The 72,089-nt window shown below is 42.2% G+C and overlaps 1 protein-coding gene across 1 annotated transcript; it reads right to left on the bottom strand.

Annotated features, from left to right (window-relative positions):
* Positions 1–15,295: 15,295 nt before the first annotated feature.
* On the bottom strand, positions 15,296–69,206 carry LOC131457971 (polypeptide N-acetylgalactosaminyltransferase 10-like). Its single transcript, XM_058626531.1, has 14 exons — positions 68,934–69,206; positions 52,393–52,495; positions 51,880–52,018; positions 48,702–48,868; positions 32,196–32,381; positions 30,753–30,936; positions 26,488–26,605; positions 20,750–20,857; positions 20,359–20,580; positions 18,954–19,070; positions 16,982–17,131; positions 16,613–16,847; positions 16,379–16,535; positions 15,296–16,011 (listed from the first exon to the last, which is right to left on the bottom strand). The coding sequence occupies exons 1-12, from the start codon at positions 69,093–69,095 to the stop codon at positions 16,683–16,685; spliced, it is 1,821 nt and encodes a 606-aa protein (XP_058482514.1). The 5' UTR covers positions 69,096–69,206; the 3' UTR covers positions 15,296–16,011; positions 16,379–16,535; positions 16,613–16,682.
* Between the last annotated feature and the right edge of the window lie 2,883 nt (positions 69,207–72,089).

The raw sequence follows: 72,089 nt of genomic DNA, 5'->3' as shown, positions 1-72,089 counted from the left end.
CCGGAGAGAAATATTGATCTCTTATTGAGTAACACCAGCGTTAAAATAGAGGGGTTTAAACCAGAGGTGGGAAGCGGTGAATGACATTTACTTGCGTGACTGTAATTGAGTAGGTTTTTCTGTGTGCTTGTACTTTATAATTAGTTTAGGAGTATCATTGCAATATTATTTAGATCCCGTGCACATAAGAATGAACTCAGCGACACACAACATTATTCTGCAGCGTGTCCTCAGGGAAGTGGTGAACGAGTGCAGGGATGACGTGTGTGACACTGGTCTGTCTGCTCCTAATCGTGGTCATGTGATCTGTAAACGGTTCTTCCTCTTCTCCGTCCTGATGGACAGATGGACTCACACATTCACATCCTCAGCTGCCACGATGATGGCTTTCCTCTCGCCTGCGTCCACGTTCACACTCGTCAAATCCAAATTGTTTTCCTGGCTGTGTGTCCGTCTGCTCTGTGAGCTTTGACACACGCGGTGGAGCATTCGAGTAGCATCGTTGCCTCGCAGCGTTCTGGTTTTCCCGCCCGCAGTCCAAGTGACCCCACCTTTTCCCCCCGATGTCAGTTGGGATTGGCTCCAGCGACCCCCACACGAGAGTGGGAGGAGATGAATAGATGAATGTTTCATTCTGGAGGAAGAGACGGCGAAAAAGAGGCAAAGATGGAAATCACCCATTAAAATACAACTTTAAAAAAATCGCCAAAAAATTGCCGTTCAACCCAAGATGGCGGCCTTCCTGTAGGACTTACAGCAAAGTCCATATTGACTTTTTAGACCGTCCTGACATGATTAACGTGCGTACCAACTTTCGTTTATGTGCGTGAAACACAACAAAAATCAGTCGCCTGATGTAAGCCCCTCCCACTTCCAATTTTCCACGTTTTTTTCCCCAAACGACTTTCACATGTAAAAATCTGTGAGTTTTGGGTTATATTCAGGCCCTCAAATACACGATTCATTTCAGGGAATAGTAATAATGATAAGAAGAACAATCCTACGCACATTGTGCTACCCTAATATAATCCAGATTAAGTGTTGGCATGAGTAAAAACTACTGTAAATAATTGTTTAATAGGGATTAACAAAAACAATGATGAGAAGGAACTTGTTTCTTCCCTTAATGAAATAAAAAGTCTTCAAATTCATTTGATTCAAAATCAAAATACACTGTAAAAAATGATTTGTCAGATCTGTTATTATTGTTATTAATTTATTAATATAATGTGTGTCACCATGTTTGGGTGTGAAGACGATGCAGATTGGCTCTTTTTCTTGGTTCTTCATGAGCTTTTAAAAAGATAAATCAATCGATCAATGTTTATGATTTGCTTTACAGAAAATCATAAAACATAGAATCAAATAGCAGGAATTAAAAAAACACGATATAATCAAGAAAAATAAGGATCAATGGAAGAAATAAACGGTTTCTGAACGTCTGTGCTTATTTTCACGTAAACGTTTAAATCTCAGGTCAAAACAATCAAATCAATTCTAAAATTAGCCAGTGAAGGTCCACTGGGTCCAGATCAGGTTCAGGTAGACCAGGACCAGGACCACCTTTTTTAGGCTAGAGGTGGACATTTTTACTCGACCTAAAGCTTCCAGAGATTCAGCTGCATGCGGCGACGGATAAAACCATACATGGATAAATGTCTATAATCCAGAGTTTGGTGCCATTCGTCCTCTGCTGTTGGTGAACAGCGCCCCGGCATCCTGATGACATCATCAGGTAACGTCGTTCTCCCTGGAAAAAAAAACTAAAACAAAACCACGGCGAGGTTGTGCGCGTGTTTTCCGGGCTCCATTGTTTCCATGATGGATCGCTGGGTGTGCGTCGTTCTGAGGAAACTGAATAAATCAGAGGTGCAGTCTGTGCAAAGCGCTGCTCTCGTGCTGCAAAATGTGATTAGAGTTGAAGAAAGCTCGGGCCTCCATTGTTTATTTACGCCGTATATTAGATTGTCGCCGCATTTAAACCCAAAGTAAAGGATGTTTTAAATAAGTGAACATGCAAAGCGGGCGAAAAATACCTCACATACTGTTTTCTTTTATTGTTACACAGCAAATATCCTGGGAGACAGGAAACAGACAACATTGACTTGTCTGCCCGTGAGCATCAGACCAGAACCGACCACAGCGTCTGAGAGTCTTGGACCAGGAGTGAACTGTCAGACAAGGATCAAAGACACCATTAAGAGTTTCCCTTCTGCTGCCTGCTGCTCATGACTGAAAACCTTCCACAGACGATGACAATGAGAGGTGATTTAAACGTAATGTACATAAATCTAAATACTGTAGCATCACATTCATGTATTTGTTTTATTTTTTGTTTGCTGTCACGCAACAAAAAAATAAAATCAGTCCTTTTTCTTACTGTAAAATTAATTTAAACCACTCACTCTCCCACACCAAACCTCATAGAGAAAATGAGTGATTTTAGCTCAGGGACACAGGAGCTGCTGGTCTACTGCTGCCTCGTGTGGTCACTTTGTGTCACTGAGGTCAATCTGAACTGAGGATTTTAAATGCCGAATTATACAAAATAAGACATTTAAACTCAGTGATGGAGGCAGCAGTGGATCAACAACTCCTGTGTGCTGTGATTTTAAAATCACTGATTTTCTCTATGGGGTTTGGTGTGGGAGAGTGAGTGATTTCCAAACTTCAGTTTCCTGTTGGAAAAGTCTGTCTCACAGTGAGATAAAGACATTGAACATGTTCGTAAGATGTCGTAGACTTAAACTGGCGTACCAACACGTACTAACACGTACTAATACGACTGTAGAGGCCTCTTGGACCAGAGGTGAAACTTCAGCAAGAAATCTGGAAAATCTTGAGCTGAGAAAACTGAGTTCACACTGAAACAACAACAACTCTGTGTGTGTGTGTGTGTGTGTGTGTGTGTGTCACACACACACACACACACACAGAGACACAGAGACCATGCGGCCCCTCCCGTCCTCACTCACTGATGCTCGCTGACCTTTCGCAGCGACCGTCTGTCAGTCGCCCTGTGAGCCGTGATGCCGCGGCGCCCCCGCGCGTGTCAGCGTAATGAGCCGGAAACAGTGTTCACCGCGCTCTGCGACGGCGGCAGCGACGTCACCACAAACGCTGACTCTCAGACACGTTCTGTAAAAACAGCATACTTCCATAGGTGGAAGGTTCCATCACCTCCTTACACACGCTGGAGGACCTCGATGGTTCTCGCTGCGGTTCTCAGGAGAGCCAAATCCAGCCTTTTACTTTCCCTGTAATCCCTGTTATCATGTTTCTAGGCTTCAGCGCGACGACATGATTTTGTAGAATAATCACCGCAGGAGGTCAAAGCTTCGGAGCGGGATTGAATTTATGTTTAATGGGTTTAACCTTCATTTAACCCGGGAAAAGCACAGTAAACCTCTGGAAATGAACGACGACGCTGAGTGGATTTACACGTAAAACTATAAAAATGTTTACGACGTGCATGTGAGCGCGGCGCGAACCTGTGACCTGACGCACATGACGGCAAGAGGGTGACGAGGTAAACACACGCGTGTTCCGTGACCTCAAGAGTTCCACTTTCAGAAAGCTGCTGTACATGTCTGTCTTTTTATATCTACGTTGAAGCGAGACACGTGTTCCTGCAGGTTTTTGACACCTGATTGTTTTTATTTGTGGTTTTTTATTGTCTACGACTGCTCTTTGATAGCGACCTTGGGTTTTCGTGGAAGGCGCTTTAGCATTTGAAGTGAAGCTATATTAACGCACTGTACGCCACCGTCCTATTGTCACCACACCTGAAGTTACCAGAGTTTTTATGCATGTTTATAATTTGCTCATAAATGACCGCAAATCCACGGAATAACAATAATAATCTGAATAATCTTCCACCAGGAGCACCGGCCCTAAAAGAATTACAATCATATAAGCAATCATGGCACAATAATCATAATGTTTTATTTGATTTTATTCAAATCATCATATTTAAGTTGTTTAAAATCATCAATGTGTTCATTGTGAACACGGGTAAAGCTGTTAATTAATAATAATAAAGTGATTTTTGAAGTCATTTTATATAGATCTCATTCTGAACCTTGTTTATGTTAAAGTTTGTGTATGAAATCTAAATATTTGACTTAGATTTTAAGTCTAATGTGAACTAACGACTTAGTTTTTTGTTTACTTGCGTTTCAGGGCAATGAGGCTCAGGTAAGAAATAAAGAAATAAGTGGAATTTATTTATTCAGTGATAGAATATTCATCCTTCACACACACACACACAGTGGTTATTTTGTCTTTTCCGTGAAAAGGAAATACGTGTTGATTGGTTGTAATTGTTTGCTCCGTGTGACGTGGCCTCGAGGCCCGCCTTCACTCTGACGCTCGTTTCACATCATTTATATGATGATTTCTCTCACTTCTCATTGATTCTTTGTGTCCGATGTTCAATATTCTTCATTGTTTGTGTTTATTCCATTTTTTTCCTTCATGAATCTTTTGACTTTGATTGTCTTGCGGTCGTTATCACTGCACAGCAGACTTAAGATGAATTTAACCGAGTATTCAGATCCGCTCATCTTTGCACTTTGACATGTGTCTCGTTTGAGCTGGTGTTTAAAGACAGGTGCCGCTAAATGCTAATTAAACAACGGTTGCCTAGTAACAGCAGGCGCAGCATTAGCGCCGCCTCCCACGCGCCTCACATTTATTTAGACGCTTACATCTGGAACTGCGACACGTGTCACAATGAAGCTGCAGCAGGTTTTACACTCAAGTACAAAATAGTCACAGTTGTTTTTTGTTTTGTTTTTTTAAAACTGAAATACTTTATGAAATACTTTAACATGTATGTGTCATTACAAGATAAATACATTTTTATTTTAAAATTCAAATATTAATATTCTAAACATCTGGTGTTCATAAATCATGACAACTCTCCACGTTTTACTGTGATCATTTTTTTTGTGAATAAAAGAGACTTTTGTGATAAAAATGTGATATGTTCAATGTTATAACATAAAAAGTTTCTTGTAAAAATGTAAAAACAGAAAGTGACAAAAAGATACATTTTAAGTTATTATATAAAAACCTTACTCAATAATTTTGATCCATTTTTTTTCTAACACGATAAGTTGAGTGTAAAAATGTGATACTTTTCGCATGATGTCGTGACAAATGCACGTTTTAAAAAAGAATAACCTTGTGTCGCAGCAGCACAGTTCACGTGTTGTAAACACAAGACTTCTTCAAACTTAGAGGAAAGTAAAAGTTGAGACGGTTTTCCGGGGTTTCGTCCGTACCACCATCATCATCCTCATCGTCCTCACAGCGGCTTTTCTCCAGAGTCACAGAGGAATTATGAATAATTCCAACTGACGTAAATGGAGCTGAGAGTGTTGCTAATAGCTTCCTCTGAGTTAAAAGAATGAATAAAGTCATGAAGTTCCTTCAAGGACACATCAAAATATAATTTATTAGCTCGGGCAAAAACCTATTTCACTGATCGGGGCCGGTACGCGTCAGAGATGGTTTTTCAGGGACTCTCAAAGCGGCCTGTCACAACAGAACAGACGCGCAAATTATAATTCTGCACAGTCTACAGATTCATTAAAGGCAGTCAACAGCCATTAATGACTTCATATTATTATGTACAGAAAGTCCTCAAAAAATGTGGCACAATTCCTCTGCAGCGGAAACATCCGTCAGGTGAAGTTCCGCTTCGTGGTTTCTCTCCCGACGCCGCGCTGACTAATGACTCGTGGGTCGAGCGCGGCCGTTTAGAGACTGCATTTGTCAACACTATTAAGACATTAGGCAAATGAAGGTGTTGCGGGGTTTGCGTACACACATTCATCTTCCCGCCGTGGCCTTAATGCAACACGTGGCCCGTCACGTTCTCTTCAGGTCTGGAAAGACAAACATCAGACGAGACGGGAGTTCACGTGCGGGCGCGATCGTTTCCGAACGAAGCGCGACTTCATTGTTGTACAATTTCTTTAAAAGGACGCAGTGATGTTTACCTTTGAGCGCCAGCTACCGAAGTCTGATCACGTTTGAGTCCAAGTGAACATTTGTACCAAATATTAAGAGAAAATGTTGAAGAGATGTTTTGTCCAAAATATCAAACACTTAACGTGGAACGTCGAAGTGATCTTTTCCTTCGATCTTTGACCACTAAATTCTAATCAAGTCATGATTGAGTCCAAGTGAACGTTTGTGCCATATCTGAGGGAATTCCTGGAGCTTTTTCCCTGAAATATGACAAAAAGAAATGGACTTTTCTTTGGTGAAACTTTAACCACCAAATTCAAATCAGTTCATCTTTTTAATCCATGTGAACGTTTATACCAAATATGAAAAAAAAACGTTTCTTTAGGTTGAACCACCAAAGTTCAGTTCATGAGTGCAACTGAACATTTAAAGCCAAATTTGAAGGAAATCCCTATAAGTCTTTGAGTGTCAAGAAAAGCGCTATAAAAATATGATGTATTATTATTATTATTATTATTTATTAAGTGTTCAGGAGATGTGTTCAAAGTATCAAACAAGTGTCCTTGTCCTTTCATCGTCAACCCCCAAATTTGAACCAATTCATCTTTTTTGTCCAAGTGAACGTTGGAACCAAGCATTAACTTTGACCACCAACTTCGAATCAATTCGTCTTTGTACCAAATCTGAAACAATTCCCGGAGATCACCTTCACATTTTTGTTAGATCGGAACTTTGACAACCCTGGAAAGTGTAATCAGTTCATGAGTCCAAGTGAACGTTTCTACCACATTTGGGGGGAAAAAAATCCTCCAGTTATTCCTGAGTTGTTGCATTCAAATGTTTAAACACATGTTTTGTAAGGTCACAGCGACATCTACCTTTGACCTTCCACCACCAAATTCTAATCAAGTCATGATTGAGTCCAAGTGAACGTTTGTGCCAAATCTGTGGGAATTCACTGGATTCCTGAGATATCAGTGTTGAAACAAAATCCCTTTCAGATTGTCCTGAGATTTGCGTTCAAAGGTCTAAACAGATTTGCACGGTGACATTACTGTCCTCTCATCTTAAAATCCATGTGAACGTTGACACCAAATCTGAAAAATAAAAACTTCCAGGTTTTCCTGAAAAGTTAATTGCGTCCAAATTTACCTTTGATCTTTCACCACCAAGTGAAGTCCAAGTGAACCCTTGTGCCAAATTTGAAAACTTTTCATGAAGTTAATCCTTACGTTCATGTGGATATTTGTTCCAAATTTGGAGAAAATCCATCCAGATCTTCCTCAGATTTTGCGTTCAACATCCTCGGGTCCAAGTGAACGTGTCCAGCAAATGTCGAACCCTCACCCTGTTTGGTTTGAGTCCAAGTGAACGTTTCGTGGCGTTCTTCAGCTTCAGAATGGAACAGCTGGACCACCTGAAAATATCAGTTTGAAGACCAAGAGAAAACACCACACGCTTTGTTTTTAGGATGTTGTGTTGTAGAGGCAACGGTGGATTCTTGGGGAGAAAATGCTCATAAAAGAGAGAATCTGACAGCTTTTTAATACTCGTTCACTCGTTCAGTGTTTACAAACACACACAGCAGCAGATGCTCTCCTCTGTTTAACGCTCTGAATTATTGAAACGTGAGCAGACGTCGTCATGAATTTAAGATGGGAGACTCACAGAAGCTGTCAGCGAGTGACGGAGCGAGCGACGCAGCGAGGGATCACGATCGTAACCTGATTCAGTCGACGCCCCCCCCCCATGATAATTCAATCAGAGAGTCGTGATGAGTTTTCAGAATCGGTGAAAACGCATGTTGTGTCAAAGCATTTTGGCAGAATGAGATTTGCGTGTCACACACTGTGAGTGGATTTTCTCCACGGAGGGATAAAAACACAACATCATTCTGACTCTCAGTCGTCGTGACACAGTTTTCATCTCAACAGCTGAAACATTCACACTGAAAATTCTTATAAAAGGCCGAGAGCCGGCCTGAGACCTCGAGCCCCAGTCTCTCCGACAACTTTCTTTACTCCCAATACCAAACCCCATAGAGAAAACGAGTGATTTTAACATCACAGCACACAGGAGGTGTTGATCCACTACTGCCTCCATCAGTAAATTCAGACTTCTTATTTTGTAAAATTCGGCATTTGAAATCCTTCATTCAGATTTACCTCAGTGACCCAAAGTGACCACACGAGGCAGCAGTAGACCAGCAGCTCCTGTGTCCCCCGTGAGCTAAAATCACTGGTTTTCTCTATGGGGTTTGGTGTGGGAGAGTGAGCGGTTTACAAACTTCAGTTTCCTGTTGGAAAAGTCCGTCTCACAGTGAGATAAAGACATGAACACGTTCTTCAGATATCGTAGACTTAAGCTGACGTTGATTGTATTGAGGAGATTCATTTATTAAATGTCTAAAATCGGCTTTTTCTACAAAAAAAATTTTTTTGTTTTGTTTCACCGTTTAGTCCCTGAAACGAGAACGAATGAGACTCAATTGTGGAAACTTACAATAGAAACTTTTATTTGGGCGGGGGACAAAAAGGGAAAAAGGATAAAAACAAAAAATGACCTTGCAAAACATTTGGTTCCTCTTCAAAATGAAATTCTTTTCAAGTGTGGAAACATGTTTATATTTAAATGGAACGAGAATTAGAAGAAAAATGAAAACCTTTGTCGTTTCAAACTGTATTTTGATTTGAAAGCGATGAATGGTCCGGCCCTGATGGACTCTGATGATAATTCTCATGGTTCACACAGAATCCGGCGGCTGCTGTCAGTGATGCCAGCGCGCGGGAGGAGGAGACGGAGCGCTCACGATCGAAAAGCTCCGGTTAATGGAGCGAACCCGAGTCCCGCCAAATTAAAAGTCATTTACACGAGGCTTAAGTGCATGTGGCGAGTCCATTTCCATAAAGCAGCCGGAGGCTCGGGGGGGGGGGGGCACTCGAGGCGTCGATGTGCTTGTAATAACGGAATTAAATTTTTATTAGAAGCAGCAAATTTCAAGTGAAGAAATTGACTCTGACAAGTTCAGATTATTTTTGGAGGGGGGGGCAGTAAACGGAGCCGAGGGAGGCACATTAGAGAAGCTCCTCACTCTTCACACGACACAGACAAGCTGCTGAACATGGAGCCAGTTTGTGAAGGTTACACACTCTCACTCTCAGTCTCTGTGTGTGTGTGTGAACAGTCTTCCATAAAGGATTAATGAATTTTCCGGGCTGGATGAAACTGAAACTAAGTGGGTCATGTTTACAGTATTAAGTGTGAAAGGAGTGAAACTCACCGCCGGCCTTTTCCCCGCCCCGGCGTAAGCCTCGTTTGTAAATGCATCTTAAAAGTGACGACCTACTTTTGCCACTTTCACACTTTGTAGAAGACGACGAGTCACGACGGACAAACACGCGGCGCTTTCATCTTTAGAGTCATCGTTTATTTATTTAGGTACAAATGTTCATTTTTATGTTGTTTTAACCTATTGTTCTTTTTCTCCGACGTCGCGCTCACTTTTGGCGTTTTCATGAGTAAAAACTCGTGAAATTTGGCACAGAGGTCGTGTCGGGGAAAAATATGATAGTGGCATAGGGCACAAACCTGTTCGTAGCCCCAGGGCTTTATAGCGCCCCCTAGAAGCCAGACATTTGGAAATTTTTAACGCGGGATAATGTGGCCAAAATTGCGTTAAATGCTAAATTTTTTCTATCACGTCCAAGTCGCACACAGTTGTTCGGATTTTAAAGAAACTTGGCACACTTGTTGCTGTCATGATTCCAAACAAATTTCACAGTACTTCCATTAGCTCCACCCACCCAGAAGTTGGCCATTTTGTAAAAACAAAAATGGCTCGTCTACGCATTTGAACAAACTCGTCCTAGCACGTTGTGAGCTAGCCGCGTCAAACTGGGTCCATATGTTCTGGACAAGGTAATGATTTAAGTTAGAAAAAGACATTTTGTCTTCGTCAAAAGGCGTGGCCTCAGCACTCCGACAACGTTTACGTTAATTTGCCTGGAAAAATACTTTACATTGAAATTTCTCAAAATCAGTGAACAGAACAGGTTGAAGCTCGCGGCTTATTTTTGTTATTTTGGTTAGGCTTTTATTTTATGAATATTCTCAGCATTTCCGTCATGAATAATTATAATTATTAGAGTATATATTCTATTGTATCACGCTTGATCTGGAGAGAAAGAGTCCATGAAAATCCACCTCCACGTTATTCAAGACTTAAGATTTAACAAGATTTCTATGGAAAGGAAAGTCGCTCATTTCAGAGACGCAGAGAATAAAGTAAACAAACATCAATTTGACACTTAAGACGTCTACAAAACCTTAAATAAGCAAATTCACAATTGATGGGATCCAGATTTTACTCAGAAAACTCATCCTCGATCTTCGATCTTGGTTTTCTAATCTAACACGTTCAGGTTTGTGGTCGCCCTTCGCCGTGCGGTGAAGGACTTTGTGAGATTCACCCGAGGAGTGTGTGTGTGTGTGTGTGTGTGTGTGTGTGTGTGTGTGTGTGTGTGTGTGTGCGTGTGTGCAAAGCCCTTTATTTACAGACGCTGGATTTCTCCCTGGTGGAGATTTCCCTTGGATAAGCGCCCAGATGATGACTTTTCTGAGAAGCCTCTGGGTTTGAGTTTGTGATTAAACCAACATGAGTTTGTGTGGGTTTTTTTATTTTATTTATTTATTTCCCTGCCGTCACATTTAATTGAAGGAGAAAACGACGTGCGGTGAAGTTGTTGTTGCAGATGGAAACGACGAGTTCGTCCTTGTCTAAATTCATATTAAAATGGCAGCGGGTGATTGCTTCCTCTCACCTGTGCTACGCTAAGTGAGCCATTCATATGGAACATCGTCTAGCCGCTCTGCTCAAGGATAATGGTTATGTGGCTGTGTTTTTATTTTTCTTCTCTTTCTTTATCTACATATGCAATTCCAGGAGGATGAATGCAAATAAAAACTCATCTTTTAAGCAAGAATTCATGATGATTGGAGCTCATTTCCATCAGACGGTGAAGCAGAATTATTTTCAGGATCTATAAACATCTGACACATATTATTAGATCCGAGAAGAAAACATTCAAATCGTTACAGGCCATGGTTACAGGCCATGGTTTTGTTCGTCTTGGTCGATAATATCTTCCCAACAAGTGTCAGGAAATTCTGTGGAACTCAATTTTGCCCAGATAGAAGAATAATCTGAAGGATAACGATTGGTTCTGCGCACAAATTGGTACTAATATGTAAAGTGCCAACTATAGCACCTAGGCTGTGTAAAGTATATATTCATATTTTTCAAAAATCTATCTTGTAAAAAGCAAAAACAGTCTTTTCCACCCACAGACGAGAAAGAAGTTTCCCCTCGTTCTATCACCACTGATTCATTTGGCCGCTGACAGCGTTGTCATGCCGAGTGGTGAGGGATTATTGAAAGGCACTCTGGGAAATGTAGGAAATTACCAGGTGAAGTAGAAGCAGACAAAGGTGGATTTAAGTGTATATTGGAACACGGCGAGTAAATGACACCACTAGATCACAGAAACCCCCCCCCGGGGAGCATTTTTCGATAAATGACTGAAATGTAGGATTGAGAACGTCGACGCTCACGCGGCTGTGATGAGATGTGACTTAAAACAAGATGAAATGGAGTTAAAATAACAGGTCGCGCTTCGAGGGCAAGAAAAGTTTGCTTTTTTTCAGCTTTTCTGGCTCTGAAATGATCCCACTTTGCTCTGTGTTCACTTCCCTGTTTTACGACTAAAAATGTAATCATAACTTTGACTCAACACGTAAGAAGATGGATAAAAACGTGTTTTTTAAAGCCTGAATATGTGACCTATAAACAGGAGTTGTGTAATTATTCTCACAGCAATTTACCAAGTGTTAACACCGAGTGACAGAGCGATTATTTTCACTATTCATCGAGTAATCGCACAATCAATAAGACGTCAGAAAACAGTGTTTGTCAAACTCTGGAAATGACAATGTCCCCCGCCCGCCCCTGCTCTGCTGCTGTATGCACCCAAACGCTCCCTCAGACGGGTTTGATAGTTTTGCTAGTTTTGCAGAGCCTGTTTTCAGGCTAAAGACGCTGCAAACAAACGTTAGAGATCAAACAGAGGCAGAATAATAACAAATCTCTATAATTCACGTGAGCACGTGTAAATTCTTGTCGTGGTACGTGTGACTCTGGTTCTCCGCGTATATTTTCTTCTACAAAGGGGCAAATAAACACGTTTGATTTGCAGTTTGTTGGGGGGAAATAAAGAGAACAGATGCCTGCAGGGTGACATAAACAAACCTGACTCCTGCAATAAAGAGCTGATCTGTTATAAATTGAGTGAAAATGTGAAAACACGGAGTGTGGACCGTGTTTTTGGACGCACGCCGAGCAACAGAAAACAACGGGAGGAGAATATACGAGCGTGGACTGTGTGGGACGCTGTGTAAATCTGTGAGTTTGTGACGCCGCTGTCACAAGTGTTGTTTCTCTGCGATTTACTCACTTTATGCAAATATGACATCAGGTGTAAGTAAGTGACCGAGCGAGAGGAGAAGCTGGGATTCTGATGGAGAGGAAACAACGACAAACATGATTTAAGGACTAATCTTCCACAGCATGTTAGACACGCCCCCTCACTGTTAGACACGCCCCTTCACTGTCCACTTCTATCTTAAAACCCATTTTTACTCTTTGGCTTTCGACCCTAGGATGATGTTTTATTGTATGACTTGTTTATTTGTGTAGTTTTTTATTTATTTTCTACAGTTTTATTCTTTGTTCTTTGGTCTGTTAGGTCACACGTTTTCATATTTCTTTTCCGCCATCTCTGCCGCGACGAGTGATTCGTATGACCCGCGAGAAACTTGGCGGCCCTGATCTTTAGTCTTCAGTAAGTTTCAGTAAGAATTCAGTGCTGCTTCTTGATATCCTCAAAGAATCTAGAGGAGGAGAAGTCTAGTTCTCTCTTGGATGACTTGATTTACATAATGATGAAAGATTAGACTGAATTACTGATCAATACTGACAAAAATTCTGTTTCCATACCTTGAGTTTTTATGGTCAGAAATCTTCTCCCAGCTCTTGCAGATTAACATGTCGTCTGATTAAATCTCTGCTCTTGTTCTGCAGCTGTAAATGTGTCGACAGGTCATTTATGAAACAGTGGAGATGAACGGCGAGCAAAAGCGTTCCGCTCTGAGCTCCTTTTGTCTTTCCTTTGAAAGGCTTGCACCACTTTTCCATTCACATCCACACAACTCAAGGTTGAAGAAAATAATTGGCTTTGCATGTTTTGGGTAAATATCACTTTTCGCTCTTCATTGTGAGTGCCTTCAAAAAAATAAAGAGAGAGAGAGAGAGAGAGATGTTTTTGTCACTTTGATCACTTCAGCTCTGACGCCACTGTCATTCAAAAACATCCTCCGCCATGTTTTTGACCTCCAACATGGCACCGACTCCCTTTTGATGATGCGTGGAACGAACATCAGACAAAAATGTTAATTAAACGAAGAATAAAACAACTTTTAATCTTTCAAATCCATACATTTGCAGAAGTGGGTCAGAGTGAAGAGCATGTTTTTAGCACATGTGTTAACCAGGGTAACAGAAGTCTGAAGAATGAAAGTCTCCCCGCTCTCTCTCTCCTCTCCGGGGAGACGCTCACTGGCAGCATGACTAATATCCCCGACGCTGCTCTCGGCTTGTGATTGGCTCAGTCGGGGGATGCGGGAGAGGTGTGACAGTCGCGCCCCGCTCGTGACCTATCAGCTGAATAATTACAGCTAACCTGCTTCTCCGCAGGGCTTTGCTGCTATAAACGGCGCCGCTGTCACGCGCTAATGGAAAATCACGGCCGTGGCGGAGCCGCAGCGGCAGGCCCGGGTCACAGGAGACCGGGCTGGACGGATTCGGGTCAAATCCTTTAACGTGACTCGCTGTTTCGCAAAAAAAAAAAAGAGCAGGTCAGAGCTGTGCAACATAAGTGGTTTAGAAATCAGACGGTAAATTACAGACTCCATGCTGTCATTTCACTTCCCTTTATTTTCTCAGTCTAATTTGACTGATTTCACAGCTTCTCTAAAGCAGAAATTATCTCAAGACCTGGTGATATCAGGACAAATGAGGTCTGCATTGATTTTTGAACGGTTTACTTCAGTGATTCCCAAAGACTGGGTCTGGACTCGCAGATGTCACTGTACTTAACTATGTCTGTCTTAGAGGAACAGCTATGAGATGCATTCAAGGAACCCTGTAACGCTCATCGCTTCTGCAATTCACTCCCCACCAACCAAAAGCCTGCTCCTGCTGCCACCTAGTGGTGAAGGACTCACCGTTCACACACATTTCTCTGGAATATAATGCTATCATTTCCAGCTTCCATCGCTCAGCTCTTATCATACACACGGCGTGTGAAAAGACCAAGGTTAGAGCAATTTGTGCAGCAGCTCCCACTGTTTGTTTGTTTGACCTTGGTGGCTGTAGACAGCAATAAGATCCCCGCACTCATACCTGGGGAGTGGAATTGACTCTCACTTTGATGATGACTTGCTCTGTCAATAAAAAAGTGAGAGGTAAATGAACTCCGTGCCTCGGCGGCGGCTCGCTGCGCAGGTTTGGGTCTCCAGACTGAGCAGAGATGATGAGTTTGTGTGACCTCGGTTTTATCACTTTTCCAATAAAATGTCCGCGCTTAAATATCGGCGGGGAGCGGAAGACTCGAGCGGTCAAATACACGGCGAGCGGTGGAGTGGGGAACGCGAGCTCCTGTGAAATGACTCGCACAGACCTCAGAGTTTGTTCTGCGTCACAGAACTTCAAACTGTAATTAGGAGCTTGGATCTGTGGAGGGCAGCATTACGTTTCTCAGTGAACAGCCTGTGGAAAATGATAAGAAGAAGTTACAGAATGAATGAGCTGCTTTCATGACCTTTTGTGCTTTTTTAGCAAATATATTTAGAATCCTTCCTCCTTCTGAGTTTTTTCCTTCAATTGTAAGACTTGTGTACTCAAAGTAGGACGTTGCATGTCTGGTCGCCCTTTCCACGACAGAGCTCCCCCTACAGTTTCGGAGTACATATTTTTTACGACACCACCGTAAACATCCATCCACCTCTTTATCCTCATTGTCATGAAAACTGACTGTTTACTTATGCGCGGACCCTCTCTTGATTGTATCCTCTTCCTCACTTCCACCCACGACAGTTTTCTCTGCTTCTGTCTTGATAAACGTCTAAATTAACGCCGCCACTGCCTTGAACTTCGAGCCAATACCTGGCTAGGGGGTGTGGCTGTAAAAGCAATTCATCACCTTTGCGAGACCTCCTGATTCTGAGGACTCCGGGTCTAGCGGCCCTGGTTTTCCCACTAACAGACATTTTACCGTCACAGGCTGCATCCTGCATAGTTCACGTTCCTACCCTAAATATTATTGCCACCAACAATCAGACTTAAGGCTCATTGACGTAGAAGTATCACTGCCCACATCCTTGCTTCCGACCATCCTTTACTTTGATCTTGTTGTTAAATAAATACATCCCCTAGAGGGCAGCGACACAGAGTCGACACACGGGGATGTGTCGTTAGCCTTTGTGAGCAGTTACATTACCTGATAAATGTGAAAAAGCACAACATATATTTCAAAACTTTGTAATCAAAATTGATACAATTTCTCGTGTCAATCTTCTTGTTTTATTGGGACGTAGAAAAATATTTGCACTTTCAAAAAAAAACAACAAGTCCATAAAAGATTGTGTTCCACACGTTGTGCAGGGATGATTTCGTTTCCACCAAAAAAGATTCAGAGAATGCCCGGAATGAAACAAAGAGCAGATTCTGTAAATCCCAGTGTTGGAACTCTTTTAAGGCAACAATAGAAGAAGAAAAACATCCGTTAAATCCGCCCACAAGTCTGTGTCTGGCAGAAATATTCCAGCAATAAAAGACAGGAGTGTCTTTGCTGAAGTTTGTGTCTCAATGTCCAAACTTCAGTTTGTTTGGGTTTCAGGTTTCACTGTGGTTCCTCCAGCCTGCACACAAACACAACACAGGCACATAAAAGAGTTTTAAGTACAGTATTTAATTAATTAAACAAACTTAGCTGGGATTCCCAAATCCTAACATTCACAATCCCAACGATTCTCAATACGAACATTACAATCCCAACGTCTCTCAATCCTAACTTTCTCAATCCCAATGATTACCAAATCCTAACATTATCAATCCCAAAAATTCTCAATCCTAACATTCACAATCCCAATGTCTCTCAATCCAAACATTATCAATCCCAAAAATTCTCAATCCTAACATTCACAATCCCAATGTCTCTCAATCCAAACATTCACAATCCCAAAGATTGTCAAACCTAACATTCCCACAGTGGAGACTTCCTCTTACCTTGTTGTCCTTCACAAGCTCGTGCTGTATGATTGGATTCAGGATGAGTTTGGTCCGACCAGCGCTCTGAGCTCTGAGTCTGTCACAGTGTCACTGCTTCACCGCCGTGAACGCTTCCAAAGCCGCAGCTTCTTCATATTCTAGCCTCTAATCTCATCTAAAGAAAAAAAAAACAACAGTTGTTAGACGTCGTGCAGAAGCTCAGACAATAAAGTTTTTCTTATTTCATTTTACCGGGTCAAAGGAGATCATCGTTCCTCGATCGGTTTCTTTGGAAGATGCCTCGTCTCGCAGCACGCCGCCCTCAGTTGGTGTCCCGGTTGAAGTTCTCCAGCACGGTGGCGTTGGTCCTCTCGAACAGCCACTGCTGGCTCGGGGAGGAAGGGTCGCACGTGTTCATGAAGACTCGCCGCTCACTCGGGCTGCTGTCGATGCAGCTGTTACTGACGGGGTGGTACACGCTGTTGTCCTGGAGGAGAGATGGCCACAAAATGTAAGGTTTTTACCTGGGATTCCACTGTGACGTCTGTTGATAAGGATTCCTACGATTTCGGTGAAACAGGAAGCCAGAATGCAGAGATGTGACCTCTGAACCCCTCGTACCTTCCTGTAGCGCCACAGCTGGTTGCCCTTCATGCCGTGACAGTCGTACAGAGTCACGAGGCTGTTGTGGGAGACGGCGTCAAAGCAGACCTTCCTCGTGTGCATGGGGTCGCCGACGCGAATGTCCTCCCTCCAACCGAGTGTCAGCACCTGTAAAAACACACAGTGACATCACACGGTAACAATTGCAGCGTTACAGTAGGAGCCAGGGTTAGTGTTAAATTGAGCTCAACATACACTGTTCCAAAGTGCACCAACTATTTGACTAATTTACTGTGTAACTGTGGTTCTAAATTAATCTAGACCATAACATTACTTTAGTGTATAAATTGCGTGTTCCAGTTGCAGTTGGAAGTCGGAACTGAGATTTTAACAGGACGTGCAGCATCTGCCTAGATAGGTTGTGGTGAAAGGCAAACAGGGGACAGAGGGGAGAGAAAGAACAGGGGGTGAGGTGAGGTAGAGACAGAAGGTATGTGTAGAGTTTTGTTATCGTTAAGTATCGCAAACAGATACGTTTGCGACCATCGCGTTGATACGACCTCTTCACTGGAACGCAGTCAACTCAGAGGCGACATGAATGGAACGTGCCGTTGCTCAGCTTTGCTGACAGATGACACACTATACGAAAATCCTGGCTTATCAATAAATTACAAGGTAATATTAGGTGCCAGTGTATCGATAATCATCAGGATGAGCAAATATTGTCGACCCTAAAAGGTTCATACACTGAGCTTAAGTTTCATTCAGTCAGAAAAACTGATTTTAATTTATTTTTTGAACATATGTTTGTTTTTGAATGAATGGATTTATTTTACATTTTTAAGTCTTTACTGTGAACTATATACTGTTGCATGTTAAACACAAACACTTTTATTTTGAAATTCTGTATAACGAAAGTCACAGATGTTGTTATTGTAATATAAGAATGGAATATTGTTTTTTTTGATTTGTAGTGAGTATGCAAGTTTTTCCCAACGATCCACAGAAAACGTCAAAAATAGATTGTTGAACTGTCAAAAGTAAAAAAAAAAGTTAATTAAATTTGACCCTTTTTCGTTTGGTGTTTTTTAATATTTTGTACATTTAAACCTTTATTTTCTTAACTGTTCTGTTTTATTTGAAGCGAAGATTATAGAGATTTATATTTGACCCTTTACGTTTGACTTCTATTCTATATATATCGATATCTTCTCTCGGTCATTAGACTGTGAGAACATGAGCATGCTCATCACTCGTGTTATTATGAAAGTCCACGTGAAGCTGAGGTCACGAAGGCGGAAGATGAAAAGTGAGCTCATGAAACAAATTCATGGTCTTCAGGTCATAAACATAAGCAGCGTTTTTGTTTAATGGCAACGACGACAACAACAACGTGGATATTTATTGGGATATTTCAAAGCAGTGGTTACTGTGATTCCTTTAAACCGTGCCAGTGGATAAGGAGCGACCGGACAGAGTGGAACACTTTGGCTCCCGATGATCAGTCCATTAAAATAATTGGTGCGCGGCCCGGACGTGTGAACATCAATCCTCTGAGAAGCCGGCGTCGCGTTTGTGGCTCAGCGCTGCACGAGCAGAATGTTGCACAAGCGCATTTTTAATTTCATAAACGCTGGAAACGAGCAAATAAAGGCTGATGTTTGGCGGTCATGTGACTGAAACCTCACGTGATTGGGGAGTCGGTGAACGAGAAGAGGAACGCGTGGACTGACGTGGAAACTGCGAAAAATGTTATTATTTCCTTTTGTGCAAACTGTGGGAAACATAATATTTGAAATATTCTGCGGAGAATAAAACGTTTGAACGGGTTTAAAAGTATTTGAGGAGAAGACGACTTTTATCGCAGGTATTCAGAACATTCTCTTTCAAAGAACTCCAAACTCTCGGTGCACATTCATCACAGTGTAAGTTCCCCCTCACTCATCTGCCTGTCTGTGGTTTCCTGACGTGTAAAGACTGAGCTTCTCACCTGACCGTGACTCCAGCCCGCCTCGCCGCGGCCTTTCACGCAGTTCTCCAGGCGGATGGGACTCCCGGACACAAAGTGTTTGATCTCCATACACATGTCGCTGCCCACGTTCCGTATCTGAAGAGACACACACACACAGATGTTTCCATCTTTAGCTGTGCTAATGAAATGTCCCGTTCCTTTAAGGTGCCCGGAGTCAAACATCCTCCGTCTTATTGCCGACATATTTCATCACTTGTCTTTTGTTACCGCTGGGAATTGTGTTATCACCATCGCCAGCTTGACGCACGCGTGTCAGTGCTGTCGATTTGGGAACATCCCTCGGAGCATTTTTATTACACAAATCCTGCAGTGAACGTTCTGCCTCCTGTTTGTTGACAGTGGACCAAACAGCACAATGTCCTCATTGACTGTAATAAATGTAACTCCTGCAGTGGAGAATCTGGACACATTCAGGCCTGAGCCGCATGGAAACAGAACTCTCCTGAGACAATCTCTGCCTCTCTAAACGCTGTTGTGCACGTGCCAGGCCTGTGTGTGGCGCTGTAACGCATGTGCTACAAACTCCAAACACAAGAAGAGGAAGAAGACAAAGATGGTGGCACGCAGAGATCCACTCACAGGGTTCCCACTCTTTCAAATTCAAGGACTTTTCAAGGACTTTCCTGGACCGATTCCCTCAAATTCAAGGAGCGCACATGCTGACACAGCTGAAGATGGAAGGGCCAACTGGTAAGAGCTTGTCTTTGTCCATGATGGCGTCCACTTTTAATGAATTGCAGAGATCTTGGAATTTTCATGTCATTTCACTATCACTTTACTCGCTCGTTGATCAGCACGGAATGTCTTCACCTTCTGAAAATGTCCTCACCTTCTGAAAATGTCCTTACTTTCTGAAAATGTCCTCACTTTTTGAAAATGTCCTCACTTTTTGAAAATGAAAACAACATTAGATTCAGGCAAATAGCAAACAGCAAGCGCTGAAGGTTAAGAGGAAATGAAGGTTTATGTTTCTGGTCTCTTATTTCCCTGTTTTTCTTCTCCAGCCTTTTTCAAGCCTAACCTTTGACCCAGAGGTGGTGAGTGAGTGCAATGAGGAAAAATGCAGCAAACAACTATAAAAACTCTCCACTTTATACTCATTTATTTTCCCTCTTGGTTCCTTTTTCATATTCTTCTTTATATCTGAGCCAATAATGAAATCAACGACCTCCATTAGCGATGAACAAATTGAAAAACGGTATTCCAGGGTGAGTCCTCATCCTCAAGTGCTTTCATTGTTCTATTTCCAGTTTATATGATTGATTTTTTTATGTTTTCATGTTATTTTTCTGTTGTAAGTTTGTTTTGAAAAGTGCAATAAAAGTAAAACTATACGGACGGACACTTGAATCGCTGCTCTTACCTCCCCCCACGCAGCAGCGGGGGGCTCCACCGGTGGGTAGTGCTTGGGCAGGTCCCAGGCCACCTCGCTCATGAACCACTTGAAGTTCTTGCAGTTGAGCCGGTTCCTCAGCTCCTTCTGCGCCGTCATGTCTCCCGCAGACAGGTGGCGGTACTCGGGTCGGCGCTGGTACACGTACTCGGCGTACTCGTCCATCCACACCTCTGCCACGCGCTTCAGGTTCTGAAATCAAATCGAAAAGAAACACCCTGGATTTAAATATTTCATTAAACTTTTTTCATTTCATTAGGAATGACCTTCACCTTCTGAAAATGTCCTCACTTTATAAAAAAATTATGAAAGGTGAAAGGTCACAGAACTGATGCTGTCATGAACTGTCAAGTTAACTCACCTTTGCCAGACTGATTCCACCGGGGACTTTATAGGGGACGTACTTCCTGTAGATGTGTCCAACCCTGGAGCAAGGGATGTCCTCCATCCGTCCTCCACACATCCACACCTACAGAGACACAGAGAAACCTTATACTACACCATTTAATTGGACGTCCGTCCTTGTCCCAGTAAACAAACACTGGTGGGGAATCATTCATGGTGGGGTTTTAGTCAAACTAACATGTTTATATGTGTTTTTAAGTCAAACTAACATGTTCACATGTATTTTTAAATGTGATTTAAGTCAAACTAATATGTTCACATGTGTTTTTATGTCAAGGTTAAGTCAAACTAACATGTTCATATGTGTTTTTAAGTCAAACTAACATGTTCACATGTATTTTTAAATGTGATTTAAGTCAAACTAACATGTTCATATGTGTTTTTAAGTCAAACTAACATGTTCACATGTATTTTTAAGTTAAACTAACATGTTCACATGTATTTTTAAGTCAAACTAACATGTTCACATGTATTTTTAAATGTGATTTAAGTCAAACTAATATGTTCGCGTGTTTTTATGTCAAGGTTAAGTCAAACTAACATGTTCACATGTATTTTTAATGTGACTTTAGTCAAAAATACATGTTCACATGTATTTTTAAGTCAAACTAACATGTTCACATGTATTTTTAAGTGTGGTTTCAGTCAAACTAACATGTTTGCATGTATTTTTAATTCGGGTTTCCGTCAAACTAACATGTTCACATGTATTTTTAAGTCCAGTTTCAGTCAAACTAACATGTTCACATGTATTTTTAAGTCCGGTTTCAGTCAAACTAACATCATAATTATCATGTAAACACACTGACTCGTCACAGGTTTCCATTTTTTACATCCAAAGACGGATTCGCAGGAAAGGTGAAGGAAAAGGGCCGACGAGAAACCTCGAAAAGAACGAAGCGTGAAGTGCAGCGTCTCTGACAGGATTATAAATCCTGGTGAGACGGAGAAGGGAATGAAAAATGAGGAGGAGTGAAGTCAGATTATGATGTGATGGTGACCTGAGCAGCAAGGTCAGATATAAAACGCTGGATTAAATCACAGGTGTGGTGTTTTATGTCAGTGTTTAAACTTGAAAATTCTCTTCTGCTTTGAAAAATGAAGTCCGGTGTAAGAAGTGTCCTTTTTCATATCATTAAACAGATATAATTTATCAAAGAAAAAAAGAAAATTGGTTAAATATATGAGCCAAAAAAAACCCATCATTTATCGGCTGCTGTGATTTTCTAAAAATCATCAGATAGAAAACCCTGATCGGCCTCCAGATGAGACACAGTTCCTCTGTTTGTCCATGTTTGTGTTTAAATCCAGCTTTTCATTTTGCTTTTGTCTTGAAGACAAAACCCTGAAAGTCTTTCTTTCTCCGTGATCCTCTTCCCTGTCTCTCCCCTTTTCTTTCCCAGGGTTTATTTTTCACCGTCGCCAGCCGAGCAGAAGAATCATCGCTATTGTTTTCGCCGCAGATGAAGGATTAGAATGAGAAATGAGAGGCGTGTGCCGGATGTCTGTGTCGTGTGAGATAGACGAGCGCGGGCTGAGGGATGAGCGAGGAAAATCTCTGCGATGGAAGGTTGGTTTGTTTTTGTTTTTTTTAAGCTGTTTAAAACATTTTAAAACCTCATCACGGCGGAACAATTCATCCTTATCTAAATGAAATGGCAAATTTGAAAGACAGCACAAAAACTGCTCTGTGTTCTTTTAGAAATGCAGAATAATTCATGTTCTTGGAGTTCTTGCAAATGGAGTGTTCCAGTTACACTCGGAAGTCGGAATTTCCTGTTCAAGTTCCAACTCGAAAATTAAGGAAACCTTAAAAACTACAAACGATTTAAAGCATTTATTTAGCATAAATCAGTCGTACACATAGCAGCAGCAGCAGCAGCAGCAGCAGCAGCAGAAGAAGTAGCAGTGCAGTAGCAGCAGTAGACACAACAGAGGAAGCAGGAAGACTTCAAAGTTATCACAATTTCAATAAAATCAAAACTTAAAACCAAATCAATTGTAATTTTAGACTTAAAGTAACACTAAAGGAGTTGAGTTTAAAACTTTACAATAACTCAGTGACCAGTTCTATCTGTCTGCACTTTAACCAGATAAGTATTTACCGGCTTTAATTTAATATATTTATAATTTTATAAAACTATAGTTTATTTTGTGATCATTTCGTAAATATTTTGTGTTTTATTCTTGCATTTTTGTCTCTAATCTTTAGCACAGTATAGTCATATGTTCTATGGCTGCTGTAACATAACAATTCCCCAGTCTGGCATCAATGAAGTTCATCCATTCATCATCCATTCATCCATTCATCGTAAATGATGTCAAATTGAACTGTTTTCGTGTAACTTTAATGCGGCGGAATCTCCAGTGCATGATTATTATTTATTGCCTTCAAAACTTCATGCATATCTCATAAGTACATTTGTCCGTTTGAATTGTTTTCATTAAAGTTTAAATAATGCATGCACAGAGGAGGATTGTGGGTAATTCTGCCACGCTGGCGTCCTCCTCTGAGGTCGTTGAAATTCCAGGAACTCTGAGAAAGTGTTTCTCTCAGACTTTGGTCAAAAGTTGCATCAGAAGGAACTGGACTTCACAAACCACCGTCAGATCACATGACCTCATGCCCCCCGCGTCGGCCATCTTGGTTTCCTGAAACACAGTCTCTCTCGCTCGTGTTTTACAATTTCCTCCACCAGCGAACGCAGCTCAGATGATCTGAGGCTGAGCTCAGAGCGAGGAACTACACAACAGCAGAACTCGCTCCGACCCATGAATAAAACATCTCTGCTGCCACAGACAAAACCCGAATTGACTCACAGTACAAGAGCAACTGTGAGAATAAATAAAACATCAGCAGCACACGCAGCTCAGGATTTTCAGCGGCTGCAGCGGCCGTGTGTGTTTGCTTCCTCTGCATGAATAATAATGACTCAACCAAAGGCAGCAGCAGCAGCGGAATAAGAAACAGCAGCAGCAGAAGTAGAGGATACAGCAGCAGAAGAAGAAGAAGAAACAGCAGCAGCAGAATTAGAGGATACAGCTGCAGCAGCAGCAGAAGAAGAAGAAACAGCAGCAGCAGAAACAAACAGCAGCAGAAAGAAGCAGCAGCAGTAGACGTGAGCTTCAGAGTGAACTGACTGTGGTTCCACTTGTAGATTTCAGCAGCAGCAGAAATCTTTTGCATCTTTAGCAGTGAAGTTAGTTAGCTCTGGCAGGAATGCACTGTTTGATGGCGTTGTCATGGAAACAAGCAGCCGCGGCTTCGCAGCAACAACATGATTCTCTCAATCATGCCAAGAGCCACCACTTAGCTCCTCCTCTTTCCGAGTTTTAGCCGAAACTCTGATCTCCAGACTCCAGACTCTGGGAGCCCAGTCTTCACGGGGGGATCGCGGGGGATGTCCAAATTGCCTAATCCCCAGATTGCATGTATTTTTAAATTCTTCTTGCTGCAAAGGCAAGAGTGCATGTAGAGGGAAAGACAGCTGGTTTTGTCCAATAACATGGAGTCGACCCAAACTGTGGTTCTGGAGTTCAGATCCTAACGGGTTGTAACTGGGAAACCAATTGTGAAAACGTCATTAGATTAGAGGTGGATCCATGCAGGGTACGTGCAAGGACGGAAGACGGTTTTGGAAGAGCTGGGTCTTCAAGAGCTTCTTGAAGACAGACAGGGACACGCCCCCTGTTCTGGGAGAGCTCCGTAGGACATTCCACCAGCGTGGAACGACACATGGAAAGAGTCTGGATTGACAATCTTTTGGCGAACGGAGTCGTCGAGGGCTAACAGAAGCCTTTAAGTCGGTGGGAGCAGAGCCATGAAGCACTTTGTAGGCTTGCATCAGGGATTTGAGGGTAGCCAGTGGAGCGGTGACGTGTGCCCTTTTGGGCTGATTGAAGACCATCTGTAGTGGTTTCACAGCACAGGTCGGGAGGCCTGTTAGCAGGGCGTTGTGAGACGACCAGAGGCTGTACGAGGAGCTGGGTCGTACAGGCTTTATCCCCATGGAACCGGTGTTTTTGGGAGCGTCACACTCTTGTGTTCTTGTGTTTACACTTTGGGAACGTTGGGGAAAACAATGAAGTCAGAGACTTCTTTAAAACCCTTTCAGAATGAAAAAGAAAGACGATTGTTGAGGTGATGTGAAAATCCGCTGTCATTTCCCGGCCGTGTGTGTGTATCAGGTCACATTTCCTCTGTGTGTGTGAGCTGCAGACGCAGACTCTTCCCACACCGGCGTTGCTGAGACGGAGCTCCAGATTAACGGCAGCAGTGAATGAAGCCATTGTGTTTGGCGCCGTGCGCCGTGTGAGCAGCAGTTTGGTTGTAAGGATTAGCGCGAGAGCCCGCTAATCTCCTCACCTCAGGAGACGGGGGCTGTCTGCGCTCTATCAGCTAATGGGGATCTTAATAAAAAGGGAAACCAAATTGAATATCTGAGGGGCCTGAAGTAGACTTGAGAGGCACAGCTGGGCCTGCGCTGGTGGCAAAGTTTAATAGTGTGATCATTTGGGCCAAAATAATAACCTCGCTGTGGGATATCATCTCAGCGAGTGCTCGAGCTCCAGATAAAAAAGCTTCAAAGACACTAATAAAAAACAGAAGAGGTTTTCACACCCGGCTCAGCCCCGAGGTCACGACCGCGTTAGTCAAGGTCCGTCATTCATTTAAGAGGGAGAATCGTTGCTCTGCAAACGCTCACATTCACGGCTGCACTGTAAATTTCAAGGTGAAGGCGTTCAGTGCACGGTGGCGTCCTGGGGACGAGCGCTGTGTTCACACAAAGCCGGCGACAGTGTGTGATGCGCTTGTGAGGTGTGTGTGATGCGTGTGTGATGCGTGTGTGAGAGGTGTGTGTGAGGTGTGTGTGATGCGTGTGTGAGGTGTGTGTGAGAGGTGTGTGTGATGCGTGTGTGAGGTGTGTGTGATGCGTGTGTGATGCATGTGTGAGGTGTGTGTGATGTGTGTGTGATGCGTGTGTGAGGTGTGTGTGATGTGTGTGTGATGCGTGTGTGATGCATGTGTGAAGTGTGTGTGATGCATGTGTGAGGTGTGTGTGATGTGTGTGTGATGCGTGTGTGAGGTGTGTGTGATGCGTGTGTGAGGTGTGTGTGATGCGTGTGTGAGAGGTGTGTGTGATGCGTGTGTAAGAGGTGTGTGAGGTGTGTGTGATGCGTGTGTGATGCGTGTGTGAGGTGTGTGTGATGCGTGTGTGATGCGTGTGTGAGAGGTGTGTGTGATGCGTGTGTAAGAGGTTCGTGTGAGGTGTGTGTGATGCATGTGTGATGCGTGTGTGTGTGATGCGTGTGTGAGAGGTGTGTGTGATGTATGTGTGAGGTGTGTGTGATGTGTGTGTAATGTGTGTGTGATGCGTGTGTGAGGTGTGTGTGATGCGTGTGTGAGAGGTGTGTGTGATGCGTGTGTAAGAGGTGTGTGTGATGCGTGTGTGATGCGTGTGTGATGCGTGTGTGTGTGATGCGTGTGTGAGAGGTGTGTGTGATGCGTGTGTGAGAGGTGTGTGTGATGCGTGTGTGATATGCATGTGTGAGAGGTGTGTGTGATGCGTGTGTAAGAGGTGTGTGTGAGGTGTGTGTGATGCGTGTGTGGTGTGTGTGAGGTGTGTGTGATGTGTGTGTGATGCGTGTGTGATGTGTGCAGTTTATTTGAATAGTGTTTCAACTCAAGTTTACCTTGAAGGAGATCTCGTACTGTTCTCCTCCCCAGATCTCCAGACCTGTGTCGTATCCTCCGAGCTCCCAGAACCACTTCCTGTCTACGGCAAACAGTCCACCGGCCATCACTGGAGACCTGCAGGACACACACACACAGATTATGGTTAATTATATTATATTTATTATATATAAATAATGCTTATTCAGTGACTGAACTGTCGTAACTGTAGATTTGATAAAAACCTGAAATAATGCCTTAACAGGACTAAATGTTATTAAATTAAATTAAATTAAATTAAATTAAATTAAATTAAATTAAATTAAATTAAATTAAATTAAATTAAATTAAATTAAATTAAAGTAATTCATGTACGTGTTACCATGGCGTCACACACACACACATTTTAAATGATATTCCAGATTGAGCGCTAACACTGTCTCATTGCTGCTAAATAGCGCCCCCTAAGGTGAAAACAGAGGCAAAATTGAGTTCCTCCGAATTTGCCTAAACTTGGTGGGAAGATGTTGTAGACCGAGACGGACAAAAAAGTCGACCGTAACCATGGCCTCAAGTCAACAGGAAGTCGGCCATTTTGATTGTTGGCGTTCATTTGGTGATTTGCACCCTCACGTAAATGAGCCAATAAAAGTCTGACTATTGAGTGAGGGAGACAGTGAGGGCAGGAAACTGCTGCACTCCCAGACGTGGGGACGTGAGGGCAGACCTAGTTTTTAATAATTTTTTCCAGATTCTCCTCTCTTGAAATCCTCCAACATCCATCGCAGCTTCTGACAACGACCTCTGAACTGAGGGCACACAGAACCGATCAACTCTCTGTAGAGTTCAGTTCTGCTGCTGCTGCTGCTGCTGCTGATGATGCTGCTGCTGCACACCTGAGGCGGGAGGAAAAGTGGGGCAGCAGGTGCAGACAGACACACACACACAAATCAGTACTATCGGTGCTGATTTGTGTGTTCATCAGCCGGATTTGACCCTTGACCCCGGATCTCTTCACGCGTGCCTCGCGTTAACCCAGTTAATGCGATGCTAATCTTCACAATTCATCAACCACAGGAAGAACACGTATGGGTTTTATTTCGTCTAAAAAAAACACTACGTCTGACGAAGAGGATCTTCTTCTTCTTCTTCCCTGCTTCTTCCTTCAAGTGTCGCCACAGCGGATCATCTGCCTCCATCTTGTCCTCATGTCGTCCTTCACAACATCCGTGAACTTTCTCTGTCGTCTCCAATCTGTCCACCCTGACCTGTCCCCTGGATTATTACGCTCACGTCTAATCCCGGTCCATCGCGGTCACTGCTAACGAACATCTGCTCATTAGAATTGGAGTTCTTGGTTTGGTCCATCGTTGTTGTGCAAACCTGGAAATGATGATGTTTCTCAAATGTCTTTGGTTTTTTTATGGAGCCAAGAAACCAGAAAATCTTCACGTTTAAAGAAGCTGAGAAATCAGAAGAAACTCAAAACCGATTCCTCGCTTTTGATCGTCGCTGACGTTAACATTCAGATGCACAGCTTCCCAGTCAGTGGTTGAAGTTGGATCCTTATCACTTAAGTTTCCCTGAAGTTTTCCCCTCAACTGTGACTACTTCCTTCTGCGTGCGTGGTTATAAAATGTTTGGATTTTCCTTTGCATCCCGCTACGTTTTTTTGCAAGATTCTCAAAAAGCTCTTTGGGTCCGGAGCACGACGACAGCTGCGCTTCCGTCCACGTTGATGAGTCTCAGAACGAAACCGAGCGAACGATTCCACTCTCTGAGGACAACTCATGTCAAAGAAGCACAACAATTGCCCATCACTGCCCTGGAGATGTACACCACTATCACAGCACACGTGCAGGGGGTTGAGTTGTCATGGTAACCAGTGTTTTGTCAGGAGGCAGGCGGTCAGCGGGTTCTCTGCCCTCGTCAAAGTCGTTCGTGAGGAGGTTCAATTACAGCGAGCTGCAGCGGCGCGGCGGGGCCTCGGACATCAGAGTCTGAGCCACAGAGAGTGTTTCACAACTTTTCACCAAAGACAGGAGAGAACGCAAAACAGCAGTAATTACACAAATTAATATATATACAGTGTATATATATATGTAACCCACACTCTGCCGCAGCCACTCCGCCCGCCGATACTCTGCGTTGTGTTTAGGTTTTGATGTTGCCGGCGAGGGGAAGTGTGTCTCCCGAAAGAATCACGGGAGGCAGAGTCGATCATTTATGGTGACGAGACCGTTTATTATTCGTAGCACCACCACAGTAACCACGACAGCCTGTAGAATAAACGGCGTACATTGAACGCAACAGTACAGTACACCGGGCACGTCAACATCCGCTAGCGCCCGGGAGCTAACATAATTAGCAACCACAAATCAAAACAAAACACAAAGAGCTTGCTCAGGATAACGTAATTGAAATATACCACACACAAAACCTATCACACTACTACAACACAGAGAACGTAAAATCTCCCTCGCAGAGTTTTAAGCAGCATTCCACACAAAAGAATAATTAAGTTTAAGGAGCAACATTCCACCATGACCTACCTGTAGAATAAACGGCGTACATTGAACGCAACACGGCGTCTCCTGCGTAACACACGTCAATTCTACGGGCAGTGGGAATAGACAAATAAAATAATTTAAAAAAAAGAAATAATTAAATATTTAGTACCCTATAGTACTCTAATAGTGCACAACAGCGCAACACATACACCATGTTACATATATATGTGTGTATACAATCCAACTTTACTTTAAAACAACCACATTGCATCACAGCACTGCACAGAATAAAAAATAAAGAGCACAGAAGCTCACACGAGACGATGACACGCATCTGAAAACAACAAAGATGAATCAACATAAAGAACAGATGAAATGAAATAACACACCAAAGAAAAAGAAACGTAAAGATAAATAACATCCACAGCCGTGTCAAAGGTCAGTATTATATTAAGTATATTAAGCTTATTTGTTTTACATTAAAATAATTCCACGAGAGCAAAACAAAACTCAACATAAAACATGTAGAAAAAATTCCGTCATATAATATGACATCCTGACACAATCCTGTTTCCCATTTTTCTGTGCAGTTGTCTTTAGGCTTGTGTTTCAGGGGGCGTGGCCCGGTTGGCTGGGCGGAGTCTGTTAAACTCTGACCGACGAGTGTTTGTTCCTTTGCTTCCTGTCCGGCTCTTTCTGTTGGCATCCTCGCGGCTTTATTTCCTGTTCCTTTTGTGTGACCTTTGACTTCCGATCATTTAGGCTTCAGTTTGTCTTTTTTTACTTTTTTATGATTGTCTAAAAAACTATTTCCCAAAGAATCCTGCGTACAAAATCCTCTGCGAATGAAAATACGCACAGTGACAGTGACACAAAACAAAATCATCTTAAAAAGAATCACTTCAATCTGTAGTTTTTAGACTTTTGTCATTGTTGTTTCCATATGTTGTCCGCGTGTATCACAGTAACGTATCATAAATAAATAAAAAGTCAGTGTTTCAGTGCGGGAACGTAAACCTGTGACCTGACTGATGGACACAAAACAAATAAAAAGTCTTTGTTTAATGGCTCCTTGCACGTCTTGTACCTGAGTTACTTCACTGCATGTGGCCTCACCGGGGAGAACATTCACTGAGCACAACATCAATTACGGTCTCACCTCATTTACTCCTAACAGCTAATTATACAACACGGCACAAGTCGACTTTCTCTCGCTCGCTCTCAGAGAAAAAGAAGAAGAAGAAGAAGAAGAAGAAGAGCAGTTTGATCACAGTCACTCCCCAGACACCGGCGAGCACCGCAATCATGTTTCTCTCCTTTTCAGACTGGAAACTGAACTCTTTTAAAGGCCCTGGTAAACTTCCACGCACAGCGGCTCACCACCCTCTTGTCCTTTCTGTCCCCCATTTATCCCTTTCACCCCAACCTCTCTTGGCAGATGGCCGCACATCTTTGAGTCTGCTTCTGTCACAGATTTCTTCTTCTGTTAAAAGGGAGAGAGTCTGTCTGTCTGTTTCAGACAGAAGCTTTTAACAGCTCAAGTGCAAACGCTTGACGGCGAGACGCCGCCGAGGTTACAGCAGCGACGGGAAACACAGATACTGTCGTTTAAGTGTCATTTGCTTTCATCCGAAAACAATAAAAAGCTGATGATAAGCGATGATGAGTCGCTCAGCTGTCACTCGGCGTAAAGCCTCCACAATTGGAGTGTGATATTAGAAAAGGCACAGCGTGAAGACTTCATACCCACAGTCAGACGTCAACGTTACACTCACTCGAAGGGTTCACTGGGGTCGTCCCACTGCAGCTCCGGTGGGATGGGGATGCGCTTGTAGTACATCTCCCAGTCAAAGGCTCCGCGCATGGCGTCGCCCGCCTGCGTGTCGTAGCCAAAGTTGTCGTGGTCGATGACGTCGATCATCGGGCACACGATCGTCTTCCTGTTCTGGGCGATTCGGTCTGAGACACAGAGACAGAGAGACGATGGCTGGCGGTTCAAGTCCAAGATTCTGTCTGACAGTTTTTGACGAATCAATGTGAATTTTTGGTAAGAATCGACCCAAAACTCGTGCATGTGTGCAGGATCAGACACTCTACCAGCAGGCCCAATTTCATCCAAATCTGATCCAGATTACGGATTTGGCGTCCAATTTAAATGTAACACAAAACAAGTATAAACCGTCTTTTATAACGGTCAAAACTGTTCAACTGTGTCTCATATCTCTGTCAAACCAGACTAAATTTAGTCCAAATCCGATCCAGATTTCGGATTTGGCATCAATTTAAACGTAACATGGATGAGATGACGTTCTGTACAGATCCAGAAAGTTCTTGTGAACATTCCCGGTGCCGGTTTGTAAAATGAAGTTGACAAAGTGTTTATTAATCCGTGGCAAAGGTCTGTACTCTCTGAAAAAAAATTTAGGAACCATTCTGAAAATGGTTGAATATTGTTGTCGTTACCCATTGAACTAACAACCACAAATTGCTCTCTGGTGCCCCCTTAGGTCAGCCCCTGGAACCTGTTTGTCCCAATCAAATATTCGGTCATTTTTGGAGGTGCAGAAGGACACTATTGAAACTGAACTTGTTCTTTATTATTCCGCCAGATTAATCGCATTTTTGAGGGCCTAAGAATGCCCCATGACCGCATCAGACCAATCTACTTATGAAAGTGGTTAGGTGAATGTGCGTGGAAAAGGGGAGGGGCTAATAAGTGCGCCGCCCCCAAGACAAATTTGGTTAGAGCAGCAGGTTTATCGTACATGCACGGAAATGGGTACACATGTGTAGAAGGTCAGGATGAAGAGATTAGTAAATTATACCCATGATCAAAACCCAACAGAAAGGCCGCCATTTTGGATCAAAGTTCTAGTTTTGGGCGATTTTGCACCAATGCTATTTGAACGGATTGTCCTAGAGCTTTAGTTTTTATTCTAATTACATAAAGTGCTGTAGTGATCATAGTGAGACCTGTTCACACAAACACACACACACACACACACACACTGTGCAGTGTAAACAGACATTATGAGGTTGTGCTTCCATGTGCGACGACATCGTGCTGAGAAACATCTAAACATCAGTCCTTGATGGAAAAAAGGGGTAATTGGGGAATGTGAGACGAAGTGATGAGCAGTTCTGTGGATATAACAGGCACTCAGACTCACAGCGGGGGGGTGTGTGTGTGTGTGTGTGTGTGTGTGTGTCTGTCTCACCCAGCAGTGGAGGAAGCCAGTTGACGTTGGCCTCACAGTGAGAGTCCAGGAAGGTGATGACCTCCCCTTTAGCGGCGGCGGCTCCCAGCAGACGAGTGCGGATCAGTCCCTCCCTCTTCTTCGTCCTCAGGATTTGAACCTTTGGCAGACGCGCCATGTACTTCTGCAGCGGTGTCTTCAGGTGATCTGCACGGAGGAGGAGGAGGAGCCGTTTACGTCAGCTGTTCATGTCACAAGGTCAGCACTTTCCTGAGACGGAAATTTGAGATTTTTTACACTAACATTCATGTAAATAGTTACATTTATTTCAATCTGACACGGGAACCTTAGGTGTCACATGAAGAACCTTTGTAGTTTTCTGTCTCTAGCTCACTCACTTAAAGCTGCACTCTGTAACTTTTGCTGTTTTTTGTTTTTAGCTTAGCATTAGCCCCAGGAGAGTTGTTGGTTTAGAATTAGCAGCAGCATCATAGTTAGCTCAGCATTAGCCCCAGGAGAGTTGTTGGCTTAGAATTAGCACCAGGAGAATAGTGAGCTTAGCATTAGCCACAGGATAGTTTCTATTTTAGCATTAGTCCCAGGAGAGTTGTTGGCTTAGAATTAGCACCAGAAGAATGTTAGCTTAGCATTAGCTAACTTTGTAATATGGTGGTTGTCGTATCAGACTCATGAAATATTATTTTAAAGTGATTTCCTGCTTGTTTGTAGTGATTATGTGATGTTATTTTCACAGTAATCATCTCTGTGATGAAACTTCAGCATATTTTATTTTATTTTCCAAATATATTTGATTCACATATCACTGTAAATTATTAAAATAATTAATGAGAGGAAATGATAAATGAATAAAAATATTATCCAGCACACGTCCGGTATTAAAACTTAATTTTGTGACCTTGTCTTTTTATAATATGACCCTTTATACTGAGACTTTAATTATTTTATACCTTTAAAACCTTCTAATTTTAATTAGTGCCACTTATTTTTTAATTTCGCTCGTTGCCACTTTAGTTTGTTTGTCGTCTCTCGTCTCGTTTGGCACTTTGTGAACTCTGTTTTTCAAATGCTGTTCTATAAATAAAGTTATCATTATTATTATGATTATTGTGTCGCACTCCAGATGGTGTTGCACAGAAATTAAGAGCATATTCTACAGACGGATCCAAAAGTTGGTTTATTTTTAGGGTTCTTTATTAGCTTTGTCCAATTAAACATGAAGCAGATTTTTAAACCATAGAGAGCCAAAAAATAAAGACATTTGAAATCATTCAGTCATGATACAAACATGTAATTATAATAAAAACATTACTTTCTGCATAGTTTTATCATAATATGACTTCATAATTAAAGCATTAAACAATTCAAGCAAAAAGAGTAAAAACATCAATCAGTTTCAAAAGAAAATACAAAATACAACATTTTAAATAAAGAACAGCAGTTTAATCCGGGACAGTGATGGAAATGTTCATGTTTAAAGGCAGAAATATTCCTGTGATGTCTTGAGAATATTAAGACATTAAGAAGAAAATTGAGAAACATTTGACTTTGTCTCAGGAACAAATAAGTTTATACTTTAGCCATTTCTTTTTCAAACATGACGATGGAAACGTTGAACATGTTTGACATAAACCATCCATCCGTAGTCTATAGCATCTATAATTCCATCCATCCATCTGTAGTCTATAGTATCTATAATTCCATCCATCCATCTGTAGTCTATAGTATCTATAATTCCATCCATCCATCCATAGTATCTAACATCCATCATATCATCTATTCATCCATCCATCCATCCATAGTATCTTCATATCTGCACATTCATCATCCATCCATCCATCCATCTATAGCATCCATCATCCATCTATAGTATCCATCCATCCATCCAACTATAGTGTCTATATATCCATCCATTGATCATCTATCATCCATAGATCATCCATCTATCATATCTGCACATCCATCCATCCATCATCTATTGTATCTACACATCCATCTATAGTATCTATACATCCACCCATCCATTTATAGTATCTATACATCCATCTCTAGTATGTACACATCCATCCATCCATCTATAGTATCCATCATCCATCTATAGTGTCTATACATCATCCATCAATCATTCATCCATCCATAGATCATCCATCCATCCATCATATCTATACATATATCCATCTATAGTATCTATACAGTACATTCATCTATAGTATCTACACATCCATCTACAGTATCTATACATCCATCCATTAATCGATAGTATCTATACATCCATTAATCCATCTCTAGTATTTACACATCCATCCATATAATATATCATCCTTCCATCCATCTAGAGTATCCATCCATCCATCTATAGTGTCTATCCATCCATCCATAGATCATCCATCCATCCATCCATAGATCATCAATCCATCCATCTCTAGTATCTGCACATCCATCCACCCATCACCTATAGTATCATTATTATTAAATGATGTGATAAAGTCATTCAGAGTGAACTCAAAGAGACAGAAAACAAAGTATCCGTGTCGACTCCTGTGCTCCACATGAGTCTCCATCTGTTTTTGCTGAGTCATGTTTTTTTTCGGTCTGAAACGATGGCAGAAAACTCGCCGCCCGCGACACAAACGCCGCCGGCCTCCTGCTGGCCAAAGTGTAACGAGCAAACAGGAAGCTCCACGGCACATTAAGAGCCAAAGGTCTGAGTCATTCATCACCAGGTGGATGGATTATTTTTATTTTGCGGCGCCACCGTGGGCCCTGACACTCCAACACCATCCATCACTGATCTCAATCTGTGTGCAAACGTAACGCCACTGACGTTTAAGCCTAAAACAACACACAACACTTCATATTCTCCAGTTCACCTCCTTATCATAATCTTCACATTCTATTGGAAATGTATTTAACATACTTGCTGATATATAGATTTTTAACTCTTTTCTTTATTGTTGGCCTTTGTGATGCAAAATGATGTTTTCTGTGATTTATTTTGGGCCTTTTGAATCATATGCATATATATAACTGTGATATATACGTATGATTAACAAGGCTCCAATTAGTTAAACTCATCAAAACATCATCATCGGCCATTTTGACATGAAATAATAAGAAACTAAAAACAATCCAATTAGGTTTCCAGGAAACCTGATGATGAAGATGATCACAATCATCAGTCTCATTTTTGGCTTTTGGAAGTCAGTCTGTCGGTGGATTTACTGTAAAGAAGAGCTCATTATTTGGCAGTCAGTCTGTTGGTGGGTTCAGAGAATGGTTCATTATTTGACAGCCAGTCTCTTCATCTGATTGTATGAATTGTGGTTTCGTTTTTTTTATTACCCCAGAATCAGGTGCAGGCGGCCATTTTGGACCCCTATTTTTATTTTTTGTAGCCCAAAAGAACAAATTACACATCTTTTTTTGTAGTTTTTGACCGAAGGCTTCATAGTTTCTGTGACACATTCGGAAGAGAAGTGTGTGTTCAGAGACTGAATATAGTTTTCTTTGAAATGAATATCTAACTTCATTCTTTCACTACATAGTGTTCAATAACAATGAAAATGTGTTGCTTTTCCCACAAAATAACACATTTCAAATCTAATAAATAGAGACCAGACGTTGATGTGATAATACGCGGGTTCACAGAAAAGTTTCATGTGAGAAATGATTCTCTGACAGATGTGATTTGTTTGTTTTTGACACAAGTATTTGAGGAAAAGAAAATGTGTCTTTTAAACATGATGATGTTTTGCTCTTCCGCGGTGTTTGTGTTTTGACTGCATGTAAAAATCCATCTCTTTCTTGGACCGCAGCCCTGACGTGTCTCAGTGTTTTTTGAATAGAAGTGATTCCCGAGGCAGAGAGAACATGAAATATAACTTTGACAGCTTTCCTTTCAAAAAGAAAAGCCACAAAAACTGTCAACAGGAACTGAGAGCACGAGAGAGAAGTGTTGACCTTTAAACCTCAAACTTTAGAAGCTACTTTCTCTGATGTCAGAATCAGTGAAGCTCACTGAGTTTGGGTGAAAGAAACAGAAGAAGAAGGAGGAGGAGGAGGAGGAGGAAGAGGAAAATGTTCTGGAAGCTGCAGCAGCAGGAGAAAAAAACAATGAATGTGTATGTGAGGAAAATTAAAGACAAACTAAACTATATATCAAATATTAATATTATAATACAGCCACAAGCTGCGTGTATCAATTGTAGCAAGTTTGATTCAGATTGGACTTCATATCGAGGAGTTATAACACTTTTGTTTGTTGTTATTGTTTTTGCTGAGTCAGCAGAATTGCCTTAACTGTTAAGGAGAGAATAGCTTATTATTTGGCAGATTAAGTGTGAAGAAGAGCTGATTATATAGCAGACAGTCTCTTGGTGGATTAAATGTGTAAAGAAGAGCTCATTATGTGGCAGTCAGTCTATTCTCTAGGTGGATATAGAGAATAGCTCATTATTTGGCAGTCAGTCTGTTGGTGGATATAGAGAATGGCTCATTATTTGGCAGTCAGTCTCTTGGTGGATGTATAGAATAGTTCAAGTCAATATATGAATAATATATATATATATATATATATATGGAGGCATGGTTGTAATAAAGTATCTGTGATGACTTTTCCTGGTTTTATATGTAGACATATGTATTACAAATGTCATCCAGCTTTTCTGAAATATTGATTTGATATACATACATACATACATTTATATATATATAAATATATATATATATATATATATATATATATATATATATATTTATATACATATATATATATTTGATATGGTTTTTCTCCCATTTCACCAAGCCCTAATTGTGACTGACATGAACTGGAGAAGAATATTTTGGTCGTCTCTCTTTTTCCCCCTCTTCATTCTCAGGTTGTGAGCCCAGTGAAGGTCGGCCATATTTACTCTTCATCACTGTGTTTATGGAGGCTCACAGCGGCCGACCTTCAGGCCGTTAAAGCTCGACATTAGAACAAGGGCACCAGGTCTCGCTGAGGTCACCATCAAACTGAGAGGAAACAGCGAAGCTGTCGTGCTCGCGCTCCTCCGCCATAAATCAACCCGTTTTTAAAAAAGAAAACGTGACCATGACGTCGTCCCGCTAACGAGAGGCAGCGGGGCAAAATTAATCATGGGAACATTTGCCCCGTGAAGAGACGTCGTGTGAGGGAGAGGTGAGGCAGAAGAAGGAGATCAGAGTGTTTAATTATGATTGGTTAATTTTCCCTGGAATACATCGGAATACAGCGCACACTGTTTACCCAAAGAGAGGAGCTAATTAATCACACTAATGAGCGCGGGCTGATTTCAGCAAACACATTAGTCTGTGTTACAGTATGAGGCGGAGGAGATTTCAGGGCCGTGGTGTCACCGATGTCGGGGTCATTTAGGGCTGCAACTTTTTCAATTGCACGAGAATTCATGGGAAAAAAACCTGTTGGGAACGTAAAATATAGACAGAAATCAGAGATCATTATTTGGCAGTCAGTCTGTTGGTGGATATAGAGAATGGCTCATTATTTGGCAGTCAGTCTGATGGTGGCTATAGAGAATGGCTCATTATTTGGCAGTCAGTTGATAGGCATATAGAATAGTTCTTGCAGTCAGTTCTCATGAATTCCCATGATTGCAATGGGAAGTTCCCACACGAGGTGCATGCACCACAGTTTGAGAACCCACCGCTTCTCTGTCGCTCTCACGTTTCTCTGTGGTCGGAGCTGAAGCTGCAGCCGGAGCCCGGAAGCCAGGCGTCGCTTTCATCCTCTCACAGGAGGCCGCGTTCAAACACGAGTTAGCCGTTAGCAGATGAAAGGCGGCAAGGTTTAGCCCCGGGCTCTTGTCAGAGTGTCGGTGCACATTTATAAAACAATGAGAACCACACCTGCACACTCCAGGCTTTTAAAGGGACAGCGACTCACTCATTTTCACCGACACCACATCGCCACCGCGTGTGCAGCTCCTCAGAGACACGGAACACACGCTCAATAAAGAATAACGATGTCGTACACTTATGAAGATATAAAAACGTGAGCGTCTTCTGTGTGTATGTGATGTTTACGCGTGAAAACACTGTTGTTGTTTTCCTTTAATTGACTCAAAGTCTGAGCATCAGATCTAAGCCAGGCTTTACTACACATCACTTCTCCACAGAGATTAAATCAAATCCCCGTTGTTTGCCGATGCCTCTAAAAATAAGCTCTTTATTTTAAACTGCATGTTTAATTCATTTGCACGAGCAAAGAAAAACCAGTAAATCTCAAGACGCACAGATGTGTCTAACGCGTGTCGATTCAGACACTTTAAAAAAAAAAGCATCTTTGTAAATCTGTGAATCACATGAATGATATAAAACATCTTCTGCAGAGTTAAACGATGCATTAAAATGAAGTCTGTAGTTATATATTCACTATATTAGAAGAAAGAAGGTGATCCAATACCTTTTAAAGGCCCCAAGTATGGAACATTTACAAGGTTTTATTGACAAAAATTGAACACATCACCGCTCACTCTCCCACACCAAAGCCCATAGAGAAAATCAGTGATTTTAACATCACAGCACACAGGAGTTGTTGATCCGCTGCTGCCTCCATCACTAAGTTTAAATATGTTATTTTGTCTCTTCGGCATTTGTTTTCCTTCAGTTGCATTTACTTCAGTGACACAAAGTGACCACACGAGGCAGCAGAGGACCAGCAGCTCCTGTTTTTTATCCACACAGAACCTGTGTTTTGGGAGCAGTAAAAAGCTATTTTTGAGTCTCAGAGCAGGAAAATGCCAGCGTTGCTTGGTCTTGGTCTTTTCACTTTATGATTCCCTGAGTTCCTTCCCTTAGTCGCCGTGGCTTTTCATCATTCGACCTCTGTTTCTGTGATTGTATGCATTGTAATGTAAACTTATTCACTTATTCATAAGAACTACAGCATGTGGATGACTTAAAAAACGAGGGGATGGTTCATACAGGTGAAGACAAAGCCTGACACTGAAGCTCCAGCAGACGTCTCTCTTTTTCCTCTGGGACTCACGTGGTCGTCTCCTCCTCCTCCTCCTCTTCCTCCTCGGGAAGAAGACGACTAAAATCGATCTGCTCGAGCTGACGCCGCCGCCCCCGCCGCCGCGTCGCTAAATGGCAACACTCAATTAGCTGCTTTTGTCCTCGACCGTCTGCCGCGCTCTCCAGATCGCCCTCTTCCTCACTTCTCCCTCACACTTCACTGAGCGCCCATTACCTCATTATCACACACACACACACACACACAAAGACACACACATGAATGAGTGAATGAAGCTTGATCAGTCTTTGTGTCGATGCTTCCTCTCTCTCTCTCTGCCAGTCCGACAGATCACCATCTGTCTCTTCATCACTGCCTCGTCCTCTCCTCACCTCTCCATCACACACACCCTCACCCATTCACCCCCTCACCCTGCCGCAGCAAAGCAACTCAATAATTAATAATAAGAACCTCTCCCTGGATGACGAATCCTTCTCATTACAACAAAGACTTGTATCCGTCTGCAGTTTTTGTTGTTGGTACGCGATCGACGCTCCGTTTTCAGTGTTTGGTGAGAATCTTCTCACCTCAAACCATAAAACCATAAAACCATGTCAAATGACAATGTGTGCGTCATAGTGGATCTACAAAGGCACAAAACTTTCATTTGAAACGTAGCTGGAAATTTTCCAGATACGTTCCTCCTGCCGGGCCGAATTGGACCCTCTGGTGGGCTGGTTCTGGCCCATGGGCCGTATGTTTGACACCCCTGCTGCAGGTGGTAATTGCATCAGCACAAATGTGTTTCTTCTTGTGTAAAGAACCTTAAAGGGAGTAAAAGTACAAGTATTAACGAGTTGAAGTCACTTTTTTTATATAATAATTACTTAAAATTACAGATTATCCAACTGATATTTGGCTCTGTGGCGGGCACCATTAAAGGGGACATATTATACCCTATTTCCCCCATTAAAATAGTTCTCTGGTGTCCTAATGAACATGTCAGTGACATGCTTTGGTCAAAATACCATAAGGATGAAGAATCATAGTAGTTCAATAACCCTGCTAAACCCGCCCCTTTCAGAACGCTCGGTTTTCGTGCAAGGTCCCTTTATATGCAAATGAGACACAGGCAAACACACACCCACTTCTTCCAGGGGGTTTCTGATTTGTCCTCTTTACAGCTCGATTCGTCTCCCCCTCCCTCCACTAGCTCTCTGACAATATCAACATGTCAGCGAGAGTGCCGTCACAGGAAGAGACGTCCTACATAAGGATCGAGCCGAACACTGTCCAACTGTAAATCAGTTAAAAACACTTAGGAACAGAAGATCAGCGGTGACACAGAGAGTGCAGCACCGCTGCAAAGAGAGTGCAGCACCGCTGATCGCCACCGCTGATCGCCAGCGGCGCGCTGAATAAACTGTATGTTGCTGTATCAGACCGGAGACTGTGCTCCGGAGACCTCACCACCGCTGACCAGCTCCGGTGCTCCGGCGAGCTGGCGATCAGCGGTGGCGATCACCGTGTAACGCGCCACCGCTGATCGCCAGCGGCGCGCTGAATAAACTGTATGTTGCTGTATCAGACCGGAGACTGTGCTCCGGAGACCTCACCACCGCTGACCACCTCCGGTGGTCCGGCGAGCTGGCGATCACCGTGTAACGCGCCACCGCTGTATCAGACAGTCTCCGGTCTGATACAGCAACATACAGTTTATTCAGCGCGCCGCTGCCGATCAGCGATCGCCAGCGGCAGTTTAGGCTATCGGTGACACAGAGAGTGTAGCACCGCTGCACAGAGAGTGCAGCACCGCTGATCGTCAGCGGCGAGCTGCATAAACAGCTGCTTTATGTGATTGTATCAGGCTGAGTCTGTGCTCCGGTCATGGAGGACGTACTGAACAAATATGTTTAATTAGGACGTGTCAGAATGGTCAGTTATGAGCTCTATGTGATCTTTTCTTAACAATTTGTGTGTTTGTACGTCGGTGAAATACGTCCCCTGACTAAATACGGCAACCGCTGGCCGCAGTCTGATGTGAAGTGGTGCGAACACACGAACACACGATTGCTGACTTTATCCGGCACATTAGCTTCATATATAAAATCCTCTGTAAAACACTGTGCTCCACTGTGCAGCCACCAACAGCACACTTGTCCCGCCACGTTGACATAATACCGCTCTTCCTCCCTCGCCTGCACTCTGGCAGGGACAAGGTGGAGCTAAGGTGGAGCTTGCGAAGTAAACGTACTGGTGGGGCGGTAACATTCGCGGTGAAATGCGCATGCTGACGTCATAAGCGCAGGGAATTCAACATCGAGCGTTTTATCGCCTATACTTACACTAAGCGGAACCACGAAAACATGACGGAGTATTGTTTTTCCACACTTTGGCGACTGGTAGGGCCCCCAGAGTCCCAAATATCAGTATTAAAATGGTTAAAAAGTTGATTTTGCATAATATGTCCCCTTTAAGTATTGCAGCCATTTGCTTGTGTGTGCGTGTGTGTGTGCGTGTGCGTGTGTGTGTGGTAATTGGATGATCATTCAGCCAATGGCAGCTTTCCATCACAGAGTCGCTGATGTTGCGGTCCGTGTTTCCGCCACATCAATCGCCCTGAATAAACACTGGCTCCGCTGCTGGGATTACACACACACACACACACACACACACACACACACACACACGACACACAACACGATGCCGCGAACCACTGATGGAGGAAATGTGCAACCATCAGCATCCGTACGTACACAAAACTCTATCCTTCAACAAGTACGACGAGTGGATGAATAATCTAAGAGTCTCAACTATCATCTAATTTAATCTAGTGTTTCTTAATCTAAGTTTGTCCTCTTTGCTCCGCCTCTCTCCCTCTCTCTCTCCACACCTGACCTCCATCTGTCTCGTTAGCTCTGCCCTGTTTGGTTTTTCCCCGCCCCGTGTCGTTGACTCCGCCCACTGCACACCTGCAGCCCGCTTCCCTCACCTCGTGCGTCTGTATTTAACGTCCCCTCGGCGTGTGCTCTGTTTCCGTGTTTGCTGCGCTGTGTTGGCTGTGTGGAGGGTTTTTGTTTTCCCACCGATAATCTGTCAGTGAGCAGTGAAGAGAGGAACCGACATGAACACCAGCACCTGTTTCCTTCACTCGTCCCAACACATTTAAATCAAACGTTCATTATTCATGTCAATTATCCACACACTGCAAAAAACACAGCCCATACTTAAAAATATCTTTCAGACTCTAATGTGCATAAAAACGAGGGGAAAAAAACAGAGTAAGTGAGTTTTTCTTTACTGGATTAAGCCGGATTTATACCATAATTTCCCCTGAAATGAGGCTAATTTTACTTTTTTGAAACATTCTCATATCACTGTGAGAAAATCCCACATTCCTGATAAATGTTACATATTGCAGCATCTGAATTTATTTTCTGTGTGTGTGCGTGTGTGTGTGTGTGTGTGTGTGTGTGTGAGAGCGTTCACACTGTGAAGCAGTGAAGGGAAAAGTTGAAACCAGCAGATATGAAAGAGGCCGCTGTCAGCTCTGATAGAAACACACGCGCTCGCTCTGACGCTCCGTGTCACGCTCCGACGCCGGCTGTAAATCGATGCTGCTACTGTTAGTAAGGTTACTAAGGTTTCTTAAGTTACTAAGGTTACTAAGGTTACTAAGATTACTAAGGTTACTAAAGTTACTAAGGTTACCAATATTACTAGGTTGCTCAGGTTAGTAAGGTTACTATGATTACTAAGGTTACTAAAATTAGTATGGTTACTATGGTTACTAAGGTTACTAAAGTTACTAAGGTTACTAAAGTTACTAAGGTTACTAAGGTTACTAAGGTTACTAATATTACTAGGTTGCTAAGATTAGTAAGATTACTTTGATTACTAAGGTTACTAAAATTAGTATGTTACTATGGTTACTAAGGTTACTAATATTACTAGGTTGCTAAGGTTACTAAAGTTGCTAAGGTTACTAAAATCAGTATGGTTACTATGGTTACTAAGGTTACTAAAGTTACTAAAGTAACTAAGGTTACTAAGGTTACTAATATTACTAGGTTGCTAAGATAAGTAAGATTACTTTGATTACTAAGGTTACTAAAATTAGTATGGTTACTATGGTTACTAAGGTTCCTAATATTACAAGGTTGCTCAGGTTAGTAAGGTTACTATGATTACTAAGGTTACTAAAATTAGTATGGTTACTAAGGTTAGTAAGGTTACTAATATTACTAGGTTGCTAAGGTTACTAAAGTTACTAAGGTTACTAAGGTTACTAAAATCAGTATGGTTACTATGGTTACTATGGTTACTAAAGTTACTAAGGTTACTAAAGTTACGAAGGTTACTAATATTACTGGGTTGCTAAGGTTAGTAAGATTACTATAATTACTAAGGTTACTAAAATTAGTATGGTTACTATGGTTACTAAAGTTACTAAGGTTACTAATATTACTAGGTTGCTAAGGTTACTAAAGTTGCTAAGGTTACTAAGGTTACTAAAATCAGTATGGTTACTATGGTTACTAAGGTTACTAAAGTTACTAAGGTTACTAATATTACTAGGTTGCTAAGGTTAGTAAGATTACTATAATTACTAAGGTTACTAAAATTAGTATGGTTACTATGGTTACTAAGGTTACTCACAAGTGACTCTGAAAGACACATGTAGCCAGTGAAACGATGTTGTGCTCTCTGCAGCAGACTGAATACAACAGTGTATGAATGTATGAAGTCGAGAAAATAAAATAAAGATGCTTCTGTTATTCTCTGACAAGTGAACTATATTAGAAAAACTTAATATAAAATAATGTCATATACAAGTGTGAAACAATAATCGCAATAACGTCTTCTTTACCGAGTGTTGCTGTGATTCTTAACCAGACAGTGATTCATTAAATTATGATTTAAAAATAGATTATCAGTCTTCAGGGGTTATTAATAATTCACACACACACTCTGCTGACGCTGACTTTGCTGCTCCGTGTTTCAGCAGCAGGAGACGACGTGAGCCGCCGTTAACTTTACACGTGTTGTAATTACAGAAAAAAAAGTGCCCTGTCCGCTTTTATTAATGAGGCCTGCGATAAATGGATCTCCCTCCGGTGTCGGCGACAAATAGAATTCTTCCTCCATCTGCTGCAAGGAGTGAATTCTAAAACCCCTAAAACCAGATCCCAGTCCAGTCCCACACCAGTCCAACTCGCCCGATGACTCATGCCCAAACTGGACCCAACACAGGTCCAAAGTAGACCCACATAATAGAAAAGCCAGGCCCAGCTAACCAGACCAGAACAAACCCAGAATCCTGCTGCACTTAATAATAATACATGTGATGTGCAGCTCATGAGCGCCTTGATTCGACTCTGACCAACCAGAACTTTATTTAAAAAAACTTTATTGAAAACAAGTTCACATGTTCTCGTCGTGCCCTGTGATGACTCTCTGGGCTTAAAACTTTGAATTTCCAAGTATTTATAAGCGATAATATAAGAAACCGGTGACTAGTTACTAAGTTACTAAACGACTGAGACCAAACTGCCTCGGGATTACACACGTGTTACGATCATTTACGGTCTTTATTTTGAATGACAAGATAAACCTTTCCTCAATATAATCCCATTTCTCAGTGGAGCAGATATTTATCACCACACTGTCAGAGTGAACCACAGATTTAGACGAATCACTTTCTTCCTCCTCCTCCTCCTCCTCCTCCTCTCATGCACTCGCTCCCTCATCTATTATGCCAGAGTTCAAAGCAGAGCATTGATTTGTGGTTTTTCTGTGCAGGGATTATTCTCTCCATCAGTGTAACAGCAGTGACTCAGACCACAGAGCAGAAGTGATTCAAGTTCACTTTGTCCTTGTGTCTCTTAAACCTTAATTACAGCCGGATTCATTTCCTATCAGAGGGCAGAGATGGTAAGAGGGGAAATCAGAGCAGGTTAAATCCTGCTCCTTTCCCTGCTGTGGGATCCTCAACCATCAGTCATCAGGGATGTGACAAAACCAGACCCAGACAAACCAGGTCCAACCCTGACCCAAACCAGGTCCAAACCATGACCCAATTCAGGTCAAAACTATGTAAGTCGACACCGGGTCTAACCTGGACCCAAAGCAGTTGGAAAACAGACCCAAACTTAGCAAAAACCAAACTGAAAAAAAAACTAAGGCAAAACTAGACCCAAATCAGGTCCAACCCTGACCCAAATCTGGTCACAAGCATGTAGGTCAAAACCAAGTCCAAAATAATAGAACTGGAGTGCGACAGGGGTCAAATCCTTTTCCTGCTGCTGCTGTAGGATGTTCTAATCTATTTTTGACAACAAAGGGATCTGACATACAGGCCTAAAACCAGACCTAAACATGACCCAAACCAGGTCCAGCCATGACCCAAATCTGGTTGAGATAATGAGAAGGTTCTTCTGCAGAGATTAAATCCTCTGCCTGCTGCTGCTGTAGGATGTTCCAACATTGTGATGACAACAGAGGAATATCTTGTCCGAACCAGGTCTAAACTACCAACCAGTAACCAACATGGACCCAAGTTAGACAAAAGAGGCCCAATCTAAGCTTAAACCAGGACCGATCCAGACACAACCTAGATCCATACCAGGCCAACAGTAGACCCAAAGCAGATAAAAACCAGAGCCCAGTCCAGTCCGACACCAATCCAACTGGACCCAATACAGATCCAACACAAACCATGGCCCAAACTAGACCCAAATCACAGAAAAGCCAGACCCAGCTCACCAGAGCAGAACAAACCAGACCCAGCTCAGACTTAATCCTCATTTAAAACATGGGAATAAAACCTCAGTCGAATTTTTCTTCAACCTCCTGCTTGTTTTTCTCTGATGTAAAATGATGACCTGACTGCACGTTATTGCGCCTCCACAGTCGGCATGAAAGCCTTGATTTGACTCTCTGAACAAGTGCTTCCTTTAAAAAAGTGGTCTTGGTTTTGTCTGGTTCATTTGTTTCGGTGCTGTAAAATATTTCCGACGTGACACAGTGCTGCTCTGCTTCTAAACGAGTCTCAGGCCGCGCAACGTCTCATTACCGTGGAGACGAGAAGTAAACACATCCTTCAGCGAGGGACTGTGACAAAGAGCACTAATTAACAAGGAACTAAACACTTTCTTAACGGAGCTGGTGAAGGCAGCGTGAGCGAGGGAGACACACACACACACACACACACACACACAGAGCGTAACAATGGAAGACAGATGTTTGCAGCCGAGTCACGGCGACACATGCTGAACCGCGTGCCACGCGCTGAAGGAGAGACATTAGAGTTTTGTTTGGAAACGTGATTATACTGTCATCATTCCTGTGAAAAATGGACAGCCGCCATTAAATGACTAATTAACGGAGCCGCGCGGCTAAATGAACAACAGACCGGAGCCTTTGAGCTTTCAAAGGTTCTCATCCTGAAAAATGCTGTTTTGCCGCTTGGTAAATTTTATGTTCATACATTCTGTGCAGCATAAAATGGAGATCCAATCTAGGTCCAAACCAGACCCAAACTTAACCAAACTGAATCCAGGCCTAAAACCAGGTCAAAACTAAGGCCAAACTAGACCCAAATCAGGTCCAAACCAGGCCAGAGATGGTGAGAGGGAATATTAGAGCTGGAGTCCTACACAGGTCAAATCCTTTTCTTGCTGTTGCTACTGTAGGATGTTCCAAAAAACCAGAGCCAAACCGGACCCAAACATGACCCAAACCACCTACAAACCCTGACCCAATTCAGGTGGAAACAAGGTCGAAACCAAACCCAAACTTGGCCAAAACCAAACTGAATGCAGGCCTAAAACCAGGAAAAAAATTAGGTCAAACTAGATCCAATTCAGGTTGAAAATATGAAGATCAAAACCAGGTCTAACCCGGATCCAAAGCAGGTCAAAACTAGATCGAAACCAGACCCAAACTTGGCTAAAAGCAAACTGAATGTGACCTAAAACCAGGTCAAAACTAAGGCCAAATTAGAACCAAATCAGAGGGAATATTAGAGTTGGAGTCCTACAGAGGTCAAATCCTTTTCTTGCTGCTGTAGGATGTTCTAAAAACCAGAGCCAAACCAGAGCCAAACCACGTCCAACCCTGACCCAATTCAGGTGGAAATTAAAAGTGAAAACCAGGTCTAACCCAAACCCAATGCAGGTCAAAACTAGATCAAAACCAGACCCAAACTTGGCCAAAACCAAGCTGAATGCAGGCCTTAAACTAGGTCAAAACTAAGGCCAAACCCTGACCCAAAATATTGTTGGGTGAAGACTGATGATACGAGAAAGAACATGACGGACTGGGTCGCGTTTACAATTCCAGAAGATTCTAGAAATGCGACATCATGGATGCAAGTGAACGTTAAACTCCATCGAAGAAGAAGAACTTTAGTTTATTTTTGATGTAACATTGTAACAAAATCGACATGACTGAGGGTCCGTCCACCAGAAAACAGCGGACATCAAACTCAAGGACTTTTCACTTCCCTCAAATTCAAGGCCTGAATGTGCTGACTGAGCTAAAGACTTGTCTTCGTCCAAGATGGCGTCGACTATCTGACTCTTCTTCTTTCTTTTCTTTTCACAGACTCTCTGAACCCTCGGCGATCGATAAACTCAAACTCTCCACGGTAATAACAGCTCTCCATGTTTGTTGATGGACGTCCGTGCTTGATATTTTTACATCCCATAGAGCAGCACAACAGTTTTAGTACAATGTAACACAGATGGCGCAGAAGAGAATTGCAGCTGGAATGAACGAGCCACCGCTCAGAGTAAAGACCCTCAAAGTCATGGTTTTAATGCTGCTGTAAAGTTACCAACATCATCTTTTTATTTTCAGTCTGTTCACTCCAAGGAATCATGATGTGCACATTTTTATTTAGTTTATATATACAGTATATATACACATACGTATATATTTTAGATTTTTTTAGGTTGAGGTTAATCTCCTATCAGCACTGCATCAAAGTGGACGTGTTTTATTGTCACTGCCAACGAAAGGTTGATGTTTTCACCTTTTTGTTGGTCGCTTTGTTTGTCTGCACAATAAAACACACACACACACACACACTGCACTAAAATTAGCATGAGGATAGGACATGAGCCGAGAATACAAATAATAAAACTAGGGCTGCACGCAGTCATGATCGGGCCCTCGCAGTCCCCTGACCTCACTTTCTTCTGTGTTTTTTATGTCAGACGACTTCGCTCATCTACGTAGGGTGCAAATCGCCAAAATGGCCGACTTCCTGTTGAGGTGAGGCCATGGTTACGGTCGACTTTTTTGTCCGACTTGGTTTACAACATCCTCCCATCAAGTTTCGGGGAATTCGGTGGAACTCAATATATGCTGAAGTCATAGGGCACTTCCTGTTTCACGGCGAATGGTCAAAATTTGCCGAAAACGCAGAGCGTTGCCGTGGCGACACCGTTTTGAATCCACAAAGCCTTTCGACAACATTTCATGTGCGTGTGCGTGTTCGTCCTCTGTACCTTTGTCACTGAAGTCGTCGACCAGGATGATCTCGGCGACGAGCCGCGGCGGCGAGCGGTTGATGACGCTGTGAACCGTCCTGAGCAGCGACGACCAGCCCTCGTTGTGGAACGGGATGATGACGCTGGTGTTGGGAAGCTTCTCCGCGTACAGCTTCTGTTTGCAGCTACACACACACACACACACGCACGCACACATGGTTGGTGCCATTTTTACAATTCAGATTGTTGTGTTTAGTTTCTGTCAAAGGAAGGAAGCGAGCGTGTCATCACGTCCTCAGCAGATCTCAGGTCACTGAGGAGCGATGCTTCCAATCATCGAGTCATCTCCATCTCATATTTCTGTTATTTTGCCGTGTCAGTGGAAAACTGTGTCCGACAGGAGGGAAAAGACTTTATTTTCCGTAAATGCACCGCTGTACAAACTGCTGAAATAAATATATGAGAATACAAGATGTGAATGTTGTTATTATTGTGCTTCTCTATGCAGACGACAGTCATTCCTGTTGCTGTTCTGTCCTCGTTCCCTCGGAGGTCGTGCGCGCGTGTGTGTGTTTGTGTGGGAGCAGCCGGTTACGACCTCTTGTGTTTTATTATCGGGCGACCTTGAGAGGGCGCGGTGATATTGAGTGGAACGACAGGCGAGGCGGTAAAGATCAGCGTGAGGAGGACGTTCACCTGTGTTCATGAAGCTCATTGACCCTGAAGGAGGCGCTTCTTTTAACCCCGGTCTGTTTTTATGTCTTGACTTCAGTCAAATGTGAGAAATAATGAATCTGTGTCTCAGATCACGAGCGTTTGACCTTCAGCAGAGAGCTGATGAGAGCTCAGCTCAGCTTTTGGAGCGGCTCGCCTTAAAGTTTACATTCTGCTCAAGCAGTTCCGGTCGCCTCTGCCTTTGTTCTTTTCAAATATCCCAAGGTTTGTTTACATTGTTACTATTATATATATAACAAAATACCAAATATCCAACTCATAAATGTGTCAAAATAAACTCGTGTATTTTTGAATTTGATCTGAAGGATTAAGGACAGACACAAAGTGAAAGTCGAGAACAAAATCAATTATTATAACAAAAATGTTGGATTTTACTCGAGTTTGTGTTCTTATGATGTCATCATGTTGTTTCAGAGTACAGTACTTTTGCAGTTTTCAAAAACACTAAAACTACATGACACTGAAGCGTCTCCACGAAACCTTTTGAATGACGAGTTCCCCTTAAGAGTTCCTTAAAAATTGACACATTTGTTCCAAGCGGCAGAAAATGTCATCTTCCCGAAAACTGCTGTAAAAACATTATATATTCACATTTTTTTGTCTTTTAAAGCTACTTCAGCCTAAAATATATATATCAAATATTAATAATATTTTTTGAAATTTTAACCCTTTAAACACCAGTATGTTAACAAAACCTTTTTTTATCGAAAAAAATAAATAAACTACAATAATTTCCATAAATTACATTCAAGGAGAATTTGATAATAATTATTACTAGGGATGAGTCAATGATTGTCAGAAACATTGATTTTGATGCACTGTTGTTGTTTTTTGCAGTGTCATATTAAAAAATAATAATTACTAATTTGTTCCTGGCGGCCGAAAATGTCACCCTCCCAAAAACTGCTGTAAAAACAATATATATTAATATTTTTTCCACTTTAAATGGTCAGTCTTTTAAAGCTACTTCAGCATGAAATACACATATCAAATATTAAAAATATTTTTGAAATTTTAACCCTTTAAAGCATGAGTAGTTTTTCTCCATTTTCCCACTAATTAGTTTAAAACCTGCTGTTTGTGGGTGCTTTCTGAGCATATTTCTTTCTGAGCATATTTCTTTCAGAGCGTTTTATATGTTCCAGTTGTGTTTACCCACAATGCCCCACGCTGTCGTCCGCTTCCTGCATTTGGTTCACTTGAAGCAAAAACCGAGACTGTGGTTCGGTTGCTCATTGACACCGCCCCAAGAAACGAACCGGACTTCCCGAGCAGGACTAGGGTTCGATTAAGAAGGAGCTGGTGTGAACGCAGCACATGCAGCAGTTTTCATGCTCCGCAGTGACGGGGCCGTCCACAGCCATCATCTCGCACGCGCTCGTCACAGCGAGTGGTGGGAAAACCTGCAGAGAAGCTAATCATGGACTGAGAGATATGATTTCTGGCTAATGGAGAGTGTGTGTGTGTGTGTGTGTGTGTGTGTGTGCGTGTGTGTGTGTGTGCGTGTGTGTAGTGAACTGTGTCAGTCGATCACTGTCTGTGTTGAACATCAGTCGGCGTGTTATTCATTCAGATATGAACGCGGGCAGACAGGCGGGCAGGGTGATGGACAGCCGCTCCACTCTGAATCTTATCAAACCAAGTCCCACAGCAGGCGAGTGTGTGTGCGTGTGTGTGTGTGTGCGCGTGTGTGTGTGTGCGCGTGTGTGTGTGTGTGTGTGTGTGCGTGTCTGCCTCAATTAAATCTCTCCAGCATGCAGAAATCCAACGTGTCATTTTGCAGCTCTGCGAGGCACAGAAAACACACAGATCACAGCGAGGCAAACGATGCTGCTGCTGCCCACCCATGCGGAGCAGGTGGGAGAGTGAGGAAGGGAGACGGGGGGCGGGGCCATGCGATGCGGGTGTGTCTATGAGAGGGCCCTTGATTTGTCTCGCTTATTTACGTAGGGTGTAAATCGCCAAAATGGACACCAAGAACTGAAATGGCTGACTTCCTGTTGAGTTGAGGCCATGGTTACGGTCGCCTTTTTTGTTCGTCTTGGTTGATTACATCTTCCCACCAAGTTTCGGGAAGTTTTATGCACGTGAACGCCCTCAAAAACGACCACAAAGCCACGGATGGAATAATAATCTGTAGGATTACACTACGCTCCTCACATAACGCCGATTCAGCCCCTGCCATTCGTGGCTCGGGCCCAAATTACAATAATAATAATAAAAATAGTAATACAGACAGAAAAATGACATTAATCATGAATACAATCTATAAATACATCATTAAGTTTTCTTCCTGCACAGACTTTTGTTTTTATTTACATTAAATATTATATTTCTGCCTGTTCCTTTATTCCTATTTTACTTTGCTCTCTTCCATCGCGTCACGCCAATGACCAGAATTAAACGTGTCTGTTGATACCGTAGATAAAGATAAACGTGCTCGACTCTGTTTCGGACTCACTTGGCGTGGCGGATGTCGGGCAGCGAGCGGTTGAGGGAGATCCGGTCGCTGACGTAGATGTTGAAGCCGTTTTCTCGGTACGCCTGGTCCACCTGCTCGGTTTCCGACAGAGGGAACGCTTTCCCCTGTTCGCCGTACCCTGCGCCAAACACACAAATAATCACACATGAGGGATTGAGCTTTTACGGGGGAAAAAAAACACAGGAGGGCACTTGAACATGTGCATTTAGTGAGGAAAATCCAGGGTCAACAACGCGACTTTAAAAAACAAGTCAATTGTGTAAAGATGACTTCATAAATATTTGATTTAATCACACTTTTTCCTTTAATTTGCCACAGAAATATCTTAGTCAGTCCAAATATGTGTTTCCTGCTCAAAGCCTGAGGCCGAATCAATGCTCATATTGTCAAAGATGAACTCTGGTTCATGATGAACTCGCTGCATTGATTCAGTCTCTTCTGAGACAAAGAGGAATCCAGAGAGGGGAGAACACAGTGCAGTGCGTCACGTACCGACGCGGGCGGCGTCTCTGCTGATCGCCTCGTAGTCGTGCCAGTCTGTGCGCCGCACGCCATCGAGTCCCACCTGAGCCACTCTCCTCCGCTGGTTCAACTCCTGTGAACACACACACACACACATAGGGTTCACCTAACAACTAACAACATATACAGTATATACATGTATATGTATATATATATATATATATATATATATATATGCCATCTTAGGCCTGTGGCGTCTTAAGAGTTTGTTTTGGCGCCTTTTGTAGCGTCAAATTGAAATTTGAGCCACTTTGTAAAACCACTCACTCTCCCACACCAAACCCCATAGAGAAAACCAATCATTTTAACATCACAGCACACATGAGCTGTTGATCCACTGCTGCCTCCATCCGTAAATTAAAATGTCTTATTTGGTAAAATTCGGCATTAAAAATCCTTTGTTCAGATAAACCTCAGTGACACAAAGTGACCACACGAGGCAGCAGCAGACCATCAGCTCCTGTGTCCCTGTGAGCGAAAATCTGTTTTTCTCTATGAGGTTTGGTGTGGGAGAGTGAGGCTCCATGTCTTTAATCACTGTAATACCACGCCTCTTCTTGAAATATAATGAATATTATTCATATTTTTTTTACCTTTAATCCTTTAGGACAAGAGCAATCGTCGACATATTGTAGATTAAATCTGTATTTCTTATCTCACAGTTTTAAAACATTCTCCAGAAAACAAAAATCAATGCTTTAAAGATGCTGAAATGCAATTTAGACTTGAAATCTATTCATATATCTATATATAGATAGATAGATAGACCTGGTGCAATAAAATGCTTGAATAACAGATGCAGCATTTTTTTGTCCTCCACACACACATTTATGGAAGAATCTCAGGCTTTAGACTTCACTTCAATCTTGCTGTCGGCAGTCGGCCAAAACCCGCAGCAGTTTTACTTTGCTTGGTGAAATGTGCTGCTGACAGCTGGGTTACACACACACACACACACACACGATGAGACAGTCTGCTACACCCGGCATTTAAATGCAAAAGCAGCCATTTATGAAATTTCCTCCACCTCAGAAATGACTTTTCAGCGAGTTAGCAAAGATATGACGGGGACGCGGCGCAACGCTAAATTAATTAGTTCCACGGGAGGATGCAATTAGAGGAGCGCTGTTAACACGGGCGACGCGTCTCGACGGCAAGGACAACTATTAACCAGGCGGGTAACCAGGCGGGTAACCAGGCGGTTAACCAGGCGTTAGCTCGCAGCACAGCGCAGTCTCACAAACCAACCAACTGAGCTGAGAGCTGTGTGTGTGTGTATGTGGAGACCAAAACCTGGTTCTAACAAGGCAGAACCTCATTGAAGTTGTGAGGACCGGGAAAAACCTAAGTGTAAATTTAAAAACCACAGTGGTCTGGTCCTCACATCCCTTAAAGGGTTTAAGACCTGGTTTTAAGGGAAGGTTAAGGTTCACAAATTCATCATGTGGGCCAGATTGGACCCTCTTGTGGGCCGATTCTGGCCCTCGGGCCGTATGTTTGACAGGGAATGCATTATGTCCACGAGTGTGCTATGCAAGAGTGTGTGTGTGTGTGTGTTTTCTGTCATAAACACTGACCTTGTCAGGACCAGTAGTCCTCATGGAGACCAAGGTTAGGTTAAGGTTAGGGTTAGTCATTAACTGGTTATGGTTAAGGGTTAGTGATAAGGAAGTCGATGCAGAGTCCTGAGAAGAATAGCTGCACAAACCTGTGTGTGTGTGTTTTTGTTCTTGTATGTGTATCTTCTATCTAAACCTGAGAATCTGTTTTCTGTCAGAAACACTGACCTGGTCAGGACCAGTAGACCTCATTGGAGACAAAAACCTGGTCCTAATGAGGCAGAACCTCATGAATCCTCTCTTTATGAGGACATTTTGTCTGCTCCTCACAACTTTGAAGGGCTTTTCGAGGTTTAAGACCTGGTCTTAGGGTCAGGATTAGAACGAGGTTTTAGACTAAATGTCCTCATAAAGGGAGGTTTGTGCAGTTTTTTTTGGGACCCCACAAACATATAAATACGCCCGTGCAGGACAGGTAACTGTGATAGATTCTTTTGTCCGCTGTAATTGTTCATCACCTCCAGATGAACGTGGTGTACAAATCAAGCGCCCCTCCCTCTGCAGCTGTTCACTGGGCTGATGCAGAACGGCAGTCAAATGAAACAGAACTGAAGGGAATCGAGTTCAACTCTAATGAAGGGAATGAAAATGAATGTGTGTTGGAGGAGAAATGTGGTTTTCCACTGGACTGACGCGTTAATGCGGTGTCCACTTCCATTTCCCCCGCATTAGAGGGGAGTGGCTACGACAGCATTCCTGTGTGTGTGTGTGTGTGTGTGTGTGTGTGTGTGTGTGTGACATTGTGCTGATCCTCACGTTGTGTCACTGTTGATAGCTTCTGACCATCACCACCACACTGACTCTCTCAGGTCTTCATAGTGTTGTTATTATTATTCATTGTACTCAGTCTTTCTTTGTCTATTTATTGTTGAATTGTAAAATGACCATGAGTTGCTGTTGTTTTTTAAAAGGCCCCAATAAGCAAATACAAATTTGATTATGATTATTATTATTAGTAGCAATATGTGTAGTAATTTGATTCAATCTGTAACTAACAGGTTATATTTGTTGTCATGTTTTTAGTGTAGCCTGTAGAGAAATTGTAAAGTTACTGCATATTTCCTCGATGTAAACCAGCAACTAACTATCCAAGTTAAACAGTTAACTAGCGACTATCCAAGCTAAGTAGTAAACCAGCAACTAACTGCCCAGGCTAAGCTAAGATGTTAACTAGCAACTAACTATATCTGCCCAAGCTAAGAGGTTAACTAGCAACTAACTATATCTGCCCAAGCTAAGAGGTTAACTAGCAACTAACTATATCTGCCCAAGCTAAGAGGTTAACTAGCACAGTTTGAGAACAAAGTTGAGAGGGAAGGTGAACAAGAGAACTCATTATTATTATTATCATTATTATTATTATTATTATTATTATTATTATTATTATTATTATTATTGTTTTTATTGTTTTTGTTATTATTATTATTATTATTATTATTATTATTATTATTAATATTAATAATAATAAGAAACCAGTTTGTTTTAGTGCCAGCAGTCACACAGATACACACACGTGTTACAACAACGACGGATAAACATAATAAAAGTCTAAACAAATACGACACTAAGAGTCATTCAGTTTGTCGCTCACAGCAGGAATAAATAACATTTCAAAGCCGTTGTTAGCAGCGTGACGCATGTGTGTGTGTGAGCACTGCACGTTCTTATAAATATCAGCTCTATTCTATTCTGAAATTTCCCGTTTTTATGAAAATCAACTTCCCAATAAACCATTAGTCTCTTCCGTCTTCTGTGGCATCGCCTGCTGCTGCCTCACCAAACAAAAGCTGCAGGGAAACAGAGACCTCGTCTCGTCCAATTCAACAAGCGACGAGCGAGTCCTCGGTGTTGTGAAGGATCTCATCCTCGTAAAAGCTGCTGTAAGCGCCTCTCATTCTGTACAAAGGAAAATAACATAAACTCCCCTCACAGACCTAATGACGGTCATGACGGGGACGAGACTTCACGCTGACACCACTGGTTGTTTGTTTGTTTGCTTTTTCTTTTTTTTCTCCCCACGTGATAAATATTCAGGGTGCAGCACAAACGAGTGAACGGGAGCGACAGCAGGAGTTCTTCCCTCATCAGCTGCTCACGCGTTAATTACAGAGAAACACAGTCTGACAAGTGACAACAGACTGTCACGGAGATTCATATTACATGGAGCAAACTGAGCGTTTACAGAGAGACAGGCAGGGAGACAGGCGGAGAGACAGACAGAGAGAAGAGGCAGAGAGACAGAAATTAATAATTCAAACTGAGCGTTTGACTAAACTAGAGAAGTCTAAATCTAAAGTCTGGCATCGGGGCTAAAACGGAGGAAAAAAAGGATGGAGAATTGAATGTAATGGAGGATTTGGAGAATCGTGACACACGTGATTACGTCAATAAGCATGAACCATCCACTGGGCGATTATATTAGCCTGACGCTGCAGCTTTTGTTCATCAGTCAATTCGATCAACAAGTAGCTTCATTAGCTTAATTAGCTTGGCTAGCTTGTGCTGATCAAATCGACCAGCAACAGTTTGAGCTAATTCAGCTTAACACATAAAAACCTGCACCGTCACACCTTTATTCTCCTTTTCTTCCACGTCTTCTTCTTATTCTTGAACTCATCATTTTTGAATGTGCCACGCTAACTTCTGAGGCTACGTCACCTTTTTGATCCTTTATAACCTTAAATATCGTATAAAACACTCACACGTCACGATAACATGACGATATTTCACAGGATTTCAAATCAAAAGTGTTTGTTCACAATAATAATAATTTAAAAAAAGACATTGATGATGCAGATTGAAATCATTACATATAAAAATGAAACAATGACATTTATCTGATCTGATTCCGTTTAAAACAGCAGCGCAAATAATATTTAAACTCAACAAAGCGACAAAAGAGGATGTGATTTAAATTTAAAAAATGCAAGTGTGCCAGGACTTTAAACTTTAAAAAGTACGTGTGTCTCAAATCTCTGAGGTTAAGTTATGGAAACGCTGAATTAATGCATTAAAGTTCAAAACATAAATCCTTTTAAAGGAATGTACAAAATTTTAACATTTTAAATAAATACAAGGATGAAGAACACTCAGGACGTGTGACGGGATAAAGAAGAGTCTATAGATGGAGCTGTGACCTTTGACCTTTGACCTGTGACCGTGTTGTCATCATGAAATCCACGTTTATGTTGTAGACACCAAAAAATGGGATGTTTTAATGCTCCCTTCATGTGATCAGGCCTCGTTCTGCTCGTTCTCGGCTGCTTTCAGGTCAGTTGTGCTGCAGAATGAGGAGGAGGAAGAGGAGGAGGAGGAGGAGGAGGAGGAGGAGGAGTGTTGTTGTTGCGCTGCCTTTGTTTGGAGAACAGCTGTTATTACCAGCAGAGATAAGAACAGAGCTCCCCATTCATTCTCAAGAGGAGAAGATGAATCCGACCACCTTGGGTCAATACTCGCCTCCTCTGTTTCCTCCGCTCCTGCAGAGAGTCGACAGGCGCTCGCAGCGAGGAGAGGAAGCGTTTCTCTTCTTCTTATTCTCTTCCTCTTCCTGTTCTCTCTGATCACAGAGATTCACCTCCAACCCCCAGAGACACAATTACCTTTTTGTGGTCTCACCTCACCCTCTGCTGCTGCTGCTCCTCCTCCTCCTCCTCCTCCTCCTCCTCCACCTTCAGCCACTTCACAGATGAGTAAGCCTGTTCTGGAGACTCATAAAGCTGCTGTTCTCTCTTCACACAAAACTTTTGCTGAGCACAAACTGACCTAAAGTGCTTCCTCAGCAAAGAGGGAGAGAGAGAGAGAGGGAGAGAGAGAGAGAGAGGGAGAACTCCTACATGATGTTCATTTACATGCGGCATCGGCTGACCAGATAATTCTTTGTGTTTCTGTTAACGTTTTTATGAATGAACGCTTGAATCAGTGTGTTCTGTGCACTTCCTGTGCTGAGAGGCGTTCAGGTGCAACGTAGAAAAGGGTAAAAAAAAACACATTTTTGCCACTTAACAAAACACTCACCCAGTAAAATCTAGGTCAGTTTAAGTTCACGACATCGTAAGAACATGTTCACGTCTTTATCTCACTGTAAAACCACTCACTCTCCCACACCAAACCTCATAGAGAAAATCAGTGCTTTTAGCTCGTGGGGACACAGGAGCTGCTGGTCTACTGCTGCCTCTTGTGGTCACTTTGTGTCACCTGCGTAAATCTGAACCAAGGATTTTTAATGCCGAATTGACAAAAGAAGACATTTGAACTCAGTGATGGAGGCAGCAGTGGATCAACAAGTGGATGTGTGCTGTGTTGTTAAGATCACTGATTTTCTCTATGGAGTTTGGTGTGAGAGAGTGAGTGATTTACAAACTTCAGTTTCCTGCAGGAAAAGTGTGTCTAACAGTGAGATAAAGACATGAAAGCGTTCTTAATATATCATAGACTTAAACTGACATAGACTATATTTAGTGCAAAAGGCCCAAATAACAGGAAACTGAAGTTTGTAAACCACTCACTCTCCCACACCAAACTCCATAGAGAAAATCAGTGATCTTAACAACACAGCACACATCCACTTGTTGATCCACTGCTGCCTCCATCAGTGATTTCAAAAGTCTTATTTTGTCAATTCGGCATTTAAAGTCCTTGGTTCAGATTTACCTCTGTGACACAAAGTGACCACACGAGGCAGCAGTGGACCAGCAGCTCCTGTGTCTAACGTCTGTTTCCTGTTTCCTGTCTCACCGTGAGATAAAGACTTGTGCATACTCTTAAGATATCCGAGACATAAGCTGATGGAGATTTCACTGAGTGAGCCTTTTGTGGGAGAATCAGTGACATTGAACGGCGAGACTGCTTTGTCAAGTGTGTCGGGGAACCACGGTGTGGCCTTCACGTTCTGGAAAAAAAAATGTCACTGTGCCTTATTTGCATAGTAAGCTTGTGCTTCTCAACATAAAATCATGGTGTGGCTGGTTTTTGGGCCCTTGACTTAAATATGCATAAATATCAGCATCCGTCTATTCATTTTATGCCTATAAACTTCACCTAGTGGACCTTGAAAAATATCTCGACTGATTTCAAACGCTCAATCCCTCCGTATCAAAGTCCATAGAGAAAATCAGCTTTTAGCTGGAGGGGACACAGTAGCTGCTGGTCCACTGCTGCCTCGTGTGGTCGCTTTGTGTCACTGACGTGAATCAGAGTAACGGATTTCAAAAGCCAAACGTCACAGAAGAAGACATTTGACCTCAGTGACGGACGCAGCAGTGGCTCAACCCCTCCTGTGTGCTGTGACGTTAAAATCACCGGTTTTCTCCACGGACTTTGGCGTCTCATGAGGATCGGCTCAGCGCTGCAGAAGAGCCGGACTTTCTCGCTGCTCTGACAGCTGGCAGACACACAGCGGTGTTGTGATTCCTGTGAAGACGTGAGAGACACAATCAAAGAGCAGAGGAGAGTCTCAGGTTTAAGCTCCTGCGTGTACAGACTCTCACATCAGGTAAAATCCCTCCAGGTGTCTCCTCACCCTCATCCTCCAGCCCCGAGTCAGACCTGAGCTGGAGGCTCAGGACCTCCAGGCCTCAGCAGCGATCCACTCACAGAGGAGTCCATTATCTCCCAGAAGGAGTCATTATCCAGAGTCGTGCTGTGATGTGAGAGCAGCCAGAGGACCTGAGCGAGGACAGGGCTCGTGGAGTCCTATCTCCACCTCCTGCGGCCTCGCACTCTCCACCTCTGATATCGTCAGATTCGGATCGGAACATCTTTTTATTTAGCATGCACCACCTGCTGGGTTTGTTTCATTTTTCAGTCAGAGGAGATGAATCCAGATGAAGGCACTCGCTCTTTTTTTTGCTTTTAAATGTAAAAAAAGAACATGAATAGATGATGGAACGCGGGGTTAAACTTTTTCTCTCTCCCTCCTAACTGGAGCCGGAAGGCTCTGATCTTTCAGGCTGCTGATGAAACACGGCATAAAGGAAGACCTTCGTCTCAATTACGTATAAAAGACTCAATTCTAAGGCGATGAAAACCAAACAACTCCTGTTTTCATGCGATGATGCACTCGTACAAACATATTTCTGCCCATAAATGTTACACACTGGACCTTTAAGAGCTCACCAATGTATCTCACCACGATTCAGGCTTTTCCAACTATGAAAACATTGTGTGTTAATGTTTAAAAAACGCTCACTCTCCCACACCAAACCCCATAGAGAAAATCAGTGATATTAACTCACAGGGACACAGGAGCTGCTGCTCTACTGCTGCCTCGTGTGGACACTTGGTGCCACTGAGGTAAATCTAATCAAAGGATTTCAAATGCCGAATTTTACAAAATAAGACGTTTTAATTTACGCATGGAGGCGGCAGTGGATCAACAACTCCTGTGTGCTGTGATGTTAAATTTCCACTTTTCTCAATGGAATTTGGTGTGGGGGGAAAACGCCTTCTGCTCTTTTTGAGGATGAATGCAGATGAAGGAACTCGCTCTTTATTTCCGTGCTCGACAAACTGAGAGCAATGAAACGCCTCAAGGCAATCACAGTTCAGGCTTTAAAAGCTGCTGCATCTGCTAAATGTTTATTAACCCTCCAAATACAGACGACGGCAACCAAAGAAATGTTAACTATAATAATAAATACGAAGGGGATTTTAACAATTGAAAACAACACAATTTGCACTGAGGGTTCGAGTGCAAGCTTAAAAAGACATGACTGTGTCTACCTCCAGCATGCAATCACCGCACCTGCTCCCAATTCACTCATCAGCTCTGCCTTTATATTTCCTGGTCCTGCAGTCGCTCGTCGCCACTCTTTAGTGGTCAGAACACTGTGTGGAAGTCAAAGAGACGCTCATTTCCATAAAAAACCCAAATCCTCCTGAACTAAAAATGCGAACAAATCGATGAACTTAATGTTTTCCTCAAATTAAAGAAGCCGTCCGCAGACAACAAACAAACAAACAAACACCGCGGCAGCAGCAGCAGCAGCAGCAGCAGCAGAGTGTGTTGATCCCTGTGTTTTTCATGGTGATTATGACAGGAGGAGCATCTGTGTCACACTTTCCTTTCATTTACTTCACAGGTTTTTTACAAACAAAACAAACCGTGTTAACAGCAGCGTGTGTGTGTGTGTGTGTGTGTGTGTGACTTTAAACCCTGATCTCTACATGTTTCTTTTTTTTTTCCCCATCAGCAGCTGTTATTAATATCCTGTGGCTGTTTGACAGACTCTGTTAGCGGCTGATATCAGGATCGCTGCTTTTAGCTGGAGGTGGAGGTTTGTGTTCATGTTCTCGTGCTGCATGTTTACACACACACACACACTCACTGTGTGTGTGTGTGTGCGCACACACATGCGAGTCAAAGTGCTCGTGTCCTGTCGTTTGTTCACTGTGTGTTTGTAGCTGACGCTGATCAAAGCCTCAGCCACAAACAAACGCCGGAGGCTAAAAATAAAAAAATAAAAAACCAGACATTAAAGATTCCTCGTGAACGCGTCGTCACAAATCAGATAAGACAGTTTCAAGCAGGGGTTTGTTCTCCGTGACGCAGATTTCTGTGTCTTCCACAACAAAATCGGAATAGCGTCTCAGTTCTGTTTGATGGCTGCACACAGACGCTGTTCTGCTACATTTCCTTTTAAAAAGCATCCTCACTGTTGTCATGGTTACCTGTTCTCCACACGAGGCCATAAAACAGAACATTTTTGTTGTTGTTCCACTGGCGCTAATGCAGAGCTAACTACTCTCCTGTAGCTAATGCTAGCTGCAATCCTGCGATCCAATTTTAGTGCTAATTTTAAGATAAAAACTCTCCTTGGGGCTAATGCTAAGCTAACAATTCTCCTGGTGATAATTCTAAGCCAACAACTCTCCTGGGGCTAATACTAAGGTAGCTAATCTCATGTGGCTCGTGTTAAACTAACAAAAAACTCTTCTAGGGCTAATGCTAAGCTAAAAACTTTCCTGTGGCTAATACTAAGCTAACAATTCTCCTGGTGCTAATTCTAAGCCAACAACCCTCCTGAGCCTAATGCTAAGCTAAAAACTCTCCTGGGGCTAATGCTAAGCTCATTATCTCCTGGTGCTAAATCTAAGCCAACAACTCTCCTGGTGCTAATGCTAAGCTAAAAACTTCTCTGGGGTGTAATGCTAGGGTAGCTCCTCTCCTGGGGCTAATGCTAAGCTCACTATTCTCCTGGTGCTAAATCTAAGCCAACAACTCTCCTGGGGCTAATGTTAAGCTAAAAACTTCTCTGGGGTGTAATGCTAGGGTAGCTCCTCTCCTGGGGCTAATGCTAAGCTAAAAGCTGTCACAACTAAAATCAGCAAGAGTTACAGAGTGCAGCTTTAAGTTTGGGAACAGCCTCATCAGACGAGCAGAGACGCTGACAGGGACTTCTTGGTTTTCTCTCTCTGTGACTGAGTGAGTGAGTGAATGAGTGAGTGTCTCTCTGTCAGCAGAATTCAGGTTGCAGATGAGTGACGTGGCTGGACATGTGACCCGTATGAAAACCAGTCCGAACCCGGTCTGTTCTGGTCTGCTGGGTTCCGGCTCTCGCTGTGTTCTGCTGAGGCAGAGGCTGCTTCCCTCAACACAGCGATCAATTCTCAATATGGTTAAGAGGAGCAGATCAATGGGTTTAACAGAGGGAGCTGTCAGTGTGCTGCGGAAAGCCATTTAGCCCCACACACACACACACATTCTTGTTTTGTATTCTCAGTGGCACTCATACAGACAAGGCATTATCAAGCCACTTAACTTAACCCTTAACCTAAACCTAATTCTAACCCTAAGGCTAAAATCCACACCAAACCCCATAGAGAAAATCAGTGATTTTAGCTAACGTGGACACAGGAGCTGCTGGTCTACTGCTGCCTCGTGCAAGACAGTCTAGCTGCAGACCTGCACTGTCAGGACCCTTCGTTGCAGACCTGCACTGTGAGGTCTCCTGCACTGTCAGGACCGGAAGTTGATTCGAAGCCTTTCAAAATAAAAGCGACCATACCGGAAGTACGTATTTTTCGTTCCCAATGTTTCTTGGATCTTTATTTTATGTTTACAATGTAAATATGTTTATGTGTATCCATGTGTTTAATGAAAGAGATTTAAAAAAAAAACTGTATATCTTTCCAGTTCAACTGTATAAGGTGAAAAAACTCAGGAAAATGTCAAGATAAAAAACGAACAAAATATTATATATAAAAAAAAGAAAATACAAAACATTATGACCACTTCTAGGGTTATTCTACAGATAATCAGTGCAAACTATATAATAATAATAATAATACATCGTATTTTTATAGCGCTTTTCTTAACACACAAAGACGCTGTACAAACACAAAACGACAAAACAAAAACAAAAACAAAGGACAGGACTGGGATAAAACAATGGGAAATACACAGTTAAGTGTATGCAGTTTTGAACAGGTGGGTTTTGAGTAATGATTTGAATGTCTGTAGTGAATCTGAGTTCCTGATGAGTTGTGGGAGTGAGTTCCAGAGAGTGGGGGCGGCTGCAGCAAAGGCCGAACTAGATGTACAGCTATTGTTATGATCCCCTATAAACATTATTAGCCTACTCAAAACATGCATTATTTTACACCAGTATTTTAATTTAATATAATTCACAAAAAGGACAGCTGTTAGTTTAGTCTGCACTACAAATTCATATTGAAACAATACATCTCTGTAAATACACCTTAATGTGTGATGCATCTACACTCCAACCTATTGCTGACTGTTCTTTGCTTCTATACCATTATTTATCATTGAAAATTTAGCCCCCTGCACTGCTGGATCCATTTACATATTGATTTAATTTTTTTTTTTTTATATAGGCATATCTTATGTTTGTTTGCAATTATAACACCTCATAATTCATTTAATAATTGCTTAATATTGTTTGTGCTATGTTCTTACCTTGTGCTGTTGGACCACATGGAGGGTGTGAGGGTTGATGATTTTAAATGAACTTAGCTTTGTGTATTCAAAGTTAATTACTGAATACCTAGTTACATGACCCACATAACCAATATCTCCTAAGCAGTTTTTTTAATGATTTTAATTATTAGTGTTTTAAGAACAACAACAACAACTTTTTCCACAATTTTAACTTTTGTTTTTTTTTCTTTCTACTCTTTGTACTCACAGTACGCCAAGTACCCTCGTTTGTCCATAATATCTTCACAGAAGAGCCACATATCTTCAATCTGGTAAAAAATAAATTTAAAAGGCTCAAGAATGAATTCTTTCTCTTCCTCATTCAGATCCATGGTGTCAAACAGCTTTCCCATTTCCTGCGCAGCCTCCTCAGTTTGGGTGCTGTTCATGTTCAAAATCTGAGGCATCTCCACTCTGGCTGCAAACAAGTGTTGATGTTGTAATAAGTAAAACAAAATTATATAAAAATTATATGATATAACTCAGTTTTCTTGGTCTTTGAGTAGGAAAATGGCACATTTAAGTGAGCACTATCATACGTTAACAACGCTGAAAACTACCCAAAAGTCCAAAACCAGATTCTTTCAAATTAATATAACTTTACAGGACAATATATAGTGTGCAACATAACGTTCTAGTGAATAAAGACTGTTTCTGTTTCTTCGTATGACGCAAAGTTGTTGCACTTGACTGTTACTCACCTCGTCGTCTTCACATTTCACATGGGGAACGAAAAATACGTGCTTCAAGTATGCTCGCTTTTATTTTGAATATATGCTTCCGGTATGGTCGCTTTTATTTTGAAAGGCTTCGAATCAACTTCCGGTCCTGACAGTGCAGGAGACCTCACAGTGCAGGTCTGCAACGAAGGGTCCTGACAGTGCAGGTCTGCAGCTAGACCCCTCTCGCCTCGTGTGGTCACTTTGTGTCACTGATGTAAATGTAAATGAAGGATTTTCAAAAGCCGAATCAACAAAATAAGACATTCGAACTTAGTGATGGAGGCAGCAGTGGATCGACAACTCCTGTGTGCTGTGATGTTAAAATCACTGATTTTCTCTATGGGGTTTGGTGTGGGAGAGTGAGTGGTTAACAAACTTCAGTTTCCTGTTGGAAAAGTCTGTCTCACAGTGAGATAAAGACGTAAACGTGTTCTTAAGACATTGTCGACTTAAGCTGACGTAGATTTTATTCGCTTTGGGGTTTTTTTTAAATTTAATCTCAACTCTCCCTTTATAATAATGTCTATATTTATTGGTCTTCATTTCACTTTAACAACTCTCACTTGAGCATTTCATTATTTTTATTTCATGTCTCTTCATTTACCTGCTGCCTGTGGCATTTCCTCATTAGTGGAGTTATTAGTGTTGTTTTTATTGTGCGGCATTTGCATGAAAAGTGCTGCGGTCTGATTGATGAGTCGCTCCTCTCAACATGTTGTTTATCGATCGCTCCGATCTTATGGGGCAGTAGAAAAAAAAAACAGAAATCGATACTGGTGACCGCTCTAAAGCAGTGTACGCGTCTGTAATGAGCACAATGAGCTGCAAATGTCCTGGAAACAAAACCTGTTTGAGGAGAAATAATTATGTGATTCATTCATATTCTATGAAGAGAGCGAGGATCTCGATCTGTGGCTTTAAAAACACCACGTCGCCTCCTGCGATTGAAGCAGACAGGAAGTGGAAGGAAATAGTGGCTACAAACGTCGGAACAAGACGTATGTGGGAAAAAAGGGCTGAATAGGATTAGAGTATTGATTTTGATCTACTCCACTGAAGCCATAACAGCCCACGGAGAGAAAGTCAGACACTAAACACGGTCACAAATATTCCTTCTTTTTCTTTCCTTCTCCTTTGTCCATTTGTTGTGTTTGTCTTTTGCTAATAAAACCTGCTGCTAAAAAGATACATTTTAGCCGCTTAGCAAAAAAACTCAGCTAATAAAATCAACAAAAGTTTAGGAACACGTTCACGTCTTTATCTCACTGTTAGACAGACTTTTCTGTCACTTTGTGTCACTGAGGTCAATCTGAACGTAGGATTTTAAATGCCCAAAATACAAAATAGGACATTTGAACTTTGTGATGGAGGCAGCAGTGGATCAACAACTCCTGTGTGCTGTGATGTTAAAATCACCGATTTTCTCTATGGGGTTTGGTGTGGGAGAGGGAGTGGTTTACAAACATTAGTTTCCTGTTGGAAAAGTTTGTCTCACAGTGAGATAAAGACGTGAACACGTTCTTAAGACATCGTAGACTTATACTGACCTAAATTTTATGAGCCAAGTCTCTTGTTAAATGGTTAAAATCCTTGTTTTCCCCCTCTAATGACTCATCAGAGTCATATTGTCTTTATAAATCAACTATAACATTATAAAAGCAGGACATAAAGCTGTGCAGATTTTCATTTGCTGTCGTGTTGACTTGTGTATGGGGAGGATCGGCATCAGCCAGTGCATGTGCAGGTATTTAAAGCTGAAAAACTGCGCTGTGTTTAATGACTCACCAGCATGAACCATGAGTCATGTGTCACATGTCTAAAAATGAACCACAAAAGGAGGCAGAGTATCTAACAAAAGACAATTCCGTGTTACTCTAACAGTGCACATTTTGACTGTGTTTTGATGTTACATTTCACAGTCGCTCTCTGTGATTAGCGTCCAGTTACCATGGAAAAACACCATCTCAGTGACAGGACGCGCCAGAAGTTGAGCCCGAAATTCCTGCCAGATATCATGAGGTGCAGAAATAAGACAGATACAAAGATCAGAGCGTGAGTCAGATAAAAAAAAAAAGCTGTGAAACATTTATCCTGGTTGTTAACAACACATATTGCACCGCTGATGCGTCGTTTAACCTCAGGCTGCTGCATCTGTCTTTAATCCCCTCTCTTCAAATCTTGCTGAATTGACGCAGAAAAGTGTCTGTTTCATGCTTTTCAATTGTGACTCGTGTTCCGAGTTTAAACACTTTAAACAGTGTAAACAGATTTCCCTCCTCCTGAACATGAGCGACGGAAACAAACGCCCGGCGACAGAGACACAAACTGCTTCATGACTATTTGATTCAGCCCCGACGACTTGTTTGCCCAGGCCTGCTTCTGCTGTTACATCATCGCTCTGTGAGAACACGCGCTGGCAGTCGTTTCTCATTATTCTTTATACGTTTTGCGGTTAAAGGACCAATTTTGTCCACACAGTATGTACCACAGAGGCAGTGTTGCCCACGGCAACGGCTACAAAAAACCAGGCGCTGATTTAACGGCAACTGTAATGTATGGCCACAGAGAGAAATCAACCATATACAGACATCTGCTCATATACAGTATATGTATATATATATATATATATATATATTGATCTGGCAGTGGATCCGTGGGAGAGCTGGTCATCTTTCAAGAGTTCAACCCCCCACTCGTCTGATCTACATGCCGATGGGTGACTGGGCAAGACACGTAAACACCATGTCGCTCCTGATTGATTTGCAAAAAAAAGCGTTGCATTGCGATGTTTTCTGTAAATGTGTGAGTGAATGGGTGAATGGCTAAGCTGTGGGGTAGAAAACTGCTCTGTAAATACAAACCATTTACCAAAAGAAAAGAAAAGATTCAATATTATACAGTAAAATGTTTTAGAATTTTCAAAAATCCATTGCTTTGTGCTCTCCATGGTGCTGAACCTCAGCAGCGCTCAACAATAAACTGAATAGAATAGAATAGAATATAACTAATCCCCCAAGGACAAAATGACTTGTTTTGCAGCAGCAGAATAATAATAGATGGAATAATAACAAGACAATTAGAGATCATAAATCAATACCAGATACAATGAAATGCAGGATAATGTAAGATAAAATATAATAGAATAATACAATCAGATGAAACTATCCAGAAAATACAATTCTGAGTAAGCGCCAAGTGCATTTGTGAGCTGTCCATGGTTCTGAATCTGTCACAGACTGTATTTGCTGTACAAACGCTGAAGAGCTCTCCATGGCGCTGAAACGGGGCAGCGCTTACACTATACAGTACATACAGTTCTGTATAAGCGCTCAGAGCTCTCCGTGGTGCTGAAGTTACGAGCTCTGGGCATTAACGCGCTACCTGTGGTGCTGAACCAGCAGCACTAACACTGTATGTACAGTACATACAGTTTTATGTATGTGGGGAGGGGGAGCTCTCCGTGGTGCTGAACTTGGGCCGCGTTCAGACAGTGTACCGCGCGGTTCTGTTTAGAGGAGCTCTCCGTGGTGCTAAACCCAAGCCGCGATGGAGGCAGTGGGAGACTCTCCATGGTGCTGAACCCCAGCAGCACGCCGACTGAACACACTGCAGTTCTGTGTGCAGAGGAGCTCTCCGTGGTGCTGACTCTGCTTCGCGTAGAACAGGACAGAATGCCTCTGTTGTCACTGTGTGAGAACAACTGACTGTGCTGCTCTGAAACAGCGCTTTCATGTTCACGCGTTTTTAACTTCATGAGTTCGAAATACAGTTGTTGTACATATGCAACGATATACACAAACTATACAATAAACACACACACACAACTGGATCAAGACACACCGTTTCACGGTGAAACAGGAAAAACGTGTGTGTGTGTGTGTGTGTGTGTGTGTGCGTGTGTGTGTGTGTGTGAGCAAGTCTGACATAAACACTTTGTCAGGACCAGTAGTCCTCATGGAGACCAAAACCTGGTCCTAGGAACCTTGGTTAAGATAGGCATTAACTAGTTATGGTGAAGGTTAGTGATAATGTGTTTGTGTGTGTGTGTGTGTGTGTGTGCGTGCGTGCGTGTATGTGTGTGTGTGAGGAGACACTCTGGGAAAAAATGCGACACAGCAACGTGTTTTTTTCTATTAAAACTCAACTAAAAAAACAACAATAACCCATTTTTTTTTAAATAAATAAAAATAATAATAAAAAACAGCCACGCGCTTCCTCCTCGTTTCTTACCTGTGTGGCGGAAAAGCGGCCAGGACCCTCCGCTGTGTTTTCCGGTGAGTTGTCTAGCAGTCGGTCCCGGTACAAAGACCACAGCCCGACGTTCGGGAAGAAAAGCAGCGCCGCCACGAGCAGCCCGGCGACCTGCAGCAGCCTCTTCTCCTTCCTCCTCATCACTCTCTCTCTCTCTCTCTCTCTCTCTCTCTCTCTCTCTCTCTCTCTCCCTCTCTGTTGCAGGAGGATGCCGCGTCTGAAGCAGCTGCTGTAAAAATCCACACTGACACAAGTTTCACTCTGACTGAAGAGAAGAGAAGAGCGAGGAGGAGGCAAGGGAGTCTGCTTACAAGCTGACCAAAAAAATACAACCACACGTAACTTCCGCTCAGGATTTTCAAGATAAGACCTCGTGTAGTTGCTTCTATGAATCTAAACAGAAAAGAAGAAGAAGAAGAAGAAGAAGGGATGATGCAGATTCACGTTTATTTGAATCGTTATCAATCCCTTATTCCCTCGACTATTCATGTGTCGCTTTGTTGTGAAATGCAAAAAAAATATATACATTTGACGACATTGTCTCAAATGAAGCAAAAACAAACAAACATATTCACGTTAAAGATGCTGAGATCACAGAACCTTGAAAATAAAATATAATTCTGGCATATTAATTAATATGCACTGTCCATGGCAAATAAAGTTTGTCATTTATTTATTCATTTATTCATTTATTCATTTATTTATCAGTCTGGATATATTTTCAAGTTAAATCTAAATTTTGTTCAGGGTTTCTTTTCGAGAAGTGGTCAAATATGACGCTCATTATGTCATAAAGTAGATTTAAATTAAACGACAGAATATGTGCTTTTATTTTGAAGGGAAAAACACCCTCACTTGTTGTGTTCTGGTTTTCTTTGTGGCAGCTTGATGGTGGGTTTTTTTTATTTTTGAAACATAGATTTGGCAGGAGAAAAACGTGACGTGGATTCAGTCTGAATTCAGTTTTTGATGACGAAGATGAGACAAAACTTAGGTAAAGACATTTTTATTTACACGTCATTTAATAATTATAATTTTAAAAAAAATACAGATGCAACATCTGTTCCACAAGAATGTTTAAGAAAATTGGTTGTAGATGCTTAAAAATCTCCAGGAATGATTTACAGGAAATAGTTAAATGAAAGAAAAACTGCTAAAGCTTTCAGGACTTCCAGAAATTCCCATTCATAGAATATCCAGGAATTCCAGGGCTTGAAGAAATTCCAGAATTGTCAGGTTTCCAGAGCTTCCAAAGTTTCCAGAACCTACAAAGTGTCTAGAGTTTTCAGAGCTTCCAAGGTTTTCAAAGCTTCCAGAGCTTCCAATATTTCCAGAGTTGTAAGAGCTTCTCAAGTTTCTAAGGCTGTCAGAGTTCCATGAGTTTCCAGAGTTTCTAGAGTTCAAAGTTTCCAGAGTTTCAAGAGCTTTGAAAGTTTCTAAAGCCGTCAGAGCTTCAAGACTTTCAGGAGCGTCCAGAGATTCCAGTATTTTCAGACCAAACAAAGCTTCCAGAGCTTCCAGAGTGAATACTGTGAAGCCAGAGAAACCGGAAAAGAGAGTGATCTGCAGAGGCTCTGCTCCAGGAAAAGCTCTGGGAATAATGAAGCAGCCTAATCCGTCTCTTCCTGCCAGCCACACCACGAGTCAGAGGGAATACTGATGCCGCTGCATAATTAATTAATACACAAAGACAGCAGGCTTCATTATAGTCAACACAGAAAATGTTTGATTTGGCTGCGACAGCAAACACAGCCACAGACGTCCAGCTGGAGGAGTTTGCAACACCAAATGAAATGAGTTCAAGAGACAAATGTGATTTTCATCGTCATGTTTGGCTCCATCTGATCCATTTCCTTTCAACTGAACAAGTTCCTTCATTAACGCGGTGACTCCTGACCAAAAAAATAAGGAAATGATAAATAAATCAAACAAAAAAAAACATCCAAACACAACTGATTAGTTACCGACAAAGGTTTTTAAAAACAAATCTTAATCTTAATATCAAATTCATTTTACTTACAGGAAACAAACAGGAAAAATGGGATACAATAGAGCAAAGGTAATTAACATTTCTGGGTCATTCATTCAGGAAAAGAAGCTCCTGAAAACCGGAGCTTAACTCAGGAGAAGAACTGTGCTTGACAACAGACTTTTGTGGATTCACTTTGTAAGAATTACAGCTCGATTCGGAAGCTCCAGGGTTTTACCGTGGATTCTACTTTCGTGAAAATGTTTGAGAGTTTTAAGAGCTTCTGAAGTTTCCAAACATGTCAGAGCTCCATGAGCTTCCAGAGTTTTCAGAGCTTCAGGAAATCCTTTGCTCCCCCTCCCATACACACACACACAAATAACGGCCTGGTTGCAATAATGATCCAAACATCTTAGTGAAGCCTTTCTCCTCCTCCTGCTCTCATTTTCTCCTCTAACACCTCCATCAGCCTCCAAACAATCAGCCGCAGTAATGATTTCAGCTGATGGAGACGTGAGGATGGAGTCTAAAGTGGAGACTTGAAAGCCGTAATAATCCCTGATGTCGTCGCGACCTTTGAGGACAATAAACGGCGTCGGGTGAAAATCGCTGCAGACGCTTTTGAACGTTTTTATCTCACAGCAATAAAAGAAAATAAAAGTACAAACTTGTTTGTTTGCACCGGAGGCTGTTTTTATTACGATTTATCGTCATTTCTGAATCAATGGGTCACTGACTGTTAGTTTTAAGTAAAAACCACAACAGTGGAGAGAAAAGGTTTATTGTGGTAAATCACCCACACACCAGCTGATTATCTGTGAAAGACATAATTACAGCTCAGAGTCAGTCGGTCCGCAATCTAATATAATTCCTATGATTATGATAAAGTGTAATATTGGCACTTCTTCTCCTTCTTGTTGGGGTTGTTTTTTAAGGCCTCAAAATTCAGTTTGTGTTTCACTGGTGTTTTTTTTCTTACACCAGAGCTCTTAGAACGGACTCAGGCAACGCCATTTTGGCAGTAGGTGGCAGTAAACCCCTACAGGCTTCCTTATTGTGGGTCTTAAAACCATCAACTTTGTATTTGTGGTTGTTTGATCGCTGGGAATCGACCGTGACAGTGGCGTGCACTAGTGTTGTTGTACCCGAGATCGGTCACTTTTTGA

The sequence above is a fragment of the Solea solea genome, chromosome 4 (genome assembly GCF_958295425.1).
Source record: "Solea solea chromosome 4, fSolSol10.1, whole genome shotgun sequence".
Classification (NCBI taxonomy): Eukaryota; Metazoa; Chordata; class Actinopteri; order Pleuronectiformes; family Soleidae; genus Solea; species Solea solea.
Note: the sequence above shows the minus strand (reverse complement) of the source record. Positions and strands in the feature narration are given on the sequence as shown.

Coding starts and splice junctions, on each gene's coding strand:
- LOC131457971 (XM_058626531.1), bottom strand. CDS start 69,095: ATGAGGAGGAAGGAGAAGAGGCTGCTGCAGGTCGCCGGGCTGCTCGTG. Junction 52,496..68,933: donor GCCGCTTTTCCGCCACACAG/GTAAGAAACGAG, acceptor GTGTGTTCACAG/GAGTTGAACCAGCGGAGGAG. Junction 26,606..30,752: donor GACCCCAGTGAACCCTTCGA/GTGAGTGTAACG, acceptor TGTGTCCTGCAG/GTCTCCAGTGATGGCCGGTG.